Source organism: Bombina bombina, chromosome 4 (genome assembly GCF_027579735.1).
Source record: "Bombina bombina isolate aBomBom1 chromosome 4, aBomBom1.pri, whole genome shotgun sequence".
In the NCBI taxonomy this organism is placed as follows: Eukaryota; Metazoa; Chordata; class Amphibia; order Anura; family Bombinatoridae; genus Bombina; species Bombina bombina.
The window spans coordinates 308059094-308131182 of NC_069502.1; positions in this window are offsets into that span (position 1 = coordinate 308059094).

Sequence of the window (72089 nt, forward strand, 5' to 3'; positions counted from 1 at the left end):
CATGAAACTCACAATTTGTCTTTCATGATTCAGATAGAGCATGTAACTTTAAACAATTTACTTGTATTGTTCAATTGTCTTTGTTCTTTGCTATCCTTTGTTAAAAAGTATGAAAGGAAGCTCAGCAGTGTGCACGTGTCTGCAGCACTATATAGCAGCAGTTTTGCAAGAATGTTATACATTTGCTCCAGGCATATGCATGTTACCTACCTAGTTATCACTTCAACAAAGAATACCATTGGAACAAAGCAAATTTGATAGAAAAAGTAAATTGGAAGCTTTTTTAAAATTGTATGCTCTGTCTGAATCACAAAAATAAATATTCTAGGTTTTATGTCCCTCTAAATGGGTAGGTTTTCTAATTGTAGTAATGCTAGTTTAATAAATAGCTTCTTTAACGTAGATGTACTCCCATCTTAATTTAGACTCATCCATAGGCACACTGATGTACATGGATCTTTTTTCCCCTAGTGTGCTAGTCAGTGTAGTGTTTGCTTTATAGAACAGATAGAAAAATAAAATATTTATAATAGTAATGATAAATTATAATATGTATAAAAGATATGCAATTTCCATAAATATAATGTGTTGTGACTATCAGGGCCTGCCTTGGGAGTGTGCGACCTGTGCGACCTGCGCTCAGGGCTGATCCAAAATTTAGATTCCAAATTAGCACTGGCAGTCTGGCACTGCCTGGCTGCACAAACAATTTAATAGTGGAGCAGGTCACGTAATCCCAGTGCGCAGAGGCATGCAAGGTCACGTACTGACGTGCAATGATGTCACGTGCACTGCACCTGCATGGGACAGACTTACTTCAGGTGTGGCATAGAGGACCAGCAGCCCAGCCTAAGCAACAGCAGCTCAGGCTAGGCCCAGTCCCCAACAATCAGCAGCCCAGTCTATTCTCAGGATCCGTAAAGCGATGGAAACTTTTGACTGACTATGTATCTGGCCTCACTTTAAAGCCTTTGTGCACCACTCTGTGTGAATGCCGTATGAATTGTCTTAAACCACTAAAATATAATCTAGGCGAAATACAGGAAGCATTGATTGTTTTGTCTGAGAAAACCCACACTGAACCAAACATCTGTCATGAGGCTAACACACTGTCTCAGCAGATTGTGGAGTTTAAATTCATTATGTCATTGTGTGTTTGGTATGACATATTGTACCAAATCAATATTGTGAGCAAAGCTATGCAGAATGAGGCTGCTTATATAATTTTGGACTCAGACCTAATCCAGAAATGTCCCAGTTTTTTAATAAGTTTCAGAGAGTGTGGATTTGAAAGCTACTTTCAGATTGGAAAGGAACTAGCAGATAAAGTGAATGTGGAACCAGTTTTTAAAAAGCCTTCTCGTATCCACCGAAAAAAGACCTTGTTTGACTATGAAAAGCCAAGATGAGCCATTCACAGATCCCACAGAGAAATTTAAGATTGAATGTTTTTATGTTTTGGTTGATACTGCTACTAAATCTTTGGAGCAACGTTTTACCCAGATGGAAAACCACAACAAAGTATGGAGATTTCAGTACAATATGAAAAGTCTTCCAGCAAGAGACAACTTAGGAGACTGTTGCTTGCAGTTACAGAAGGCATTAGAGAAGAGCAGCCAATCAGACTTTAATGGTCTAGATCTTTCAGAGGAGCTTTGGCATATTCAAAGCCTACTACCTAAAGATGAAGTTTATGTGGCATCAGGAAAACACAGCTTTTTCAAGTTAAAACTCTTTAAAACATATCTGAGATCATCAATGACTGACGACAGACTATCTTTATCAGTATTATCCATTGAAAGTAATGTATTGAAGACATTAGACATTAACAACAATTGATGAGTTTGCAAAGGCAAAAACATGTAAAGTTGTGTTTTGAGCTTCAGATGAATATTAAATGTACATTTGTTACCAGTGTTTCTAGTTATTTATTATTGTACTTGTTTGCACTTGCACATAACTTTTCACTAATTAAAAAAAGTATTTGTTACAAAGATTGCACTGTAAGCTGTTTTTTTTCTATATTTAATGTGTACAATGTACATTATTGTTACTAGTGTTTCCAGTTATTTGTATTGTACTTGTTTGCACTTGCACATAAATTATCTCTAATTAAAACTAATTATGTTACAAAGATTTTTTTCCCTCTCCTTTTTAGTTGATGTTTTGGTGAATGTGTGTGTGTGTGTGGGGGGGGGGGGGGGCGCCACGGTAGTAGCCTGCACAGGGTGCCTGAACACCTAAGGCCAGCCCTGGTGACTATCAAACAAGATCTTTTTTCCAAGTGTGTAGAGTGAGCTGACCTCCCTTGCAACCATTGAATGCATGTTTGAGAGTGGTGTAAAGTTGCTTTGTTTACCTGAAGCTGGAGAGTAGAGAGTTACACACAGCCAGTCTGTATGTTGTCCTGTTCTGAGCTCAGTTTACTACAGATAAGTTTGTGTTTCAGGTTAGGTAGTTGTCTAAATGCCAACATTGGGGGTTGGGGGAATCAAGACAACATACAGAATGGCACCAAATCTTGCAATAAAACACTTTGCAAACTGTGTCAACACATACTGTATGTAGTAGTAGCACAGCCACAATCATAAAACTTACAACATTAATGGTGAGGTTTCCAATAAGGTGGCCAGTCTGTCTGAAATGGTGTCCAACTGGGGTACAGTATTTATTTTCATTGAGGTTTTTAAGAGAGTGCCTAGGTAGATTCATCCTAAGAAGCAGGTTTTGTCCAGTTTCCCCTATATAGCTTCCCCAGTCACATGTTGTACACTGTATCATCTATACCATATTTACAGACATATAGAAGTACTCTCCATTTAACTACTGAAATAGAATTTTAAAAGCACCTAGGAATGAAAAATATTTGAAATGAAAATGGTGACATATTTTGACGCAATAACTACAAGACTGAATGCAGATTCCAGCTTTCTTCACATTACCAAAACTTTATATAATAAGTCACCTAACATCTGTCATTGGCCTGTGCATTATATGTGAATATGTTATGTACATACAGTTTATCTCAGCATATAGTTATCTGTTTTACAATTATCCAGCAGTTACCTTGCCATTTCCCCCCACCCCCAGCATTTTTAGCATCAGATTGATCTGCTATTTACGACCCTCTACAAATTATCTCTCCCACCTCCAGTCCTGTCCCCATAGTCCCCATTCTTTCCAAGATATCAATGAACACATGTTATCTAATTAATCAGTATTGCTTCAGATCTGAGGAAGAGAGGAATCTCTAAAGCTTGTCTATTATTATTTAAAGTTAGTCCAATAAAAAAAGTATTACTACATACTGCAATACTCTTGTTATTTTAAGATTATATGTATATATACACACACAACAATAAGCATAAGCCATCACTCACTGGTCTTTTCTGCAAACAATGTTTTAATGTGAAAGTTTTTGGGGAAACTCTCCCCTTTCCCTATAAACGTTCACATTAAAACATAGTTTGCAGAAAAGACCAGTGACTACCGGCTTGTGGTTATTGTTGGATATTATCTGCTTGTAGCCTGGCTTCTAGAAGGATTTAAAGTGAAATTGTGTTTATTTTGAATTGTGTGTATAAAAGCAGTGATATAATGGACTTTGAATGTAGCATGATAGTAGGTGCAAGATGTGCTGGATGAAGCATATCTGAAATGGCAGTACTCCTGAACTTTTCACATACCACAGTTTCAAGGGTGTATCAAGAATGGTGCAATGAACAAACTCATCCAGTCAGCGGCAGTCCTGTGGAAGAAAAATGCTCATTGATGAGAGAGGTCAGAGGACGATGGCAAGACTTGTGCAAGGCAGGCCACAATTTTGTGAATCACATCAGAATTCAACCTTGATGTGGGAAAAAACATATCACAATGCACCACTAGGCGCACCTTGTCGTGGATGGGCTACAACAGCCAATGGCCACATTGGGTGCCGTTATAAGAGAAGAACACAAGAATATGCCTTCTTTGGGCACACCACCACCAGCATAGGACCATTGAAGACTGGAAAAAGATTGCTTGGTCTGAAGAGTCGAAGTTCTTAGTGCGTAATGTTGATGGCAGGCTCCGAATTTGGCAAAAACAGCATAAATCCATGGACCCCGCATATCTGATGGAAACTGTGCAAGGTGGTGGGGGCAGTGTTATGGTGTGGGGAATGTTTTCCTAGCACACAGTGGTCCATTGATACCCCTATATTCACGTCTGAATGCTACAGTGAACAAACATCATTACTGACAAAGTGCATACTTTCAAATTGACAGTTTATACTCAGGCAGATTTTTACTTCCAGCAGGATAATGCACCAGTTAACAAAACCTGCATCACTATGGGATGGTTCTGGGAACATGATAATGACTTTTCTTTGCTGCAGTGGCCCACTCACTCCCTGGATCTCAATCTTATTGAACATCTTTCGGATAAGCTAGAAAGGGCTATTCTCTGCAAGCCAATACCTCTGTCGAATCTCCAGGAGTTGCATGACACACTCATGTCTGCATGGTACACAATACCTCCACCCTGTTTTCAACCTCTTGTTGAATCCATGCCTGGACAAATTCAGGCTGTTTTGAAGGCTAAAGGAGGCTTAACACGCTACTAGGTAGATGTACCTAATAATGTGGCCGCACAGTGTGCATTTGTATAGCAAGATACTAGATATGTATAAATTGTAAGGTTTAAATGTTGCAGTGTTCCCTTATGACCTTAAATCTAGTTAGAGCCAGGTCATGGTCACAACAGTTCCAACTGATTAATACCTAATGTGTGTGTATCTATCTATCTATCTATCTATCTATATATCTATCTATCTATCTATCTATCTATCTATTCGTCTATGCTTCAGTGTATTACCAAGAATGCAATCCATTTTGTAATCAGTTTGTCTGAGTGCTATTCAAAATACTAATAATTTGAGGATTTTTTTAGGTCCACCCAAAGAACTATTATTGGATTGGCTTTATGTGTGTCTGACTCACAATCACTTTAAATTTGAGGATTCTTTTAATTTACAGTTAAGTGGCGCAGCGATGGGGTCCAGCTTGGCTCCATCCTATGCTAATCTTTTTAAAATGCATATCTTCCCAGTTTGACTCCCGTATCCTGTTATACCGTAGATATATTGACAACCTGATAATAGTCTGGGGTGGGAGCCAGTCTGAACTGGCAGACTGGGCCCATCAACTCAATAATTTGGAGCATTCAGTTAAATTTAAGCTAGAAACTAGAGGAAAAACATTTCTTAGATTTATGTATCTACAAGGAGATCATTTTGGATGAAAGCAGATTAAAAAAACAACCTTGTACGGGGGGAAAGAGCCGGCCATCAAAGAACATGGCCACAACTGTTTAGAGCTCCGTAATGAATCTACCAGGTGGGCTGTAAAAAACAACGCAAAAGACAGCGATCAAGAGTGTGAGGTCTTTTCATGGCTGGCTAAATGCCCAGAGAGCTAGCAGGAAAAAGCGGGGGTTAAAAGACTTGCAATACGGACCGACTTTACTCGGTTTACCTTATACCTCCTTATACCTTATACCTCCGGAGACCACCTCGTGGGTGGCGGCTTTCAGGTTTAAGCTGATCCGGAAAGAGGAATAAAGTATATGAGCCAGGAAACACAGATTGGCTCGAGCCTGGACGGTAAACAGGGGAGAGATATCAGAGGGAAAGATCAACAGATGGAGATCCACATTAAAACATACAGGGTAAGAGGAACGACACCATTATCAAAAATCCCCAGCTACTGTTGGACATTTAAAAACACATGCAATAAATAATTAAGTAAAGCAGGGGAATAAATAATAAATCAGCAGGCTTGTTTATTGTGATACGGTCTAAGCCACACATAGACTGTTAGAAACCAGTAGTGTTCTGGGGAAATAAAAACAAAAAAAATGAAAAAAAGCTGCGTCATCACATTTGGTGTACATCTCAGAGGGGAAAAATTGTTTGCAACTGCCAGAGACTTTCCAATGGCAAACAAATGCCCACACCGCATAGACAAAAACTCCAAAGGACCTCATATAAATGGTGGGAAGCTGAATAACTTTTTCAAACATTGTGAGAACACTTTATTGGGGGACTCTGATCATTCTATGTTAGATGGAGTAGTGGAAAAAGATAACCCACCCCAGGCCGCAGGAGACAGTGGCAATAACAGCAGCATTACTAGGGCTGATCTAAAAGCTCTGCCCTCTAAAGAAGATTTATCCGCATTCATGCTGCAAGTCAGCAAGGTTATAAAAGAAGGATTGGCAGATATTAAAAAGGATGTAGCAGATCTAGGGAACAGAGTTATACAAATGGAGGAGCAAGTAGAAGAAAACACGCAATCAGCCATGTCCATGACCATTGGATTACAACATCAAAACTCAACTATTATACAGTTACAAGAACAGGTGGAGGACCTAGATAATAGGGGTCGCCGCCAAAAGCTGTGGATACGCAGAGTGCCGGAGGATATTCAACCTGCCCAGATCCTCTCATATCTTCAAAATTTGTTCAAATTTCTGATGAGAAATGACGGGGAAGAGAGAATCAGCCTAGACAGGGTACACAGAGCACTAAGGCCTCAGCTACAGCACCTCCCAGAGACATTATACTCCGGTGCCACAAGTATTCAGACAAAGAAAAGATAATGCAAGCGGCCCGGAGACAAACACCAATAACCTTTGGAGCGGACTCTCTTCAGATCTTTTCAGACCTTAGTCCTATCACATTGGCAAAAAGAAAAGAAGCAAGATATTTAACACTACATCTGAGAGACTTAAATATACCCTATAGATGACGGTTCCCCTTCTCAATTAGAGTCAACAAGGATGACAAGACCTACGTATACAAAGATGCAGAGGATCTGGATCAATTTTGCAAACAATTGAACATCCCACCTCCTTCCCTCCCGAAACTTACAGAAGACAGACAAGACCATCGCACACAAAAAACATCTGCCCCCAAGCCACAGCACCAGGAATGGTCTTTGGTTGCAAAGAAGAGGAGAAAACTATCTACCCCTCAGTCAGAAGCACCTGGTCACTCACGAGACCCACCTTGAACTATGGCACCTGTACCCATTATGAAGGAATAAGTATTATAATCGGTTCCATTAAGATAGAGAGCAGGGATGATAATTTTGAATAGTTGTTAGAAATTTTATGTTTATTATTCAAGTAGCCCACCTGGCGAGATTGGCATCATTAGGTGCTTATTAACCCCCCCGCAGTTTAGATTTGAGCATGAGTGCAGCGGTCAGCTATGCTACTTTATTGGTCTGGTCGCTGTGTCATGTGACAGCTCTTTTGGTTAAAGTAAAGCTTAGATTACCATGTTATAATACTATCTGTCTAAATATGTGTTTTATTTGTGTGCTCACATTTACTAGTGTACCTATTGAGAGAAATATGTATGGCTTATCCACTTCACTGTACATCCACTTCTACTTCATAGCTCCTCATCTCTGGGAAGGGACCTCCGGGACAGAGCAGGTAAGACAACATAAACACTGCTGTACACACAATAGACAACATGAATATGGCTGACCCTACAGTCACTATAGTAACACAAAACGTTAAAGGGCTGAATTCTCCCACGAAGCGTTCCATAGTCCTGAGGACATTAGCGAAACATAGAGACTCCATAGTTTTCTTGCAGGAGACTCACTTTGTAGCTGAGAAAGAGATCCAAACATGAAGAAAAAAACAGCGAGCCTCAGGTAGAGTTTAAATAAACTTTTATTCCTCTTATCACAGGATACTACATGTCAGGTAGTAAAAACTGCACAGAGGCAGTGCTGTTTAGCGTAGCATCTGACGTGTTTCGGCTAGTATGCCTTAATCGTAGATGCTTACTGGTGGCCAATCAACTTTTAAATAGCCACCCTAATCAAATTAATGCAAAAACACTGTGGCAGAATTTTTAAAAAACAGACCTTGGATAGATACTGGGCATGTGATGGGGTAAATGGATACACTCAGAATGTGGTTACATAATAATCAGTGAAGTATATTAATGTAAACAGAAACATAAATATTTTATAAACTACCAACATTTCCCTGTTTAATTGAGCCTTAAAGAATTAGCCAAGTATAAAACATTATGCATATGTTAAAATTAATTGATTAATATAAATTCTCTTGGCTAATACATGTCTTATAAAGGGGATTCTATTCTTCTCTGTAAGTCACTCTACTTAGGCTCATTGATGTGGAGAAAAATATTTCTTGTATTAGAAATTTACTAATGACACTGGTGTTTATACTCTTTGCCAAAAATTAATTATGTCGCCACTAATATTAAACCCTTGAGGTTTTCTAGAATATCCAAAAGGCTTCTCTATAAAACATTTTCACTGTTTTATCACCTCCCCTGGGACCTACTTTTATACGTTCAATTACACACCAGTTAAAGGTGGTAACTTTTTTGTTGTGCTCTTGTATAAAATGTTGCACAAGATCTGAACAATCTATTTCTTGCTCAATATTGTTAAGGTGCTCCCTTATCCGTGAGCGCACCTCCCTTGAGGTGCACCCCACGTACTGTAATTTACATTGGGAGCATTCTGCAAGATAGATCACAAATTTTGTGCGACAGTTCGTGCACTCACTTAGATCAAATACTTTTTGGGTTACATAAGATTGGAAGTGTTTAGTGGGTCTCATATGATTACAAGCTATGCATTGTGAAAAGTGACATTTGTAGTGACCTTTGGAGGTAAGCCAGCTACTAGTTCTCTTATGCTTACTTTGTAACATAGATGGAGATAGTATGTTGCCTAATGTTGTGCCCCTCTTAGAAATGAAGCTGCATCCCTTTGACACATAATCCTTTAAACTGTCTTCTCCTGTCACTATTGATAGGTGTCTTATCACAATATTGCATATTTCTTCAAACTGTGGACTATAAGTTGTAACAAAACAGGGTCTATCTTCCTGAGATCTATATTTGCATTTAGTTTTGGAGCCCTGTAGTAGTGAATCCCTGTCTAGTCTCTTAACTTCAAGCAAAGCCCTATTTATTGTCTTTTTTGAGTACCCTCTCTCCAATAATTGATCCCTCAGTTTGTCAGTCTCAACTAGAAAATCTGACTCAAGAGTGCAATTGCGCTTGAGTCTGATGAACTGGCCTTTGGCTACGCCAAATCCAGTGTGTTTTGGATGTGAGGACTTTGCGTGGAGGATAGTATTGGAAGATATAGGCTTTCTATACAGACCAGTAGTTACTTTGCCTGTAGAAACCGACCCTTTAAGGATTACATCTAAATATGGTATCTCCACAGTTCCTGATTCTGCAGTAAATCTGAGGTTGACTTGATTCTTGTTTAGATACTTGATGAAATCTGCCTTTGCTTCGGTACCTCCTGTCCATACAAACAAGAGATCATCAATGAATCTCTTGTATGTCTTGATTCTGGACCTAAATGGGTTCTGTTCCCCAAAGACGTGGGACCGCTCCCACCAACCCATAAACAGGTTGGCATAGGAAGGGGCAAATTTAGCCCCCATAGCGGTCCCACGTCTTTGTAGGTAGAAGCCATCCCCGAACTTAAAGTAGTTGTGTTCTAGAAGGAATTTGATGACCCTCAACACAAATCCTTTCAGATTGTCATCATAAGTAGTATACATGTCTAGAGAAAATTTAATTGCCTCTAATCCATCTTCGTGTGGTATAGTGGAGTAAAGGCTGATCACATCAACGGTCAGCCATTCACACTCCTCATCCCAGGAGATTTTATCCAAGCTATTAAGTAGGTGGGTGGTATCCTTCAAATAAGAAGGTAACTGGTAGACAATGGGCTGGAGTAGAGACTCTATCTAACCTGAGAGGTTTTCAAATAGAGAACCTATTCCTGAAGCAATCGGTCTTCCCTTCACCTCCTCCAAGGATTTATGAACCTTGGGGAGGTGATGGAAGATAGGAATGACTGGTGATTGAAAATTTAGAAAATCAAATGTTGCTTGATCCAGAATCCCCATCTCCAGCCCATCGTCCAGAAAATCCACCAGCTCTCGCTTAAAATCAGCTGTGGGGTCTTTGTGTAAATTAATATACACTTCAGGATCATTAATCTGACGTTCTGCCTCTTGGGTATATGACAGTCTGTCCATGACAACAATGCTACCGCCCTTGTCAGCCTGTCTGATGACAATCGTATCTCTTTCTTTCAGGCTGTCAAGGGCATGCAGCTGTTCCACGGATAAATTATTATGATCTCTCTTATGATATTTAGTCAATTTAATCAAGTCTTCTTCCACCCTATGGTGAAAGGCCTCCAAAAAGGGGCCTCTCTCCTTAGTGGGGTAGAAGACGGACTTGGGTTTAAACCCTGTGTGTCTAGATTTGATAGAGAAGTGTTGAGAAGTGGAGGATTCTGCATAGAGACCCTGTAGGGCAAAATAATCACAACCCTCATTGAAATCTATGATATCATGGATGTTGTGTTGGTCATAATCAGGATACTCAGGTGAGGAACCATTAGGTGCCTGAGTTGAATATAGTGATTCTTTATTAGAAAAAAACTTTTTTAGGGTGAGATCCCTAACCAATCTGTTGACATCAATAATAGTTTCAAAGAGGTTAAACTTCTTTGTTGGCACAAATCCTAGGCCCATTCCTAATATAGATTGTTCCTCTTTAGTGAGTACTACTTGAGATAGATTGATAACCTTTATACTTTGTACTTGTTCCTGGCTGGCCTGCCCCTTCCACCTCTTCGTCCTCTTCCTTCTCCTCTTCCTCTTACTCCCCCCCCCCCCCTCTGTGTCTGTCATAACCTTTTGAAAAAAAGGGTGCTGATTATTAGATTTTAAACATGATCTGGTTGTGATGGTCAAACTATCACCATCCCCCTCACTATCACTTAAAAATTCTGTTCTCCTGTGATCCAATCCCTGTGTTTGATTGGTGGCTTTCTTACTAGCATGTCTAGTGACTACTGGATTGTCTCTAATAATGGTAGTATCAGTTTTTGATTTATTAGTTATCGTTAACTGTTTTGGTCTAACATCCTCTACTTCCCCCTCAGATTGACCACTAGATTCACTGGCTTGTGTCAACCCCATTGATTCTTCATCAGTATACTCTGAATCTGAAAAAGTTACTTTCCTGTCTTGTTTTAGAGAGGTGCCTGGTTCTTTAGACTTATTTTTCTTGTTCCTCCCTGACTTGTGTGTTTGTTTGGTGTTCCAAATATACATTCTGTTGTTAAGGTAATCTGAATTATCCCTATTGAATTTTCTTAGCTTATGATTATCCAATTCTACCCTGAATTTACTAATTGTCTCTTTTAGGACAGTGTCAAATTCGTTATATTTAGGGTGTTCAGTGAAGCTATTCAATTGTGTTTGTAAAGATATAAGCTCCTCTCTTATCTAAATGAGCTGTAAATCTTTAAACCTGATAATCAGACCCATCAAGACTTTGGAACACTCACTCAAAGCATTGTTCCATTCGTTGATGAAATCTATGTCATCTACCTGGAAGGTGGGAAATTTGTTAAGTCTAAGTCCCCTGGGAATTAAATCCAAGAGGAGATATTTATCTAAGGCCCTCTTGTCCCACCATGTCCTGTATTCCCTAATGAGTGTACGTTCCATACTTTGAAAAGCATCACTAATATCTAACACTTGTTTCTGCTTTACAAAGGTGTCCTCTAAAGTAAGACGCCCTGTATCCAAATCAGACAAGGGTCTGAGTGAAAAGAATGAAGACATGTTACTTCTGTGATCGACAGTCTCTTAGTAATAGTCACTGAAATGAGTCTCTGATATTAACTGAGAATATTAGGGGTTAAAACACAATTTAGACTATACACATAACCAATACCCCTATTCCTATATCCTCAAGGTTAAATAATAAAAAAGAGACCGATTAACACAAATACTCTTTCACTTCAGGCTTGATATTGTGTAAACAGTTCCAAAAATGGTTCACTTGCTCTCGTTCAGTGATTATGTGGTTTAAATGCAACACACCCTAAAGAGCCCAAATTCAGATCTAAGGTCTTCCCAACGGGATATTTTAACTCTCATAACATTAAAAAAAAACGGAGTGGGAATATTATTTCATAGGAGACTACATTTCCAATTGCTAAATAGGATCACTGACACGGAGGGCAGAGTTCTAATTTTAGTGGGATTACTCTACAACAGACCAATCACATTAGTGAATGTTTATGCCCCCAACAGCAGACGACATAAGTTTTATAAACAACTTCTAGATCTAGTTGTGGAACATAAAAAGGGACTCTTGGTAATGGGAGGAGACATGAATGTTACAATAGACTTAAACTTAGACACTTCTGCGGGTTCCCCCCTTTCCAATTCGAGACCCCCTAATGCAGTCCTCAAATGTGTGGAAAACTTAGGGCTAATAGATACCTGGCACATCCCACATCCCACTCAGAGAAATTACACGTTCTACTCTCATCCATGGTCGGTGTATACACGTATCGATCATCTCTATTTAGATAGGGCATACTTAGCACAACTTAAAGAAGCAGACATTCTGCCCACAGTCTGGTCAGACCACTCTGCAGTTCTAATGCAATTGAACTGGCCAAACAAGCCGCATACACAATTCATTTGGAGAATGGATGATTCCCTACTCCACTATCCATCCACGGCAGAACCCATCCGGAAAGCACTGATAGAATATTTCCAGATTAATCAAACACCGGGGATAACTCCGGATTGTTTGTGGGAGGCACACAAAGCGGTGATTAGGGGGAATGCATTAAACATGCAGAACTTAGGAGGAAATCCTATAATATGGAAGTAAACAAGCTAACATCGCAAATACATTGATTAGAATTACAACATAAAAATAGACCCACAGATCAGACAGTATATGCTTATCTAGCAAAAACTAGGCAAGAACTAAATGCCATTTTAACAAAAGAATCTCAGAGAAAAGCACTTTCACTCAGAAAGACATATTTTTATGAGAGCAATAGAACAGGACCTTTCCTAGCAAAATTATTAAAAGCTCAAACTCAGGCCTCCCAGATACATAAACTCCACACCCCAGACAACCGACCTATCTATGATAGTAAAGAAATAGCTAATCTCTTTAGCAATTTTTATGCCAAGCTATATAACCTAGACTCTAATGTCTCTCAAGAACATTTAGATCAAATGAGAGACTATATAAAAAATCTCCCCAAACTAGACCAAACCCAAATAGATAAAATGGATAGCCCCATATCTAAACTAGAGATATTGAAAGCAATAAAGGAACTTCCCGCCGGGAAAGCCCAGGGCCAGATGGCTTTACGAACATCTACTATAAGATGTTCAGACAAATATTAGTTCCCCACCTGTTCTCTTTGTTTCGCACACTTGATGAGACAAAAACCCTACCCACAAATTTGCTTTTAGCACATATAGCCGTGATACCGAAACCAGGCAAAACACCCACAGACCCAAGTAATTACCGTCCAATTTCTCTTTTAAATACAGATGTAAAAATACTAGGGAAAATATTGTCAAGGAGACTTAACAAAATCATTCAAACTATAAAACACACTGACCAAGTAGGTTTTGTTCCTAGGAGAGAGGCAAGGGACAACACCATCAGGGTGTTGACCCTGATGAACTATGTCAAACAGAATAAAATACCAGCGATTTTGTTAGCGGCGGATGCCGAAAAGGTGGACTTAAAAAGTGGACTTAAAGGGGCAGTCTAGTCAAAATTAAACTTTCATGATTCAGATAGGGCATGTAATTTTAAACAACTTTCCAATTTACTTCTATTATATAATTTGCTCAATTCTTTAGATATCCTTTGTTAAAGAAATAGCAATGCACATGTGTGAGCCAATCACACAAGGCCTCTATGTGCAGCAACCAATCAGCAGCTACTGAGCATATCTAGATATGCTTTTCAGCAAGTGATATCAAGAGAATGAAGCAAATGAGATAATAGAAGTAAATTAGAAAGTTGTTTAAAATGACATGCTCTTTCTAAATCCCGAAAGAAAAAAATTGGGTTTCATGTCCCTTTAAAGATAAAGATAAATAAACTTGCACTAGTAAGCACAAGACATTGATAGGTATTATTGTTATATTCGAGTTATGTTAGATATTATCATCTGTAATAAGTGAAAATACTCGGACTTGAAGAGGAATGTATATTGGCTGTTCAGCTGTTTTTTTTTCTTTTCTCACCTTTACCTCGAAGTCTGTATTATTATATGTTTTTCAATAAGCAGATGAAACAAAAAAAAAAACAACAACAAAAAACCAACCTTGTACACTAAACCCACAGACAAAAAAATACACTACTACAGTCTGATAGCTATCATCCACCACAATTTAAAAGGGGCATGCTTAAATCTTAATTATTGAGATTTATAGGGAATAACACTAATTCAGATAAAAAAGCACAGCAATTTGATCTAATGAAAACCAAATTTCTCCAAAGAGGATATCATGGGAGTGACATTGATGAGATACTGGATGAAATTCGAAATTAGGACCAACAAACATCACTAAGTAGAAGTAGTAATAGGAATGTTGACCACCAGATACCCACCATTAATTTTCTTACTACTTACACTCCAGTGATCTTCAAAGTCAAGAAAGTTTTAGGCAAATATTGGCCATTAATTAATGAATATCCTTCATTACCGTTTAGGGGGACACTTTGTCTTCAACTGGTTTATAAACAAAGACATAATCTAAAAGCTTTGCTCATGAAGACCGGTCCATGAAAAAGAACCCAATGTGGCTAAAGAGAGTAAAAAATGGATTATACAAATATGGCAAATGTGTCACTTGCAACACTTTGTTTTATTTGGATGATGGAATTAAAGTCCTGTTAGCAAAATCCATTAGACATCGTCTATGTGGTTTATTACTTGTCCTGTCCATGTGGTTTTTTTTATGTTCGGAAAACTTGTACCACATTCAGAGAAAGACTTGACAACCACAAAAGTGCCTACTGACAGCGTTCAAATATGGCCACTCTGAACAACCGGTGGCTAGGCATTTTTTGCAGTTTAATCATTCCATATCGTCCCTACAAGATATGCTCATAGATAGGATGACATTTCTTAATAGAGGGGGTGATAGGGAAAAATAATTACTAAAATTTGAGGCACAGTGGATCTACAGACTGAATGCATTAGTACCCAGTGGACTTAATGTACATTTGGACTATTCTTTATTTTAGTAATCTATGATCTTTGTTAATCCTGTTAATAGTGTTGAGCATGGTAATTAACCAATGTATCAATATGTAGTCACTTCATTTTTTAAAGACACCTATAAAATAACTCTTTCTCCATGAGTGCTGTTATAGTGATTAAAAATACCATCATTGGTGATGCACTCATTGACAATGTGTTTTAATCATCAGGGGGTTCATACTATATTATAGTGGAGTGGCGAATAGAGTCCACGGTCCTTAACTTGACATCTTTCAGCATGTTAGCCTTATAGATTTTATAGAATATAGATGAAGTTCATTAAAAATTATCCATATTCCGATTCTTGTATATACAATTAATATTAATAAATCCATCTATAATTTATTTGACCTTACTTTTATTTGTAAAATCATTATTTAAGTGCAATGGATCATCCATTAAAAATAATATTTTGAAATGTATTGGCTAAGGTTAAATCTCCAGTCCCACAACATTGGTTGTTCACTTGGTTATATTATGGGGGGTAGTTATCAACGTGTCTACTTTACCTGCCTTCGCCGGCCCAATATGCCTGCCTAAGCTCGCCTCACATCGCCGCCGCAAACCTGCAAAAATTCGCCTAAGTTATCAAAAAAGCTGTCAAAAATCCGCGCACCAAGTACGGGGCGATGAGCAGCGGATTGTGAGAGTTATCACTCATCCGATCTCGCTGCTCTTCGGCTTTTTGAAAGCTTTCTTGCTAGCCTGTCACTAAGCACCCACACTAAACTACACTGTTCTACCCCCTTTACCGGCGCCCCCGGAGCCCCCCACAACTAAATAAAGTTAGTAACCCCTAAACCGCCGCTCCTAGACCCCGCCGCAACTCTTATAAATGTATAAACCCCTAAACCGCCGCTACCGGACACAACCGCAACCTACATTATACCTAGTAACCCCTATCCTGCCCCTATACCGTCGCCCTCCATAATAAAGTTATTAACCCCTATCCTGCTGATCCCACACCTCGCGCGCAACTAAATAAATAGTTTAACCCCTAAACCGCCGCTCCTGGACCCCGCCACAACCTATATTAAACGTATTAACCCCTAATCTGCCCCCCCTACACTGTCGCCACTGTAATAAAATTATTAACCCCTAAACCTAAGTCTAACACTAACCCTAACACCCCCCTAACTTAAATATTAATTAAAGAAATCTAAATAATATTTCTATTATTAACTAAATTAATCCTATTTAAAACTAAATACTTACCTTTAAAATAAACCCTAATATAGCTACAATATAAATAATAATTATATTGTAGCTATCTTAGGATTTATTTTTATTTTACAGGTAACTTTCCATTTATTTTAACTAGGTTCAATAGCTATTAAATAGTTATTAACTATTTAATAGCTTACCTAGCTAAAATAAAGAGAAATTAACCTGTAAAATTAATCCTAACCTAAGTTACAATTACACCTAACACTACACTATACTTTAATAAATTATTTCTATTTAAAACTAAATACTTACCTGTAAAATAAACCCTAAGATAGCTACAATGTAATTAATAATTACATTGTAGCTATTTTAGGATTTATATTTATTTTACAGGTAACTTTGTATTTATTTTAGCTAGTTAGAATAGTTATTAAATTAACTATTTAATAACTACCTAGCTAAAAGAAATACAAAATTACCTGTAAAATAAATCCTAACCTAAGTTACAATTAAAACTAACACTACACTATCATTGAATTAATTAAATAAATTACCTACAAATAACTACAATTAAATACAATTACATAAACTAACTAAAGTACAAAAAATAAAAAAAGCTAAGTTACAAAAAATAAAAAAAATAAGTTACAAACATTTAAAAAATATTACAACAATTTTAAGCTAATTACACCTAATCTAAGCCCCCTAATAAAATAAAAAAGCCCCCCAAAATAAAAAAATTCCCTACCCTACTCTAAATTAAAAAAATTCAAAGCTGTTTTACCTTACCAGCCCTTAAAAGGGCCTTTTGCGGGGCATGCCCCAAAGAAAACTGCTCTTTTGCCTGTAAAAGAAAAATACAACCCCCCCAACATTAAAACCCACCACCCACATACCCCTAATCTAACCCAAACCCCCTTAAATAAACCTAACACTACCCCCCTGAAGATCATCCTACCTTGAGTTGTCTTCAGCCAGCCGACCCACCGATGGAACCGAAGAGGAGATCCGGAGCGGCAGAAGTGATCCTCCAAGGGGCGCTGAAGAAGTCTTCCATCCGATGAAGTGATCCTCCAAGTGGCGCTGAAGAAGTCTTCCATCCGGGCGATGTCATCTTCCAAGCGGGGTCTTCAATCTTCTTTCTTCAGGATCCATCTTCATTCCGCCGACGCGGAACATCCTTCTTTCCCGACGGACTACCGACGAATGAAGGCTCCTTTAAGGGACGTCATCCAAGATGGCGTCCCTTCAATTCCGATTGGCTGATAGCATTCTATCAGCCAATCGGAATTAAGGTAGGAAATATCTGATTGGCTGATTGAATCAGCCAATCAGATTGAAGTTCAATCCGATTGGCTGATCCAATCAGCCAATCAGATTGAGCTCGCATTCTATTGGCTGTTCCGATCTGGAGTGACGTAAGAATCGATCTGTGTCAGACTGAGTCCGGCGGATCGAAGCTTACGTCACTAAATTCTACTTTTGCCGGTCTCTAGCCTTTGATAACTAAGGTGAATCAGCCTCGCCACAAATACGCTGCGGAATTCCAGCGTATTTGAGGTTGACGGCTTGATAACTACCCCCCTATATATCATCTTTGTTATAGTTGTTTGGCTAAACTTAATATCTAATATCTAAGTATTGCGCCCCTTGTAAGTGCTCCGCTACTTGAGATATACCTATATTTAGTTAGAAGTATGTGCTATATGATACTGTCCATTTCCCTTTATCTAGCTATATAACATTAATTTTATTATTTTTTTGAGGTTGATATTCTTTTAGTACTCAAGTATAATAGTATTCCTTTAAACAGTGTCTCTTTAAGTGATACATATTATGCTGCTCAAGTCACATGTAGGTAATACCATGCCCCTCTCCCCCTCCACCAATTACCTTGCTTTGATTGCGAGTAAAACATACTGCGTGCAAACACTGTAACTAGGGGAGAGCGGCAAAATAGCCACCTAGGATTTCAAATCCTGTATCACAGCAAGCGAGACTTAAAGTTAGAATGGGTATTTTAATGTTTATTTAAATTTAATCCTGTATTTACATTTAGCCCAATAGTGTTACTATGCTCATTCTTGTCTTGTTTAACCTTATGCGCCAACTTACATAGTCTAACGATGTAAGTTTGACTTTATAATAAGTGTGGGCAATTCGATAATAGCACATTTATAGACATTGATCTCTTATAATGCGCACAGGTTGTTCAACAAGTATCAGAATTGAAGTTTATGCTATTATTTTGATGTACTACTTGACTGTCTCACATTTAGTTTTGAATGATTTATGAGCTTATTTCGCTTGTTGTGTGCATATATAAAATATCAAATATTTTTATTGTATTAACTAACTTTCACCTAGATTACATGTATTGCGCTATAGAGGGTGTGAAACAAATGCAACAAAAGTTGCGTTATTTCACCCTCCATAGCGTTGCCATTACGAGTTTCTAAAAAGCTGCCTTGTGCATGTGATATGGTGGCGATGAGCTCCATACCGCACAAAATCCAAGCGCTGCTTTGACGTGCTCATGCACACTTTACCAATAGACATCAATGGGGAGAGAGTGTTAGAAAAAAAACTAACACCTGCGATCGTGGAATGAAAAGCTCCATAACGCAAACTCCATTGATGTATATGGGGAAAAAATGTTACGTTTAAACTGAACACCCTAACATAAACCCAAAGTCTAAACGCCCCTAATCTGCGGCCTCCGAAATCGCCGACACCTACATAAACTTATTAACCCCTAATCTGCCGCTCCCGACACGCTGCCACCGAAATAAATGTATTAACCCCTAATCTGCCACTCCCAATATCGCCGCCACTATAATAAAGTTTTTAACCCCTATTCCCCCGCACCCCAACATCGCCCACACTATAATGAAGATATTAACCCCTATTCCGCCGCTCCCTGACATCGCTGCCACTAAATAAAGTTATTAACCCCTAAACCTCTGGCCTCCCACATCACTGCCACTAAATAAACCTATTAACCCCTAAACCAACAGCCTCCCACATCGCAAAAAACTAAATGAAACTATTAACCTTCTAAACCTAACAACCCTTTAACTTTCCATTAAAATTACAATATTCCTATCTTAAAATAAATTAAAACTTACCTGGGAAATAAAAAAAAAAAAAAACTAAATTTAAACTATAAATTAAACTAACATTACTATTATACTAAAATTAAAATAACTATCAATTAAATAAATTAAATTACACATTAAAAAAACTTTACTACTGAAAAAAATGAAATCTACAAAATTACAAAAAATAAAAAACAGTAAAGTACAAAAACTAAATTATGAAAAATAACAAACGAAATTATCCAAAACAAAAACAATTACACCTAATCTAATAGCCAATTAAAAATACCCCCCCCCAATAAAAAAATCCCTAGCCTACAATAAAATACTTATAGCCCTTAAAAGGACCTTTTGTAGGGCATTGCCCTTAAGAAATCAGCTCTTTTACCTGTAAAAAAAATACAAAGACCCCCCCAACAGTTAAACCCACCAACCAACCAACCCCCCAAAATAAAAAAAACCTAACTCTAACAAAAACCTAAGCTACCCATTGCACTGAAAAGGGTATTTGTATGGGCATTGCCCTTAAAAGGGCATTCAGCTCTCTTTCTTGCCCTGAAAAAGGCATTTAGCTCTTTTAAGAAAAGCCCAAACCCTAATCTAAAAAAAAACCCCACCCAAAAAAAGTTTAAAAAAACCTAACACTAACCCCTACTTACAGTTTTTGAAGTCTGGACATCCAGGCGGCGAATCCAGGCTGTTCAAATCAGCCAATAGAATTTCAGTAGCTCTCATCCTATTGGCTGATTTGAACAGCCAATAGAATTTCTAGTGCATTGCATATTAAAGGAGACTGTTATACCCTAACAGTAGAGAATTTTCATGTGAATCTAAAAAATATAGGACATTCTCAAGAATAGATTTTTTTTTAGGATCAGACAAAATGATTAATCTAGATATTAAAGCCCAAATAGATAATTTTACTATTTCAGATGCCCCGATATCCTTAGAGATAAAGTGGGAAATTGGTAGATATGAGCCAGCTAAGAGCTATGGTTCCCCTCGATATTTAGCTATTAACATGGAATTTAGAAACCGACTTATCACTATTTGGCATGAATATGCTCAACAGAATGCAGCATACATGACTAAAAAAGAGATTTTTTGGGAAACCGCCAAGGCGGTTGCTAGAGGAGAAATTAAAAAATACACTATTAGATTTAAGAAAAAATTATACTTAAGAGAGACTGAACTTTCAAATTGTCTAAAAAACAAATATAATGCATATATTGCCTCTCATACTCAAAGTAACTGGCAAAACTATGTGAAGGCTAAGCAAGAATGGGAAGTTTTTGGCTTAAAGAAAATTACTATACAAGAGTTAAAGAATAAAACTAGATTTTATAGATTTGGAAATAATATCAGGAAACTATTAGCCAGATACGTGAATGCAAGGAAACCGATTTATCATATAAAATCGCTCAATATCGAGGGGAAAAAGATATTGAATCTTGATATAATTAAGTCAGAATTTTACAAATACTTTAAGGATCTATATTCAGTACCGGATATTAACTTGCAAAATAAACAGGAGTTTTGGGAAAAAATTAGATTGCCTAAACTTTCGGCAGAGGATCTAGAAAAACTGAATACACCAATTAAGGAGTCTGAAGTTTCTAATGCAATAGACAATCTTAAAGTAGATAAAGCTGCTGGGCCACATCTTTTACCGGCAGAATTTTATAAAATTTTGAAAAATGAAGTCACAATACTTACGGATTTATTTAATGATTATTTACTTAATGGTAAGATCCCCTCACCTAATTTTTCTGTATCAAAAATAATATTGCTTCTTTAAAAAGGGAAAGATCCTGAAATAACTGATTCTTATCGTCCAATATCTCTCTTGAACTCGGACTACAAACTATTTACTGCCATTTTAGCAGATAGATTGAAGACAATTATGAGTCCGTTAATTCATGTGGATCAGGTTGGTTTCATGGCTAAAAGAAATATGTCAGCAAACATACGTAAAGTTTTTTGTCTTAATAGACTCTCAGACGCCAAAAATAAGATTGAACAAGATTCTGCTATTTTAGCAGTCGATGCCCATAAAGCATTTGACTCAATTATCTGGGATCACTTATTCCAAGCTATGGTGAATTTTGGGTTTAAAGACCAGTTTCTAGAATGTATCCGTGCCTTATAGTCTAACGCAACCTCTATTTTAATGGTTAATGGCTCAGATACCAGACCCTTCCCGATCTCTACTGGAACATGGCAGGGGTGTCCAATTTTGCCATTATTATTAAATTTAGCTATCGAGCCTCTTGCAGTTATTCTTAGAGAGAGTTTAAGGGGGATTAAGATAGGCAATAAGCCTGTTAAACTTTTATTATATGCAGATGATTTGATACTAGCTTTAAATGATGCCCAGAAGGAAATACCTAAGATTCTAGAAATTATAGCGGAATTTGGTTCTTTTTCAGGTTACACAATTAATATATACAAATCAGAACTTCTCTAGCTGAGTAAACACCAGCAGAATCAGTATACACCTCCTTTTAGAGTAGCAGCGCAATTTTTTACATATTTAGGAATTAAGATTAGCACAAATCCGGGGGATTGGTATAGTCTGAACTATTTACCCTTATTTGCGAAAATCAAATTTGACTTGATGAAATGGGATAACCTCCCACTCTCAATCACTGCGAGAATTAATCTAATTAAGATGATAATTTTACCCAAGCTCTTATATTTCATGCAAAATATCCCCATAAATATATCAAAAAGGAATCTTAACTGTTTGGATCAATCAATGAGACGATTCATGTGGGAGAAGGGTACTAAACAAATCTTGTTGTATAAATTATCACAATTAAAACAATATGGTGGGTTGGCACTACCTAACTTTGCCTTATATAACATCTATAATATAAAATTGCTATGGATTAGTTTATGGGAGGGAGTTATATAGCATTCACTGAGGCAGAACAAAATCTAGTTTGTCCTTTCTCCTTGAAAGCATTGTTACACTGCCCTAACAAAGAGATCCAAAAGAGAATAAAAAATAAACAAACATTATATCATTTATCAATTATAATTGCATGGCAGGATATACGACGTAAATTAGAATCTGACCGTTTTATCTCAGAATCACTCCCTATTAAAGGTGACCCACGATTCCCTCCTGGCTTAAGTAACCAAGTATTTAGGAAATGGGCCAATGCCGGGCTTATTTATTTAATACAACTTTGGGAACTTGAATCGCACAATATAAATTAATTTGAAAGACTCAAAGAGTGTTTTCATTCTGATTTCTATGCATATCCTCAAGTTAGAAACTGTTTTTTTAAAGCTATTGAAAGTAATAAAACTCCATGGACTCATCCAGGAGTAAAAATGGGTTTAGCATTGTATAAGGTAGGCTATTAAGTTTTGGTATAATATGATTCTCAGTAAGATAGGGGAATCGAATATTGCTCAAATATGCTTAAAATGGCAAGTAAATATCCCAAACTTGAATGAAGATCAAGTAAAATATAGTATAAGCCTCTTAGACGAGGCCACACTTTCGGCAAATTGACGAGAAATTCAGAATAAATAAATGGTCGTCACAAGGATCAAATGTATGCCCCCGCTATTGCTCAGCTGAAGCTGATTTGATTCATATGTTTTAGAGCTGCCCAAAAATTAATCAATTTTGGAAACGTATACAATTTTGTTTAACTAAAGTGGCAGCTACAAATTTTCTAATAGAATTGCAACATAGAATTTTTTTTATTAGACACATCTGACAAACTGATAAATAGAGTCTTTTTTAATATAGTAATTTTGGGTGGGAGATATCTCATCCTTAAAAATTGGAAGCAGAAAAGGGCGCCCACTATAAACAATTTAACATTCCTATTGCAAACGCAATATATAATAGAACAGTTTGATAATGTAAACAATTCAGAATGGCAACAAAATAAATTCATTATAAAATGGATAGATTTTATTAGACAATATAAAAACACTAATATACAGAATCAGTTGTTAATACCATTAGAAAATATGATTTAAGATTAATAAGAACAGGTGACGGGGCTAGTTTTATCTCATTTTCTTTATTTTTCTATATCCTCCTCGGAGGCTTTTCTGTTTTTCTTTTTCCTTTTTTTTTTTTTTTAATGTGTGTTGTTTTATTTTACTTTTTTTTTAGGGGTTCCCTCCCCCCCAAACCCCTCAAGTTCGGAATCTGATAAATGATTTTTTTGGTGGTTTTACTCCTTCAAATAAACTAAAGGTTGAATCTGTGAAAAAATAAAGCTGAATGTTAGTATTGGTACTTGTAATTATAAATTTGCCTTGCTATTTTGCTTAATATATAAAGTGATTTAGTTGCATGATTAATGCTGACACAGGCTAAGATTGTATTAATGACTGTTGTGTCAAGGAGAGAAAAGTTAAATATGCAAAATTATATGTATTGTATTCAAATTCTGAATGCTATTTCTCTCCCTTCTTTTTTTTTTCTTTTTTTATATGCTTTAAGTAATACAGTTTTTTTCTTTTTTTTCTGTAACCATATATTATTACCTTTAACAATAAAAAGGAAATATTAAAAAAAAACAGCCAATAGAATTTCAGTAGCTCTCATCCTATTGGCTGATTTGAATTTCAAAAATCAAATCAGCAAATAGGAATGCAATGGACACAATTTTGAAAAGGCTCCCTTGCATTGAAGATTCAGTATACGTCAGTGACCACATGAAAAGGATGCTCTGTGCCGAATGTCTTCAGGATGGACCCGCTCCGCGCAGACGGGATGAAGATAGAAGACGCCGCTGGGATGAAGATAGAAGACACCGCCTGGATTAAGACTTCTTGCTACCTGGATATCCAGACTTCAAAAACTGTAAGTGGATCTTCGGGGGTTAGTGCTAGGTTTTGTAAACTTTTTTGGGGTGTTTTTTTTTTTTAGATTAGGGTTTGGACTTTTTTTAAAAGAGCTAAATACCCTTGTAAGGGCAATGCCCATACAAATGCCCTTTTCAGGGCAATGGGTAGCTTAGGTTTGTGTTAGATTTAGGTTTTTATTTTGGGGCGTTGGTTAGGTGGTGGTTTTTACTGTTGGGGGGTCTTTGTATTTTTTTCAGGTAAAAGCTGATTTCTTTAGGGCAATGCCCTACAAAAGGCCCTTTTAAGGGCTATTGGTAGTTTATTGTAGGCTAGGGTTTTTTTTATTTTGGGGGGGATTTTTTATTTTTATAGGGCTATTAGATTAGGTGTAATTGTTTTTATTTTGGATAATTTTGTTTGTTATTTTTTTCGTAATTTAGTGTTTGTTATTTTTTGTACTTTTAAAAAATGACAATTCAAGGGAGTGCTAAAAACAAGCAGCTATATGGGAGATCAATAATAATCAGAGTTTATACTATGATAAAACTTATATACCCAAAAAACTTAAATAAAATATATAATTTAATCTTCATAAACAAAAATTATAAAAAATGTTACATAAGAACCACCGGTGGTATACAATGTTTGGAAATAAAATCAAAATTAAAATTATAATAAAATGGGGTAAAATGTTTGAGGAATGGCTCCTCTGAAAATCAAAAAATAAGTTTAAAAAAAATAAGTTTTCAAAAATACGATGGCTGTCCAGAAATATGGCTCTCTATATCCAAAACAGGCAATTCATAACAGGTGATTTATAACAATTTCTGCTAGCAGATGGAAAGTTCCTGTGTTTATAGTGTATAAAAAGGGGTAGGGTAAAAATTCTGCTGTTATTAGATGCAATATATGTTTGTAAAAACAACCAAATGGAGGGGGCGCTAAAGGTGCATGGATAAATCAGTGCAAAAATAAATCACTATGCATGGAAAATTCAGAGCAATTCATACATCACAAGAACCAAAATATATAAAACCTTGAAATCTTTGAATAAAGGATAACACAGAGCCCAAAGTCTTTCTTAGAAATGTGTGACCGGATGACCGGAGAAAAAGGGATATACAATGTTCTTATGTGTTTTTGGATTGAGTCTAGAGCCCAAGAGAAGGGATCAAGACTAGAAATAGTGCACTTAGGCAGCACTCCCGTCCCTGATTTGAGTGAATAGTAATGATAAACTCACATTCAGGGCCAAAAAGTTTCTATTCAAAAAGGATTTACTTAAAACATAACTTTTATTCAACAAAGGTTATAAAATCAATATGTGTATGTGTGTGCTTTAAAAACACATAGGAACTGGATTGTAAATATTGGCTAATGGTCAATTAGGCAACCTAGTTATACTGTTATAAGGGGCACCTCTGAGGGGTCCCCACTTTTTTATATATATATAGGTGCTTGTTTATATTTTATATCATGCGCTAGGGGTGGATTGGAGTGTTTCACAATGGGTTCACACCTAGGTGCTGTATATGGCACTTACTAGGTTTGTGGTTAGACTAGTCAAATGTCTAATTCTGGTTTTGCATATAGGGTGTCTGATATAATAGTTGTCAGATTGACTTTTTCCAGACCTTCTACTCCGGTCTGGTTTAGTATATTTGACTTCAGACTCTCAGGTAATATGAAAAATTCTACGTTGGTTATTAAGCTTCTGTCAGTGCCCTAATATCTCATAAAATACTTTAGGACTTTATGTCTTCTGGGTGGAGATATATATGCCAGGAGTTGAATTGGAGTATCTTTTACAACTTGTTATGGCATGTAATACTGAAGGTGCCTAGAGTTCTTTGTCACTTTTTATTTTAAGTGCAATCAATTAATAATGATACCAATGGATTTGATAGCAGATTTGTTGGAATAAATATAATACTAGCTTCCAATTGGTACACAGGGTCTACGTTACACCTTATTTAAAGCTGTAAGACATATACATTTTGGGATGAAGGATTGAATTTTCTTGGCTAAACAGAAATTTGCTTGGTGCAATATATTTTTTCTTCCTTTTCTTTTTATATTATGTATCAATTTCTGGTTTTGATATCTATTAACATATATGATCTGAAATGACCTGTTATTTAATCCACATCTTAGGGTGTTTAGTGTAAAATTTCAGATTTTAAGTCTTGTATTTGACTGTAGTAAAAATGTAATGATTTTATTTTTTTGACTTTTTTACTTTTGTATAGGCGATTTAGAGAATGCCTTATTTTGGCAAGTGTGCTTACAGGTTAAGTCTGTATGACATCACCTGGCATTCACCTCATAAGTGTGGCTTAATTCAAATTACCCACATAAAATACCCTTTATCTGTTTAGCTATATTTGAATTAGACATACATTACTCTTAAAGCTAAATCGTGCAGTAACTGTTTGTGCGTGTTGTAACTGATCTTGGTGGCTGTTTAACTTATATGTTAATTTTTTAAAAAAGGAAAAGAAAAAAACTGTATCTTAAGAGAGGCCTTATTTTGGCCTTGTTAGTAATGTATTAAATCTAAATTCCAGTTCAAGTCTGTGTGTCCTTTACATCTATTATATCACTGGCGTGTAGCACAATTATCAAAATACCATGAGGGTCAGTGTATGATTACTTAAATACAATATGCTTAATAAAGTTTGTAATTAACATTGACTAGATATCATATAGTACTCGTACTGTTTGGAATGCAGTGTGCTGAAATAGCGTAATATGAGTCTTATAGTGATTCTCAAACAGTGTCTATTAGAGTTAGGTGTCGGCTTGTCTAGTAAATCTGAAGAAATATCTTATTTTACCACCTGTTGTTTGTAGATTACGTTTCTACAGTTTACCTAACCACTTTTGAATATTCGCTATCCCCAAATTGTCTCCCCCCTTCTAGCGTGTCACCGAATTACTGAGTGTAATTCTGACCGTTCCGGTCAATAAGTTATGGTTGCTTTTTAGCAAATGTGACTATATGTATATATTGATCTTTGCCGGATTGCCAACTTATTGAATTAAATAAATTATGTAACCAGTTCTTATGCCATTAAAAAAACGACTAATTGGGGTGTTTGTTAGACTATACCCCCCCTGACATGTTTCGCCGTTACTATTTCGGCTTTCTCAAAGGTGACGCGCGCCGGCGTCTGGGGCTTTTTAAATCTCTTGAACGAAAATGATTGGTCCTTATCAGCCAATCATGTTCCTCTGAACCGGAGGTGTGTGAATTTCGAGTACTGACGTCACACCTCTACTGTGTCGTGCTGCATGATCCTCATGTAGTTTATGAACGGAATAACCTCTGGATACTATTGATATAATGGTTAGTCTCCAATAATTTTACTCAGAGGTAAAGTTTGTAACCGACCTGGTTGCTTATTAATATTGAGGTATTGAAACCAGATGGAACAATACTAAAATAGTAGGATAAAATATGGCTAATATTCTATCTCTATTTGCTGAACGATCATAATTATATATCAGATTACTGAAATCTCCTGTCAACTGTATTGATCTGAATATTTTTTGGGGGGAGGTAAAATGATATGATCCATAAAGTGATATTATGTATTATTTTTTATTTTTTATTTTCTGTTATTTATTTTTTTAAGAGACAAACTGGATTTAAGCAAATTAAAATGCACTATGTTATTAGTGCTTGAACATAAGTGTACTTTTGACAACCCAAGTGGATTCATATCAGCTTAGTGAATGTCATATATTTTAATACTTAAGAGAAGAAGAGAGCTATTTATAAATAGGTGAATCTTTAGATGCGGTTGACATTGTGAGATGGGGAAGGGAATTGTGAAGTGGTGCACATCGAGAAAATGTGAAACATTAATGAATATGATACATTAACATTATGAAAGCAATAAACAATGTGACTCATAGGCTAGTGCTTGTTGTCTTATGAGTGATAAAGATGAATGTACAGTAAATAAGTGAATGCATAAATAGATATTTAGGGAGAGAGTTATCGGATATACTCATGTAACATGATGATCCCTAATATGCAAAGAGATGAAAGGAGTGAAATGCTGTGTGAGAAGGAGACGTGAATTCTTTAAATTGTGCAACACTAGTGTTAGTTATTCTAAAGTGCATTGGGAATGTGAATAGAGCGTGGGAGGAGTTGTTTAAAATGTGTATATAAGAACAAGTGGATCAGTGGATAATGTGATCAGTGTATTGTTCAAACTCCTTGAACATAATACTGTACTAAAATAGAATGTGTTAAAGAGGGGGTTGGTGTTGGCCCAGTGCCGAGCAAGTGTCTCTTAACATAGAGAAAAATAAAAACAAAAGCAAAAATAAATATACAACCAATATTATTGATCATAATAATGCAATACGGAATGTATGTAGAATTAAATATATTTGGTTATCTGGTTTAAAATAAAATATTAACCAATCATGATGTTTGGGTCTGCAATGGAGACCTTGTTTTAACCTTGGCTGATTTGACTGTTTCTTTTGTATCTGCAATTCAGATCTGCATGTCCCTAAAGGAACATGGAGTAGTTGTTTTGTTCATTCATACCCTTAGGGTATACTGAGTCCATTAAGTAGATCCACCTGGTTTCAGCCTTTAGGAGGGCTTTTTCCAGGTCACCACCTCTTAGATCCAAAGATATTTTTTGGATTCCATAGCACTTGAGTTCAGAAGTTTTGGATTGTTGATATCTGAAAAAGTGAGATGCAACAGACGTGATCTTCCTATCTTTCGACAAGTCAGATGGGGCATTTCGGATATTTCGCATGTGTTCCATCAGTCTTGTGTGTAACGTTCTAGTTGTCATTCCTTATGTACGTAATGACCAAAGCCAAGAAAGGTGATACAAAAACCAGATTAGTGCTAACGCACAATCAACAAACCCATTTAATCACAAATATAATCCAGAAAAATTGGCATATTCTTCAAGCTGACCCTGTACTTAAAGATCTAATAGGAGACCGAGTCCAATTAAGTTATAGAAAAAACAAAAATCTGAAAGAAATACTCAGTCCCAGCCATTACGTACATAAGTCCAGAAAAACACGACCAGTAGAACAAGGATCCTTTTCCTGTGGAAACTGCTCATCTTGCAGTAACATGATAAAAAAGAAATCTATAATGGATAGATTCGGACATCATCACAAAATCAAGACATATATCAGCTGCAACACCTCGGGCGTAATTTATGCCCTTCAGTGCAAATGTCCCCGAATCTACATAGGAATGACAACTAGAACGTTACACACAAGACTGATGGAACACATGCGAAATATCCGAAATGCCCCATCTGACTTGTCGAAAGATAGGAAGATCACGTCTGTTGCATCTCACTTTTTCAGATATCACCAATCCAAAACTTCTGAACTCAAGTGCTATGGAATCCAAAAAATATCTTTGGGTCTAAGAGGTGGTGACCTGGAAAAAGCCCTCCTAAAGGCTGAAACCAGGTGGATCTACTTAATGGACTCAGTATACCCTAAGGGTATGAATGAACAAAACAACTACTCCATGTTCCTTTAGGGACATGCAGATCTGAATTGCAGATACAAAAGAAACAGTCAAATCAGCCAAGGTTAAAACAAGGTCTCCATTGCAGACCCAAACATCATGATTGGTTAATATTTTATTTTAAACCAGATAACCAAATATATTTAATTCTACATACATTCCGTATTGCATTATTATGATCAATAATATTGGTTGTATATTTATTTTTGCTTTTCATTTTATTTTTCTCTATGTTAAGAGACACTTGCTCGGCACTGGGCCAACACCAACCCCCTCTTTAACACATTCTATTTTAGTACAGTATTATGTTCAAGGAGTTTGAACAATACACTGATCACATTATCCACTGATCCACTTGTTCTTATATACACATTTTAAACAACTCCTCCCACGCTCTATTCACATTCCCAATGCACTTTAGAATAACTAACACTAGTGTTCACGTCTCCTTCTCCCACAGCATTTCACTCCTTTCATCTCTTTGCATATTAGGGATCATCATGTTACACGAGTATATCCGATAACTCTCTCCCTAAATATCTATTTATGCATTCACTTATTTACTGTACATTCATCTTTATCACTCATAAGACAACAAGCACTAGCCTATGAGTCACATTGTTTATTGCTTTCATAATGTTAATGTATCATATTCATTAATGTTTCACATTTTCTCGATGTGCACCACTTCACAATTCCCTTCCCCATCTCACAATGTCAACCGCATCTAAAGATTCACCTATTTATAAATAGCTCTCTTCTTCTCTTAAGTATTAAAATATATGACATTCACTAAGCTGATATGAATCCACTTGGGTTGTCAAAAGTACACTTATGTTCAAGCACTAATAACATAGTGCATTTTAATTTGCTTAAATCCAGTTTGTCTCTTAAAAAAATAAATAACAGAAAATAAAAAATAAAAAATAATACATAATATCACTTTATGGATCATATCATTTTACCTCCCCCCAAAAAATATTCAGATCAATACAGTTGACAGGAGATTTCAGTAATCTGATATATAATTATGATCGTTCAGCAAATAGAGATAGAATATTAGCCATATTATATCCTACTATTTTATTATTGTTCCATCTGGTTTCAATACCTCAATATTAATAAGCAACCAGGTCGGTTACAAACTTTACCTCTGAGTAAAATTATTGGAGACTAACCATTATATCAATAGTATCCAGAGGTTATTCCGTTCATAAACTACATGAGGATCACGCAGCACAACACAGTAGAGGTGTGACGTCAGTACTCGAAATTCACACACCTCCGGTTCAGAGGAACATGATTGGCTGATAAGGACCAATCATTTTCGTTCAAGAGATTTAAAAAGCCCCAGACGCCGGTGCGCGTCACCTTTGAGAAAGCCGAAATAGTAACGGCGAAACATGTCAGGGGGGGTATAGTCTAACAAACACCCCAATTAGTCGTTTTTTTAATGGCATAAGAACTGGTTACATAATTTATTTAATTCAATAAGTTGGCAATCCGGCAAAGATCAATATATACATATAGTCACATTTGCTAAAAAGCAACCATAACTTATTGACCGGAACGGTCAGAATTACACTCAGTAATTCGGTGACACGCTAGAAGGGGAGAGACAATTTGGGGATAGCGAATATTCAAAAGTGGTTAGGTAAACTGTAGAAACGTAATCTACAAACAACAGGTGGTAAAATAAGATATTTCTTCAGATTTACTAGACAAGCCGACACCTAACTCTAATAGACACTGTTTGAGAATCACTATAAGACTCATATTACGCTATTTCAGCACACTGCATTCCAAACAGTACGAGTACTATATGATATCTAGTCAATGTTAATTACAAACTTTATTAAGCATATTGTATTTAAGTAATCATACACTGACCCTCATGGTATTTTGATAATTGTGCTACACGCCAGTGATATAATAGATGTAAAGGACACACAGACTTGAACTGGAATTTAGATTTAATACATTACTAACAAGGCCAAAATAAGGCCTCTCTTAAGATACAGTTTTTTCTTTTCCTTTTTTAAAAAAAATTAACATATAAGTTAAACAGCCACCAAGATCAGTTACAACACGCACAAACAGTTACTGCACGATTTAGCTTTAAGAGTAATGTATGTCTAATTCAAATATAGCTAAACAGATAAAGGGTATTTTATGTGGGTAATTTAAATTAAGCCACACTTATGAGGTGAATGCCAGGTGATGTCATACAGACTTAACCTGTAAGCACACTTGCCAAAATAAGGCATTCTCTAAATCGCCTATACAAAAGTAAAAAAGTCAAAAAAATAAAATCATTACATTTTTACTACAGTCAAATACAAGACTTAAAATCTGAAATTTTACACTAAACACCCTAAGATGTGGATTAAATAACAGGTCATTTCAGATCATATATGTTAATAGATATCAAAACCAGAAATTGATACATAATATAAAAAGAAAAGGAAGAAAAAATATATTGCACCAAGCAAATTTCTGTTTAGCCAAGAAAATTCAATCCTTCATCCCAAAATGTATATGTCTTACAGCTTTAAATAAGGTGTAACGTAGACCCTGTGTACCAATTGGAAGCTAGTATTATATTTATTCCAACAAATCTGCTATCAAATCCATTGGTATCATTATTAATTGATTGCACTTAAAATAAAAAGTGACAAAGAACTCTAGGCACCTTCAGTATTACATGCCATAACAAGTTGTAAAAGATACTCCAATTCAACTCCTGGCATATATATCTCCACCCAGAAGACATAAAGTCCTAAAGTATTTTATGAGATATTAGGGCACTGACAGAAGCTTAATAACCAACGTAGAATTTTTCATATTACCTGAGAGTCTGAAGTCAAATATACTAAACCAGACCGGAGTAGAAGGTCTGGAAAAAGTCAATCTGACAACTATTATATCAGACACCCTATATGCAAAACCAGAATTAGACATTTGACTAGTCTAACCACAAACCTAGTAAGTGCCATATACAGCACCTAGGTGTGAACCCATTGTGAAACACTCCAATCCACCCCTAGCGCATGATATAAAATATAAACAAGCACCTATATATATATAAAAAAGTGGGACCCCTCAGAGGTGCCCCTTATAACAGTATAACTAGGTTGCCTAATTGACCATTAGCCAATATTTACAATCCAGTTCCTATGTGTTTTTAAAGCACACACATACACATATTGATTTTATAACCTTTGTTGAATAAAAGTTATGTTTTAAGTAAATCCTTTTTGAATAGAAACTTTTTGGCCCTGAATGTGAGTTTATCATTACTATTCACTCAAATCAGGGACGGGAGTGCTGCCTAAGTGCACTATTTCTAGTCTTGATCCCTTCTCTTGGGCTCTAGACTCAATCCAAAAGTTGTTCCTGTGCACAAGCACCCCAGCTCACCACAAGCTACACTAATAAGATTGATATACACACAGACTTGAACGTGTGTACAGATATATGCATATGCATAGATAAATATATACGTACATAAACATATATCAATCTAATCTAATTCGAGCAACCCTGTATTAACATTATTGTAGTGCTAGTGCCATTCTTTCTTTTTCTCAATGTTCTTATGTGGGCTGCCTCCTCCTCACCGACTGGTCCGGGTATAGCTGAAAAAATGCAAGAAAACAGAGGGGCACCTCATGTGTGGTATAATCAGATGCTATGAAACAAAACAAACAGATTGGAGCCAAATGAGTACTCACATACTCTTGAAGCACACCTATGTGCTGGTAGAGACAAGCTGCAATTTCAGATAGGTGTGACAGCTCACCCTCCAGGCAATACTGTGTAGCTGGTGAGAGATTAGAAAACACAAAAAGAAAGCACTACATGTGCAGACCATTAAAGGTATAACCGGCAATATCTCTTAGATGATACAAATGGGTACTCACATACTCCTGTAGCACACTTATGTGCTGGTAGAGGCAGGCTGTAATTTTGAGGCAGGTGTAACAGCTCCCCCTAGGTGTAGATTCTTAGTTGTGCAGGAGTGTAGGTCCCAGTGAACATTCAGCAAAGGCAAAAGATAGGAAGAGAAATCTACTCAGAGTGCATTTGGAATAAAATATAGCTATTTATTAAAAACAGAATTAAAAAAACAACAACACAGCAGTTGTTGTGATAAGTGGATAAAAGGGTTAACAATGACACCCCACAAATGCAACGCATTTCTCGGTTTAAAACCGTTTCATCAGGCATAAATTCATTCTTCATCCTACCTCTGCCTTAAATAACAAACTAACAGCTATTAACCTCCTTACAGAGGGGTGTGTTTGCTAATTGATACCTAACACCTGTCTGATGACATCAGATCTTCTAATTACAACAGTTTTTCACATAGAGTAAAAACCACATTATGGCAATAACATGCACATGCAAAATACTTTAGTAATAATATCCTATACTAAACAGTAATTAGATAATAAAATAATACACTGTATATTTTTATTTATATAATAAAAAAATTGGCATTGACCCACAGTGATCAAAGGGTTGTTCGATCTATTCTCCTATTAACATAATATTTAAAATTCAAAATAATATATATTGGTCATAGTGTCTGCTGAAACTTATTTTAAATCAGCCCAAGCAAAATCTGTACTTAATATGTCTAGGATGGACTTTGTATTGTTTTGGAAACAAATAGTTGGGTTCCGTGATTTTTCCCACAAATGTTTTGTCAGCATTCAATGATTTTCCTTTTAACTGGTTTATGGCCAACTATTGGATAAAGAAAGTTATTACCGTTATATGTATGTTTCAATTGGTCAATGTCATATGACCGAAGGGTTTCTTTCAACCTATAGATGGTTTCACATAACGGGGGGGGGGCGTTTCCACTCGCTTTAGTGAGTAAAAAAACCCACAACCCGATATGAGATGAGCTCACATTGATAGAAAAGTAAGATGGACACTCTCATTGGCTGAAGCCTATTGTCTAGAAAAAATGTTTACAAGCACATATGTGGAACTGATCGTAAATAAAGTCTTCCCATGTTCAATATCGATCGTGATATTTCTATTTAAGTTACTCTTCATATATGCCTAACCCTAAATCGTGAGCGGATCATCATATTGAAAATCTAATATAATATAAGGGAATGTTTGTGAGAGCCAGCTTCTATCTAAAGTCTAAAGCTGAGCCAAATTTAAACGTATTGTTAGTATGAGGAACGACCTACTGTGCGTTAAACCCGTACTCAAATAAAAAATAAAAGGTGTTTGTTTTGTTTCATAATATATGTTTGTATACTCGACTTCAATACTTTACAATAATAGTGTCTACTTAGTTCGTTACTCACGCTTTCCCCAGAATCCGAAATCCTTAACGATTTCTCCGCTTCTATGTTGCATGACTAAGCTTACCCTTAGATCCGGCGTCCGGTGTATCACCTTTCAGGACTCCTTTTCCAGATCTTAGTTCCGGGTCATGTGTTGAGGTCACAGGTTTCAGATGAACCAATGAAAGGAGCGGATTACCGGGTTGTTTGAAAAGAGGTCTTTGAGTGGAGTATAATAAGTATACAAAGTTTCCAAAGTATCCAACATAAATGTGTCAAATACTTGTTGCATGAAACTCATCAGAGTGCTCTGATCTTGGAGTTAAAAACTGCTTATCATCATCATCTACACGTTTCAGCTTTGCAGCCTTTTTCAAGATACTTTAGTATTTTTTAATCATTTTAATTGTAGATTTAATTTTTTTTAGTAGTGTTAGTTTTTTTTAATGTGTAATTTAAGTTATTTAATTGATAGTTATTTTAATATTAGTGTAATAGTAATGTTAGTTTAATATACTTAGGTTTTTTTAATTTCCCAGGTAAGTTTTTATTTATTTTAAGATAGGGATCTTGTAATTTTAATATAAAGTTAGGGGGGTTTTATGTTTAGGAGGTTAACAGTTTAATTTAGTTTTTTGCAATGTGGGGGTGGTGTGGCGGTTTATGGGTAATAGGTTTATTTAGTGGCAGTGATGTGGGAGGCCAGAGCTTTAGAGGTTAATACATTTATTTAGTGGTGGCGATGTCGGGGAGCAGCTAAATAGTGGTTAATATGTTTATTATAGTGTGGGCGATGTTGGGGTGTGGGGGAATAGGGGTTAATAACTTTATTATAGTGGTGACGATGTAGGGAGTGGCAGATTAGGGGTTAATAAATGTTATTAGTGGCGGTGATGTCGGGAGCAGCAGATTAGGGGTTAATAACTTTAATATAGTGTTTGTGATGCGGGAGGGTGGCGGAATAGGGGTTAATAGGTAGTTTATGGGTGTTAGTGTACTTTGTAACATTTTAGTTATGGGTTTTGTGTAACAGTTATGTGGCGCAAAACTCATAACTACTGGTCTCAGATGGCGGTATGGATTGTGTCGGTATAGGCTGTAATGCCTGCTTTTTAGCATCACCGCAAAACTTGTAATGGCAGCACTATGGAAATCCCATGCAAAAACGTCATTTAATTGTGGGATTGATGTTGCGTTACAGGCTAAAATGCTTGCTGTACAGCTATACCGACAATACTTGAAATAGCCATTTTTTCAGCGTTAAAACACGAACGCAAAACTCGTAATCTAGGTGTTTGTTAAGAATGTTTGGATTACTAAGGAATATTCTATACAAGCAGGTCAAGCCTTTGTAAAGGATTTTCAACTCGCAGTTTCCAAATATTGAGACATAGAAATAGATGTATTTACTATACTGTTTCTACTACTAATAAACAGCTGGAGTAATATGATCATTGCACTTAGAGATCATGTTTTTAGTGACAACTTAAATTTTGATCATGTAGTGTAAAATTGTTTTGTATAAGTAGGGTAAAACATTTTGGTCAGAATGCATAATATAAAATGGGTTAAAGTGAATATCCAAGTTGACATTAGTTGTTTGTAAAACTATGTTTAAATGTGGGAATGTTGTGTGTCAAGGGGTAACACTATGTATATTATTGTTGTAGGCTTGTGAAGTCTTGATAAAGGCTTGTGGACAACATGATATACATTTTCCACAGTATATTGATACAATGCAAAGCATTGAGCCATGAACAATTCCACTAAAATATTATGTAGTTCCCCTTTAAACATTTATATCTTTATAAAGGTGAAATTCAATACTTTGTGTAATTTGTGGTAAATACATGTCACTGGGGAACAGATGTTCTATAAAAAATATGGATAAAAACTAAATGTATGACAATAGTGTTCAGTAAAGTTGTATTAATTGACCAGCCAGTAAGAACTCTCTTTGAAATACAGTGCCCATAGGCACTCAACCAGATTGCCTAATGAGAAATACTGGTTTATTTGTAAATGTAATCCATCAACAAGATCAATATTTACTGAGGGACTTAATATAATTAAGTGGATATAGTGCTTTGTCATACTTTTATCTCAAAACGTGGTAGCAATTTTAAAAAAACACAACAAATGCAGCTATCCATCGATCAAAAAAAGATTAGGTTAAAATAAGATAGGATTCCACATCATTAAATTCCTTAAGTTATTTCTACTGCTTCTATTTGCTTATGTCAAGGTTAATTATGTAGCACATATTTCTAAGAATATATTATTACAAATCCAATATTTGTTAGAAATTTGACAGGGCTTCTCCATTATATAAAAATATTTACCCTCTATTTCAAGAGCGTGGAAATCTACCTTCATTCCTACATAGCAGATTTGGTTGTCTAGAACAGATTAATTATTTACCCAAGGTGGTTATTGTTTTTATAAAAAATTCAAAAACTGTATTTTTTCCATTCTGTGCAATTCTATTGGGAGCAATTCAAATCCACCCCATCTTCTAATTAGACATTCTCATACACACATTGTTTCTGTTTATCACAACCCTGACTCAATGTCTGCTCAGTTCATTATATTTGTTGTGTGGCGAGGTCTGGTTGAGGTTTGAGGTCCTTCCCCCCTTACTTCCACTCTCTCCTTTTCCTTTTCTGACCTATCATCTCATTGTTCCTTTATCTGTTCTTAAACTGACTCAATTGCATCTTTGTTCTTTCTGAGATACATCAGCTTAATTCAGTAATGAGAAACAAGACAATAACGGACCTATTAAACTGGTCAAGGAGGACGCTGTATTATTATTATTATATTAACTTACCTTGACATCTTTGTTTTACTAGTCAAATTGTTAATGAAAATCTATTTGTTACTTTTCAAATTCTGGTTGTTTTCTCAATTGTATTCAAAAACTATTCAAATAAATAAATACATAAATTACAATATATATATATATAATTTAAAAGGAGAGATAAATGCAATATCCCCTGCCAGGATTTCTCCACTTGGTGAAAATGATGCCTTATTGAAACCTTTATTAAAAGGTAATGGAGCAGACCCTTTATCTAGAAATTCAAATATATTTTAAACAGAAGATTTTAAGGAGGATATTTACTTCCTCCAAGATAAAAAAAATGGGAATTCAGCACTCTTTTTATATTTTTAAAACACAGTCAATTTTATTATTCATCAATAAAAGATCCCAGAAATCTCTCTATGACACCACCATAAAAAGATACAAACAAACTTATGTTGCACATTTCTTAGATATATGTAACACTGGTAAAGTGTATCTCATCTTAGGCCACACAATGTTACAACCATATATAAGTTAAATATGCCCCAAATAAACTGCTACAGCATATAATTAGATACAGAATTCATTTAGCTATATATGGCCCAAAAAGACACACAATAGGATAAAACATTGACACAGAGTTGATATTTGGATATAGCCTTTTGTACATTATTGAAACAAAGTCAGCAAGTGAATGCATGAACCTTCCGGTATACAACCGCGGCTTTCGCCGCACTTAAGGTCAGGCCAGACTTAGATTGAAGTTAATAGGAACAGCAAAGTCAATGCCAACAAATTATGGTGCTTACGTGATCCTGTACAAGAAGCATCTTACATTCCCCTCCTGGGACTCCCTTTCATGGGAGCTTGTGTATAAATGAGTAACTTTGTTGCATCTGTTAAGTCCTCCTGCTTTTCTGACGTCACTTAAATGACTTCAAAGGCTCCGGTGTAGTGTACCTTCCACTTTTTTAGAGATTCTTGATTTCAGGGAAAGAGCGGCCGAAGTTAATGTCCCCAAACCTTCAAGGCACTGTAAGGCAGACTCCAAACACCACAATGTATATCCATACCGGCACCAACATAGGATCAAAGCGTTCTGTATTTTTGGCTCATAAATGTCGAGAGCCGCATAGGTTTTGCATAAAAAGTTCAGACTGCGTCTGTTTTGTAGAACATAATCTGGTTGTTTTCTCAATTGTATTAAAAAATATAATATATATATATATAACAAATGAACAAGTTAAGTCCAGAACTAAACCCACATAAATGTATCCAATATGTGCCTGTCACAGTGGAGTATCCGCAAACCTCCAAAAAATGCAGTCCATACATCAAAGGCGACAGCACCACAACGATTTTAAAGGTGAAAAAATATTTTATTCAGATACAGTACCATAAAAGCGACGTTTCGGACCTACATAGTCCTTAATCATGCATAGTTAAAACAGCTGAACACAAACATTTAAAAAGGCTATCTGGACCAATCAAATTTAGTCTCACCTCTCAAATCAGATTAACTCATACCTATCCAGGTTGGGAATATAACAGAAATAGTGACATCTAGTGGTGCCAGAAATAATTAAACCAAAACCCTTTCAATTCTATAAAAACAAATACAAATCATAATCCCTATTCAGACCATATGGGTGGAGCGTGTTTAGAAATTGTATCCACCAAACTTTCTTTTGTTTTAATTTAAGTTAATTGTTCCCCCCTCTCCTTTGTTGGGGGATATGGTCAATGACCTGGAACCGGAGCTGACTAACATTATGACCCATTAGTGTAAAGTGTGCTTAAACAGGTAGAGACATATCTTTAGATTTAATTGAGGCTTTGTGTTGACTAAACCTATCCCTGGCGGCTTGGGTGGTCTCACCAATATAATATAACCCACATGGGCATTTCAACAAGTAAATAACATAGTCAGTTTGACATGTATATAGGCCATTATTAGTAAGCTGTTTCCTTTTATCATTTTGAGCCAAAAATGTACCTTTAATGATAAAATTGCATTGTGCACAATGTAAACAAGGGACGGGTAGCAACCTTTATTAGGAGTAGTTAATTAGTTAATGTGAGTTGGTTTAGTTGTACCTACATCTGCCTTAACCAAGTTATCCCTAAGGTTCCTTACCCGACGATATGATGGCATAGGGGACAATTTAAAAGATTTCACCTCTGGATTATATTTAGACAAAAAGGTACCAATGTTTCCTCACTACCCAAAATATATCCTTACTCCTATCACTGTATTCTGTAGAAAATACCAATCTATTTACACCATTCCTGCTCACATCTTTCTCCTTATCCAGGTAAATAATACTGCTTTCAATTATTTCCCTAGGATAACCCCTACTTACAAATTTTTTACCCATAAGCTTTAGTCTATATGGTAGCCTTTTCTGGTCTTTGACAATCCTCTTAGTGCACAGTAGCTAGCTTCTAGGTATGGACTTATGTCTGGATGAAAACTTTCATTCCTAAGGAGAGTATTCTTGTCAGTTGGTTTTGTGTCGAGATCTGTGATTATCTTACTGCCCTGCTTATATACCATAGTATACAAAAAAATAATTTCATGCTTAGAATATGTAAGGGTAAATTTAATACCTGTCAAGGACCTATTAATATCCTCCACAAATTGGAATAAAGACTCCAATGCCCCCCCCCCATATGCCAAAGTGAATATGTAAGGGTAAATTTAATACCTGTCATGGACCTATTAATATCCTCCACAAATTGTAGTAAAGACTCCAATGCCCCCCCATATGCCAAAGATGTCATCTATATATCTAAGTCAAAGCTTGCAATAGCTAATAAATGACTGATTTCTATAAACATAGTTGTTTTCAAAACCATTCATAAATAGATTGGCATATGAGGGGGTCACATTGGAGCCCATAGCTGTACCGGTGGTTGTGGTCTAAAATCTCATATACCACACCATCTGATAGTTGTTGCAATATTTCTTGGATATAATATTGTGTATCTATTACAACAATGGTTCCTCCCTTATCGGCACTTTTAATAGTTATCTCTTTGTTATTCTTTAACAGGGATATATCCTCTTGTTCTTCCCTAGTTAAATTATGTTGTATTTTTATTAGGTGTCAAATTCATTTTTTTGGATAAGTTATTAACATCCCTTTGCACAAATTTTACAAAGGTCTCCACACCTGGATTACTGATGGGGGGGGGGGGTATGTACAAAGATTTCTTATGCAAACCTTAAGTACTTAAATCAAATAGCATAGGTTCCAATGCTCTATAATTTATTTAATCTTTATCCAAATTTTTACCACCATACAGGGCTTTTAACCTTAACAATCTAAAGAATTTATATAGATCCTTATCAGTCTTGAATTCATCACAGTTCTTAATGGGGCAAAAAGAAACTCCTTTCATAAGGAGACTATGCTCCACATCAGTTAGTGTATACTTGGAGATATTCACAACCAGATTTTCTTCCATAGACGTTTGGGGACTGAGATTAGGCAATTCATTTACCTCTACTTCCACATGCCTCACCAATATCTCCTGCCCCGTTGTTGCCTGGGCATCTGTTGGAACTGATTCCAGGAAGTCCGTGTATCCATCAAATGCTCTCTTTGTGGGGTGGTGCTCTCCCCTCTGGTGTCTTCTTCTGAACCAGAGCCTAAAAAACTCTCCCCTGATGATGCATTATCTCCAACTCTGCCTTGGTCGTTTGATGCCTCACGTGATTCACAATGACGTGATGTATAATCACATGACCAGTTGTACACCCAATGATTGACGTAATCCTGCTCATCTCTACTGAACTTTAACCTGTTCCTCTGTTCCAGTTCCTGACGGTATTGTAGCAATAATGCATCCACTTCTTCTTTGGTGCTTTTTAGCATTCCCATTGTATACTTTTATTCCATTGTACGTTCGACTTCTGTCTCCATGCCTTTCTGCTTCTCAATTTCAATTTGCAGACATTCAACAGTTAGCACAATAAGGTCGAATGAGCTTTTATTCAGTATACTTTCGAATCGATTATTATAAAAATCATTGTTGGAAACTATAGTTGGTCTTAACTTAACCCTTAAGTCTCTAGGGATCCTTTTAATCCTCAGGGGAGAGTTTTTTAGGCTCCGGTTCAGAAGGAGACACCGGAGGGGAGGGCGGAAGCACCACCCCACAAAGAGAGCATCGGATGGATACACGGAGCTCCTGGAATCAGTTCCGACAGATGCCCAGTCAACAACGGGGCGGGAGATATCTGCAAGGCATGCGGAAGTAAAGGTAAATGAATTGCCTAATCTCAGTTCCCAACTGTCTATTGAAGAAAATCTGGTTGTAAATATCTCCAAGTATACACTAACTGATGCGGAGCATAGTCTCCTTATGAAAGGACTTTCTTTTTGCCCCATAAAGAACTGTGATGAATTCGAGACTGATAAGGAGCTATATAAATTATTTAGATTGTTAAGGTTGAAAGCCCTGTATGATGGTAAAATATTTAATAAAGGTGAAATAAATGATAGAGCATTGGAACCTATGCCATTTTATTTAAGTACTTTAGGTTTGCATAAGAAATCTGCGTACATACCCCCCACCAGTAATCCAGGTGTAGAGACCTTTGTAAAATTTGTGCAAAGGGATGTTAATAACTTATCCAAAAAAATGAATTTGACACCTAATAAAAAACAACATCAATTTAACTAGAGAAGAACAAGAGGATATATCCCTGTTAAAGAATAAAAAAGAGATAACTATAAAAAGTGTTGATAAGGGAGGAGCCATTGTTGTATTAGATACACAATATTATATCCAAGAAACATTGCAACAACTATCAGATGGTGGGGTATATGATATTTTAGACCACAACCCCCTTTTAGAAATTCAGAAAGAACTAAGGGTGATCCTAGATAGGGCCTTTGAACATAATGTTATTTCCAAACAGATTTATGATTTTTTGTGGCAAAAATTTCCTATAACACCTATTTTTTATACATTGCGAAAATTCATAAACATTTATTTTTATTTTTTTGTACAGAGTCAGTCTTCTCAAATGTGTCTATCTTTTTAGATAGGATACTTTTTCCTATGGTTAAAGAACAAAGATCCTTTCTTAAGGACACCAATGAATTTCTGGAAAAATTAGCAAATGTTGAAATTGAACAGACATGGTTTATTTTCACCCTTGATGTGGGGAGTCTGTACACCTGCATTCCCCATGAGGTAGGTCTAACTATGGTATAATGCTTTCTAGATGAAAGTAAGATTTATAATCAGTTACAAGTGATTTTGTAGATGACCTTTTGAGGCTTGTGCTATATTGCAAATATTTCCTTTTTTAAGACACATATTAAATGCAGAAGCGAGGTACAGCTATGGGCTCCAATGTGGCCCCCTAATATGCTAATCTATTTATGAGTGGTTTTGAAAACAAGTATGTTTATGGCAATCAGTCGTTTATTAGCTATTGCAAGCTTTGGCTTAGATATATAGATGACATCTTTGGCATATGGGGGACCCATTTGAGTCTTTACTACAATTTGTGGAGGATATTAATAAGTCCATGACAGGTATTAAATTTACCCTTTCATATTCTCAGCATGAAATTAGTTTTTTGGATATCATGGTATATAAGCAGGGCAGTAAGATAATCACGGATCTCTACACAAAACCCACTGACAAGAATACTCTCCTTAGGTATGAAAGCTTTCATCCAGACACAGTCTTTATGTCCATACCTTGAAGCCAGCTACTGTGCACTAAGAGAATTGTCAAAGACTAGAAAAGGCTACCATATAGACTAAAGCTTATGGGTAATAAATGTGTAAGTAGGGGTTATCCTAGGGAATTAATTGAAAGCAGTATCATTGACCTGGATAAGGAGAAAAATGTGAGCAGGGATGGGGTAAATAGATCGGTATTTTCTACAGAATACAGTGATAGGAGTAAGGATATATTTTGGTTAGTGAGGAAACATTGGTACCTTTTTGTCTAAATATAATCCAGAGGTGGAATCTTTTAAATTGCCCCCTATGCCATCATATCGCCGGGTAAGGAACCTTAGGGATAACTTGGTTAAGGCAGATGTAAGCATAACTAAACCAACTCACATTAGCTACTTAACTACTCCTAATAAAGGTTGCTCCCCTTGTTTACATTGTGCACAATGCAATTTTATCATTAAAGGTACATTTTTGGCTCAAAATGATAAAAGGAAACAGCTTACTAATAATGGCCTATATAGATGTCAAACTGACTATGTTATTTACTTGTTGAAATACCCATGTGGGTTATATTATATTGGTGAGACCACCCAAGCCGCCAGGGATAGGTTTAGTCAACACAAAGCCTCAATTAAATCTAAAGATATGTCTCTACCTGTTTCAGCACACGTTACACTAATGGGTCATAATGTTAGTCAGCTCCGGTTCCAGGTCATTGACTATATACCTGACATAGGAGAGGGGGAACAAGGAACTTAAATTAAAACAAAAGGAAGTTTGGTGGAACAATTTCTAAACACGCTCCACCCATATGGTCTGAATAGGGATTAGGACTTGTATTTGTTTTTATAGAAGTTTAAGGATTTTGGGTTAATTATTTCTGGTACCACTAGATGTCACTATTTCTGTTAAATTCCTAACCTAGATAGGTATGAGTTAATCTGATTTAAGAGGTGAGACTAAATTTGATTGGTCCAGATAGCCTTTTTAAATGTTTGTGTTCAGTTGTTTTAACTATGCATGATTAAGGACTATGTAGGTCCGAAACGTCGCTTTTATGGTACTGTATCTGAATAAAATAATTTTTCACCTTTAAAATCGTTGTGGTGCTGTCGCCTTTGATGTATGGAATATATATATATCAATATATATATATATATATATATATATATATATATATATATATATATATATATATATATCAATATATATATATATATATATATCATCAGAAACTATGCAAATATATATTTGACTAATACAGTTATTACATTTTATGCAGATCAAAGTATCACGCTAAATTTTTTTTACAGAATACAATTAACAATATCAAAATAAAAGTTAAGAAGCTAAATATGAAGCATATATGTATAGTTTTGCTAAATGTTCGAAGGGTTAGATTAATTTTTCTATTCAGTTTAATTTATAAATACACACATCATCACATTGTTATGGAATTAACTTAACTTATATTTATCAACTGCCATAGTTAACATTACAAGCCTCCCACTATCATGCTGTGCACAAACACCCCAGGGGAATGTTGAGCACATTTGCCCTCTCAAGTGCCCAGGGTAAACTGGCCTGTAAAACATGTTGAAAAGTGATTAAAAAATGTGTATTGATCAGTGAGAGTTGCCCCATAGAAGAAATAGGGTTTTCGTCAAGGATCTGAAAATTCATTTACGAGCGCACAAAAATACGCTATATTGTGATCGCGCCAAATTTAAAAGTAGCGTTTTCAGCCATGAAAGGAGTCAAATTATAAACAACTTTCCAATGTACTTTTATTAATCAAATTTACTTAATTCTCTTGGTGTCCTTTGTTGAAGGAGCAGCCAGCCACCAATCAGAAGCTAGCTCCCAATAGTACATTGCTGCTCTTCAGCCTGCCTAGGTATGTTTATCAACAAAAGATACCAAGGAAAGAAAGCAAATGAGATAGCACACGTAAATAGTAGCGTTGTTTATATTTTTATGCTCTGCTTGAATCATAAAAAGAAAATAGTTTTTTCATGTCCCTTAAAAATATTAACTCCTCACCATGGATCAACTAACTAATCTGCTCAAGTGCAAATCACATGGAAATATTTGATCTGGATACATTTCTGCATCTTTATAGGTTTTCTCACCACTGCACCTTAACAACAGACACCTCAAGCAGCAGTACCACAGTACACAAGAGACACATATACACAATTATAAGGAACTAGTTGATAAGCCTGCCCAGAGGGCAGTCTAATTATTTTTTAAACTACAGATGTAGAAACAACCTATTTTGTAACTCTTCTTTTATAAAAATATTTAAGCTACAGGTGTAGCAATACTATAATTATAATGGACTACTGTCTTAAATATATAAAAAATATTTATATATAATAAACTACAGATATAGCCATACTATTTGGACAAACTACTGTCCTAAATAAATACAAAATTTCTTCTCTAACCTAACACCGCCTAACCTAACACCCCCTTAAATTTACCCAAATTACCTAAACTAATTCATTCTAAAGTTACAACAGCAAACAAACTAAGTTTATAAAAAATAAAAAAAGGCTAACATTACAGAAAATAAAAAATCAAATTACCAAATTTAACAAAATTAAACCTAATCCCTATGAAAATAAAAAGCCCCCCAAAATAAAAACACCCCCTACTCTAAGAATAAACTACCAGTAGTCCTTAAAAGGGCTTTTTGCAGGGCATTGCCCCAAGATAATCAGCTCTTTTTTTAAAAAAAAAAAAACATAAAGTCACACCTAACAGTAAACACCCCCCACCCCCCCAAATAAAAGAACCTAACACTAACAAACCTAAGCTACCCATTGCCCTGAAAAGGCATTTAGCTCTTTTACTGCCCATCCCTAATCTAAATAAAACAACCCCCCCCCAAAAAAAAACTTTATAAAATCCTAAGTCTAACCCCCAGGTTGGTACTCACGGTTCCTGAAATCCAGTGGAGAAGGTCCTATTCCAGGCGCAACCTCTTCTTCTTCCAGGAACATCCTGTGCGGAGCGGAGCTGAAGACTGAAGACTGCAGAGCTGATGACCGGCGACTGCAGAGCCATGGAGCGTGGAGGATCCTCTTTGTACGATCTCCACTGTACACTGAATAGTGAATTCAAGGTACGCGATTAAAGATGGCGTCCCTTGAATTCCTATTGGCTGATTTGATTCTTCCAATTCAAATCAGCCAATAGGATGAAAACTACTAAAATCCTATTGGCTGTTTAAATTAGCCAATAGGATGAGAGCAAGTGAAATTTTATATTCTATATTCAAATCAGCCAATAGAATTCACTTGCGCTCATCCTTCAGCTCTGCAGTCTTCAGTCTTCAGCTCAGCGCAGGATGTTCCTGGAAGAAGAAGTTGCGCTTGGAAGAAGACTTTGCCTGGAACAGGACCTTCTCCGCCGGACTTCAGGAACCGTGAGTACCAATCTGGGGGTTAGACATAGGATTTTTTAAGGTTTTTTTTGGAGGGTTTGTTTTATTTAGATTAGGGATGGGCAGTAAAAGAGCTAAATGCCCTTTTAAGGGCAATGCCCAAAAAATGCCCTTTTCAGGGCAATGGGTAGTTTAGGTTTTTTTTAGTGTTAGGTTCTTTTATTTTAGGGGGTGGGGGGGTTTAATGTTAGGTGGGACTTTGTATATTTTTTGTAAAAGAGCTGATTATCTTGGGGCAATGCCCTGCAAAAAGCCATTTTAAGGGCTACTGGTAGTTTATTCTTAGAGTAGGGGTGTTTTTATTTTTATTTTCTGTAATGTTAGCCTTTTTTATTATGTTTTGTAACCTTAGAATATATTAGTTTAGGTAATTTGGGTTTATTTAATGGGGTGTTAGGTTAGGGGGTGTTAGGTTAGGGGGTGTTAGGTTAGGGTACTTGGTTATTTAGATATAGTTATTTGCGTTTTGTTTTTTGCGTTTTAAAGGGTTAATAAGTTAATTAGAAGTTAATTAGGTTTATTGCGATGTGGGAGTTTTTCGGTTTTGGGGTTAATAGGGAAATTAGGTATATAGCAATGTGGGGCTTCGTTGCATCCAGGTGAATTCTTTTGTCCTTGCGCTGCCAACATTCCATTGAGGATGCATGCGCAACATTACAAACGCAATTATAGTATAGATGGCTGGGTGGGAAGATTTAGAAAAAGAAATAGTTACACTTCCTGAAATCCAAACTTTTTTCTTTTATAATTCATATAGAGCATGCAAAATGTAAGTACAACTTTTGAAAAAGATTATAAAGGCATTGTGTATGGCTATACTCTCAAAAGTATTAGCTTCCCCTAGCTGCAGCCATTGTCTTAAAGGGATACTGAACCCAAATGTTTTCTTTCATGATTCAAATAGGTGTAAATTAGAAAGTTGCTTAAAATTGCATGCTCTATCATCAATTTTTCTTCGTACTCTTGGTATCTTTATTTAAACAAGCAGAATTGTAAGCTTACAAGCCTGCCCATCTTTGGTTCAGCACCTGGGTACAGGTTGGTGATTTGTGGCAAAATTTTCACCCATGCTTACTATTTCCTGTTAATTATTTGCTTGAATAAAAATATAATTTCATATGTTTTGTTCACCATTTACAGTTATATCTTAAAAGTATGTTACATATGATTCTGGGCCGCAAAAAATAATAGAATTACATGTTAGGCTAACTGTAATATTTTTTCTTAAGCTAAGGCCCATCACTGTCTAAAGTGTTGCTAACCCTTTAAAGGGACAGTATACTGTAAAATTGCTTTTTCCTTAATGTATTTCCAATGACTTGTTATATCAGCTGCAGAGTATAGAATTATGTTATCACTTTGTGTATGCAAACTTGCTTCCTTATCTTATATCTGTTTGTAAATCAAAGCCCAATACTTAGAGAGATCAATGGAAAATGATTATTTAATTAGTTATCTCTTTAGGAGTGTAATTTCTTCTGCTCTCTGTGTTTACATAGCCTGTTAATAGCCTGGACTTAAAGGGACACAAAACCTAAACATTTTCTTTTATGATTCAGATAGAGAATACAATTTTAAATAACTCTCTGATTTACTTATATTATCTAATTTGTTTCATTCTGTAGGTATCATTTGTTGAAGGAGCAGCAATGCACTACTGGTTTCTAACTGAACACAAAGGTGAACCAATGACAATCTGTATATATATGCATCCACTAATCTGCAGCTAGAACCTAGGTTCTTTGTTGCTCCTGAGCTTACCTATATAAACATTTCAGCAAAGGATAACAACAGAAGTAAATTAAATATTAAAAGTAAATTAGAAAGATGTTTAAAATTGTATTCTCTATCTGAATCATGAAAGACAAATTTGGAGTTTTATGTCCCTTTAAGACTAGAAAATTTCAGTATAGGTGTGGATACCACAGGCTAGATCATCTTTTTCAAATGCCAAAATAAGTGTAAAGGAGCTAATTGTAAACAATTTAATACACTCCAGCAGGTAAAATGCCTCATTTTTTGGGGAGACTTTTTTTGGGGGTAAACTGTTCCTTTAACATGAGAAGAGCCACTGCTAGTTATATTAATTGGCAAACAACTTACACGAATGCCTAGAGTTCTTAATCAAACATTAAAAGCAAGTAAATTCCCTACTTAAACTGCCCCCCGCCCTGGGTGCTTTGCATGACATCATCAATGACATAACTGATTACATCACACATGAAATGGTTGATGACATCATCAATGACATTATCAATGGCATCAGTAGTTACATAGCCCATGACATCATCCTACATATGAGATAAATTATATATTTTTTAAATCATCAATGACATCAATTGCATCAGTAGTGACAATCTTTAAAATCCTCCTATACAAAGACATTATATTTTCAATATCATCAATGACATCACTAGTAACATTATCTATATCATCATCAATGCCATCAGTAGGGACATAACCAATAACATTATCTTACACAAAGAAATTATAATTTCTAAATCATCAATGACATCAGTAAAGACATAACCCATCACATTGTTCTTCAAATCAAAGATATTTTCTAAAAGTATAAATCACTAACAGCCACAACAACACACAGTAATTTCTTTGAGTTTTTTTAACCCAATTTTCCTCACTTTAGCCCATATCCTCATTTGTACACACAAACATCTCCTTATTCCTCCATCTCATTTCCTTTCCCTCACATACAGCCTTCTGTGTTGCCCCTTCTATCAACCACGTCTAAACACACCAGCACTTCATGACTTGCAATTACCTTAATAAGTACCTGTAATCTGTTGCCTTACCCTTCTCACATTAGTCTATTTTTACCCCTCCTTCCTTTTCTCATAGGAAGTCCTCATCCTTTCCATTAATCCTGCTGTCTTTTTCACCCTCTTATCTTTCTCTCTTATGCACATCAGTCTTCTCATCCTTTACCTTTCATTACCCTCATTTCTCAGGCACACGCAGCCTCTTCTGTCCTCTAAGCAAGGGATGTTGTACAAGTTTTTTGATATTCACTTTACCTCCTACAGCATTTGTCTCCTTTTCTCTAACACAGAACATCTTCCTACCTATCATACATAATCCATCCTTACCCTCTTTAGTCACAGTTAGCGCATTTCATACAATTAATTAAGTCAATATAAACAACATACTAAGGGGCCGAATTATCAAGCTCCGATTAGAGTTTGATACCCCTGTTTCCGCACAAGCCTTCAGGCTTGCTGGAAACAGCAGTTATGAAGCAGCGATCTAAAGACCGCTGCTCCATAACTTGTCCGCCTGCTCTGAGGCTGCGGTCTTTAATCAGCCCGATCCTATACAATCGGGCTGATTGACACCCGTTGCTAGCGGCTGATTGGTTGAGAATCTGCAGGGTGCGGCATTGCATAAGCAGTTCACTAACTGCTTGTGCAATGATAAATCGATGTGTGGCGGACATGATGCACTACATTGTATCATGTCCGTCTGCACTTTAATAAATCGGAGATTAAATATCTGTAAGGTTGTAAATGTAGCTGGACAAGAAACCAGAATGTTATTCTGTAACAACTGGTAAAAAACTGTGCCAGCAAGTTAATAAGACATAATGGATAGCAGACAAGATATAGTTAATATCACAATCTGTGCCTTTAGAAATCTCATGCAACTAGTAACAGGAGTTGATAGGTTAACAGTCACAGGTAATGAATTTCACTTGGTCAAAAAAGAGAGTTCATAAGTGATTACTGAGTCAGTGGATTAATATGCAGCTTAAGCAAACAGAGGTTATAACAGCTTGTTATGCCTGTAAAAGGTGGAGCATATGGCATAAATAGTTAATGAATGTTTGTACCTTAGTTGCAGATGAAGAAAGGACTGGATCCAGTTTTCAGAGCAGTGAACAATGTTTTAGATAACAATCTACTTACAACTTGGTAGGAGAGATTGCTGGGAGGAACAGATGAGAGCTTTGCAGACAGTGTGCAGCAGGTGAGCAAAAATGAGGAAGTGATCCTTGCAGCCGGGACTTGATGCAGTGTAGGAATCCAAAAGGAAAAAGATCCAGTATGCTGAGCTGCTTGAAGCAGGGAAGCAGGTTCCAAAGTAAGAATCCTTCACAGTTGAAAAAGTAGCAAGGTAACACAGCAGTAAATAACTATAGAGATTGCTTAAATAAAATAAGCACTTGCATTAGAGGTCAGACTTGAAAGAGACTGCTGTGAACAGGTTGAACACAACAGGCTAAGCACAAAATAATCAAGCAATGATGTGAAGAAAGGGGAGTGGTTTTATAGGCAGGAGGAATTGAGTGGAATGTCTTAAAGGGACATTACATATCCCCCCACTCAGGACATCCTCTCCGAGGATGCAGTAGAAGGTTTATCAGGATAACGGAGATGGAAAGCCCTAAGCAGCTGAGGAGCATTAACACGGGAGCGAGGTACCCAAGAATCTTCCTCAGGACCGTAACCCTTCCAACGGAGGAGGTACTCCAAACGTCCACGAGAGATTCTGGAGTCCAAGATGGTTTCAAGCTCAAACTCTTCCTGACCATCCAACTGAATGGGCGGTGGAGGTGCCTGGGGACGTGAACGTGATGCGCTCGAGATATAGGGCTTCAGAAGCGAAACATGAAATGTGGGGTGAATTCTGAAATGTCTCGGTAAGTCCAAGGTAACAGACGTCGGACTTAGAATTCGAACAATGGGGAATGGACCAATGTATTGACTGCCCAGCTTCTTGGAGGGCACTGCCGGTTTCAGGTATTTGGTGGAAAGCCAGACTCGATCTCCCAGTTTGTAATCAGGACACGGCCTGTGTCTCAAATCATAATAAAGTTTTTGCCCAGCTTTAGCAGTGTTTAAATGTTCTTTTAGTAAAGTCAAAGTGTTTTGTAAATTGGTTAAGTATGTTGAAGCTGAAGGGGATGCCCTTCTATCTGGTGATAGTAGAATGGATTGAGGATGGTAGCCATAAGTAGCATAAAAAGGTGTTACCCTAGTGGAGGATGAAATTGAGTTGTTGTAGGAATACTCTGCCAAGGGAAGGAGAGAGATCCAATCGTCCTGTAGGTGAGTGATATAACAACGTAAATATTGCTCAAGTAAGCCATTCACTCTTTCTGTGAGACCATTTGCCTGCGGATGGTAAGATGAGGTTAGTCTTGGTTGAATACGTAAACTGGTACAAAGAGTTTTCCAAAAATGAGAGGTGAACTGAGTACCGCGATCGGTAATGATGGACCGTGGTATGCCATGTAAGCGCACAATGTTGTTAATGAAAGCTTGTGCGGTCTCTGTTGCGGTGGGAAGTGATTTTAAGGGAACAAAATGGGCCAACTTGGTCAAATGATCGACCACGACCATAATGGTATTATGGTTTTGAGATAGAGGTAGTTCCACTATGAAATCCATAGAAATCAGTGACCATGGAATTTCTGGTATAGGTAAGGGATTAAGATATCCAATGGGTTTCTTTCTTTCAACTTTATTTCTGGCACAAACATCACAGGAATTGACATAATCCTGTACAGAATCTGATATTTTGGGCCACCAGAAATCCCTGCAAAGTAATTCTTTGGTTTTATGTATACCTGGATGGCCTGATAATGGGTTGTCATGGTAGTAGTTTAAGATAAAATTCCGTAATTGTTTTGGAATGTATAACTTTTTATGATAAGTGTAAAGTCCAGTATTTTCTTTTATTAGATGGCTATCATTAGGTAGGTCATCTGTTTGGAGTGCTCTGATAATGTCATTCTCAAATGTTGTTAACTGACCTATTATCTTATGTGGGGGTATTAAATACATATTTTGATCTGGCCTTAAGCTTTGTTCATGGATGCGGGACAATGCGTCTGCTTTTGTGTTTAAACGTCCAGGTCTATAAGTAATCAGGAAGTTAAACCTGTCCAAAAATAAACTCCATCGCACTTGACGGGAGGAGAGAGTTTTACTTTGGCGTAAATATTGTAGGTTTTTATGGTCTGTATATATTATAAAAGGAGTCTTTGTGCCCTCTAATATATGCCTCCATACTTCTAGTGCTGATTTGACTGCTAACAATTCCTTGTCCCCTATGGAGTAATTAGCTTCAGCTGGTTGTAAGGTTCTGGAGTAATAGGCTATGGGATGTTGTATATTGTCTAATTTAGACTTTTGAGAAAGAACTGCCCCAATTCCAGTGTCTGAGGCATCTGCTTCAACTATAAACTGACAAGTATGGTCAGGTATATTCAATATAGGAGCAGAGATGAATCTATCTTTTAATAAAAGGAAAGTTTCCTCTGCGTGAGGAGACCAGGTAAACTTAGTATTTTTGCTGGTTAAACTGGTTAGGGGTTTAACAATTGTTGAAAAATTATGAATAAATTTGCGATAGAAATTTGTAAAACCCAGAAATCTCTGTAAGGATTTCACATTAGTGGGTCTTGGCCAATCCTTTATTGCAGATAACTTATCTGGATCCATTCGGATTTGATCTGGTGTTACTATGTATCCAAGAAACTTTATCTCATGGACATGAAAAAGGCATTTTTCAAGTTTAGCAAATAACCTGTTTTCACGCAATCTTGTCAAAACCCACCTAACATGTTTAATGTGATCAGATGTAGTCCGTGAATAAATTAAAATATCATCCAGGTAGATTATAACACACACGTCAATGAGGTCTTTAAATATCTCATTTATAAAATGTTGGAAAGTGGCAGGGGCATTACAAAGGCCGAAAGGCATGACCTTATACTCAAATAGGCCATATCTTGTCCTGAATGCAGTTTTCCACTCATCCCCATCTTTAATTCTTATCAAATTATATGCCCCCTTCAGATCTAATTTGGTGAAAATAGTTGCACCATTGAGACGTTCTAAAAGTTCAGGGATGAGTGGAAGTGGATAACGGTTTTTTACAGTTACTGCATTCAGAGCTCTGTAATCTATAATGGCCCTTAATGATTGATCTTTATTTTTTACAAAAAATATTCCGGCAGCTGCGGGTGATACAGATGGTACTATGAAACCTTTCCTAAGATTCTCGTCTAGATATTCTCTGAGATACTGTAACTCATCTTGAGAGAGGGGATATATTTTCCCATATGGAACTACTGCTCCGGGTACCAAATCTATGGGACAATCAAAATCCCTATGGGGAGGAAGAGTCTCTGCTTCCTTTAAATCAAACACATCACTTAAATCCTGATACTCTGTTGGTATGCTAACATCTAACATTCCTATAGTTTGTTGTTGAAAACAAGTGGTTTTACAAAATAAGGAGGGGAATGTTATCTTTGAGTGTTTCCAGTCTATAGTGGGATTGTGTTTGACTAACCAGGGAAAACCTAAGATGATGGTATGTAGTGCTGAGGGTATTATATCAAAGCTTTGATATTCTGTGTGACCATCAGTAGTAGTTATTAATAAAGGTATGGTGTGTTGTTTTATAGGACCACTATGAATCAATGAACCATCTATTACTTTAATGAACAGAGGTTTTTGCTTTGTAACACATGGTATTTTATTAGCACTAACAAAAGTGGCATCCATAAAACACCCATACGCCCCTGAATCAACAATGGCCTCAGTCTTGATTTGAAGTCGATCCCACTGTAGAGATAAAATCAGTGTGAGTGCATTGTTGTGGTTATATAGGGAGGTATTGCATAAATGTAATGGCTTACCCTTCCTTGATCTCTGTAGTATGGGACATGTTGCTACTGGGTGGTCTCTACTGGCACAATAGAGGCACAAATTGGAGATGCGTCTTCTATTTTTCTCCTCTGAGGTTAGTGGGGCTTTAATTACACCAATCTCCATTGGTGTGGGGAAATGGGATTCTCTTTCTGTGTAAATAGGTGAGGGTCTCTTTAAAGTGGTCTCTGTAGTCAGTCTTTCTGAACGGCGTTCCCTAAGTCTGCGGTCCAGTGTAGTTGCTAATTTAATAAGTCCAGTCAGAGTTTCTGGCATATCAAGTCTGGATATTTCATCCTTTAGTGTGTCATTAAGTCCCAGTCTGAACTGGTTTCTCAAGGTGATATCATTCCATAATGTGTCTGTGGCCCACATTTGGAACTCTGTTATAAAGTCCTCCACAGGACGTTTTCCTTGTTTTAATGCTCTTAGTTTTGTTTCTGCGTTTATTTGACTATTGCTGTCTTCATAAAGGGATGCCATTGCAGCAAAAAATTGATCTAGTGAGTCTAACAACTGACTTTGTGTCTCAAAAAAGCGGTTAGCCCACGCCCTGGGTTCACCTGCAAGATAGGATATGGCAGTGCAAACCTTTATTTTCTCTGTGCAGTAAGTTCTTGGCTTCATTGAAAACAGTAGGTAACAGGCGTTTTTAAAACCTCTGAAGTCAGATCTTTTACCAGAAAAAACAGCAGGTGGGTTAATTAAAGGTTCTGGAGGGTCTGGAGATTTTGGGGCAACAATATCTTTAAGTACATTTTTCAGTGCAGCATTCTCTGCCTGAAGTTCTGTGAGCCCTCTTGCTAGAAAATCAACTTTCTGATTGAGAGTGTCAAACTCTGCTTTAACTGCCTGTGGATCCATTAAGCTATATAACTTTAACTTTATAGGCTTGATTATTATGTAAGGTTGTAAATGTAGCTGGACAAGAAACCAGAATGTTATTCTGTAACAACTGGTAAAAAACTGTGCCAGCAAGTTAATAAGACATAATGGATAGCAGACAAGATATAGTTAATATCACAATCTGTGCCTTTAGAAATCTCATGCAACTAGTAACAGGAGTTGATAGGTTAACAGTCACAGGTAATGAATTTCACTTGGTCAAAAAAGAGAGTTCATAAGTGATTACTGAGTCAGTGGATTAATATGCAGCTTAAGCAAACAGAGGTTATAACAGCTTGTTATGCCTGTAAAAGGTGGAGCATATGGCATAAATAGTTAATGAATGTTTGTACCTTAGTTGCAGATGAAGAAAGGACTGGATCCAGTTTTCAGAGCAGTGAACAATGTTTTAGATAACAATCTACTTACAACTTGGTAGGAGAGATTGCTGGGAGGAACAGATGAGAGCTTTGCAGACAGTGTGCAGCAGGTGAGCAAAAATGAGGAAGTGATCCTTGCAGCCGGGACTTGATGCAGTGTAGGAATCCAAAAGGAAAAAGATCCAGTATGCTGAGCTGCTTGAAGCAGGGAAGCAGGTTCCAAAGTAAGAATCCTTCACAGTTGAAAAAGTAGCAAGGTAACACAGCAGTAAATAACTATAGAGATTGCTTAAATAAAATAAGCACTTGCATTAGAGGTCAGACTTGAAAGAGACTGCTGTGAACAGGTTGAACACAACAGGCTAAGCACAAAATAATCAAGCAATGATGTGAAGAAAGGGGAGTGGTTTTATAGGCAGGAGGAATTGAGTGGAATGTCTTAAAGGGACATTACAATATCTAACCAAATACTTTTTTTGTCTAATTGTACCATTCATACATTTCTACATATTGCAGTATATGGTAAAAAAAAATATGTTATAAACAACTAGTCGATAAGCCTGCCCAGAGGGCAGTCTAATTATTTTTTAAGCTATCTAAATATTTAAGCTACAGGTGTAGCAGTACTATCATTTTAATGGACTACTGTCTTAACTATATAAAAAATATTTTCTATATAATAAACTACAGATACAGCCACACCCTATTTGGACAAACTACTGTCCTAAATAAATACAGCATTTCTCCTCTTTAAATGTCTACTTCAAGTATATTTCTTTATATACAACAATTTTAGGAAAAGAGCCACTTCCAGTTATTAATTTCCCTTGTTCTTGTCGGTCTATGACCTTAACTTTTACATCTGCAGAGCGTTTTACCTGTGAAAAAGCTACATATAACTGTCCATGGCTAAAAACTGGCAAACAACCTATAAGCTGCCAACCCTTACCCAGAATGCAATAAACCTAATTAACCCCTATAAACCACCACAACCCAAATATTTAATTAAATTACTATGCCCCTAACCTAACACCCCCTAAATTAACACAAATTACCTAAACTAAAAAATACTAAAGTTCCAAAAAAAAAGGGTAACATTAAAGAACATAAAAAAATCAAATGACCAAAGATTAAAAAAATTAAACCTAATCCCTATGAAAATAAAAAGCCCACCAAAATAAAAACACCCCCTAATCTAAGAATAAATTACCAGTAGCCCTTAAAAGGGCTTTTTGCAGGGCATTGCCCCAAGATAAACAGCTCTTTTACATTCAAAATACACAAAGTCCCCATAACATAAACCCCCCACCTCCCACCAAACGCCCCAAAATAAAAAACCTAACACTAAATCAACCTAAACTACCCATTGCCCTGAAAAGGGCATTTGGATGGGCATTGCCCTTAAAAGGGCATTTAGCTCTTTTATAAAGTGATAAAAAAACCTAAGTTAAAAAATAAAAACAAAAACTAACACTAAAGCCCCAAATAGATACTCACAGGTCCTGAAGTCCGACAGAGAAGATCTTCTTCCAGACGGGTCCATCATCTTCATCCACAGCGAAGGCAGCGAGGAGCGGAGATGCAGGAGCGGTATTTCCAGATGGGGCGATCCTTGTAGGCGGCGATAGTCTTTGGCGGCGGTTCCTGGCGGAGGTGCTCCTCGGCGGCGTGGAGGTTCCTCTTCATGCGATCGTCTGGCGCACACTGAAGATTAAATCCGAGGTACCCCAAACATTAATGTATGAATTCACACTCATATGCAAAATGCATATTTTTATACTTAAAGAAAATATAAAAAATATACGGAGAGGATAATCAAAAAATAAATGAAATACTAATTGCGGTTTGATCTTAAACACTATACAATAAACCTGACAGGATGAGCTGTGCACACATAAAGATTGATTACTATACAATAAAGTCTGGCACGCTGAGCTGTGCACATACACAGTGATTGATTACTATACAATAAGTTTGAAACAATGAGCTGTGCACATACATACATTGAGTACTATAAAACACTATACAATAAATTGGACACACTAAGTTGTGCACACACACAGTGATTGATTACCATACAACACTATACAATGTCTGACACAGTGATCTTGGATTTTAGTGTAAAATAACTAAAAATATCTCAAAAAACTGTAATCAGACAAAGTTTCACCCAGTGTAACAGCAGATCCTCACAACACCATCTATTTAAATACCAACTTTCAGAGAGATTCATGCATCCGATTCTTAGAGAAACGTGTCTTTCAGTCTCAAGTATCTCAAAAACTACCAAACCTAATCATTTCCAAATTTTAGCAAAATATGTCGTTCCACTCCAAAGATATGATTATTTAAAAATAAACAGTTTTTTCTCACCTTACTCTGCATTCACTCTTCACAAAACAAACATGCACTAGAGAAAATTTGCTTATGGCGCCATCTTGGATTTTAGTGTAAAATTATTCAAAATATCTCAAAACACACTAAATCGGGCAAATTTTCACCCAGTGTAACAGCAGATCCTCATAGCACAATATATTCAAATGCCAGCTTTCAGACAAATCCATGCAGCCGATTCTTTGATAAACTTGTCTGTATCTCCAATGCTAAGTCTATGGCATTTTCAACTCATACCCCTGTTTTTTTAATCTCAAATATCAAAAAAAAAACTACTAAATCTAATCATTTCCCAGTCTGAAGCTGGCTGCAAAATTTTAGCCAGATATTTCATTCCGCTCTAAAGATATGAGCATTTGAAAAATCAAATTTATAATACAAAGCTGTTCTCACCTGTCATCAGCACACAGATTTAGTGTTCACAAAGCAAGCAACATGGACGAGCAAAAATATGCTTATAGCGCCATCTTGGTTTTTTGTGTAAAACAAATTTTCAGCCACTATAATAGCACATCCTTACCACAGAATCTATCAAAAAAATTCCAAGTTTCCTTGCATGGTAGACGACTTGCTTTTGTAATTGAAAATGTGATGCGCTGTAACATTGTAAACTTTTTCTTTTATGCTTCTGTTTAGTAACATGTTTTACTGAAATCTTTAATAAAGAATATATAAACAAAAAAACAAAAATTCCAAGTTTCAAAAAAATACATGCAGCCAATTCTTAGATAAACTGTCTTGTTACTCCACTGTTAAGTCTATGGCCTTTTCAAAGCATATCCCTGTTTTTTAAATCTCAAATATCTCAAAAACTACTAAACCTAATCACTTAACATTTTTCCAGTTTTGTAGTGATCCCCAGTTCGGATCTAACTACCAAAATTCAGCAAAATATGAAAAAACACTGTTTGAATTTAAACTATTAGAACACAACAGTGTTCCCATTACATTAGTTAGATTATGTCACAGAATAAAAGTGAAATAAACTAAATATTAACAACTTTATAGTTTCCCATAAAAAAATTAATAAAAACTTGCAGAAATTAAATAAATGATATGATCTTTCACATTGGTAAGAGAATTTTTTTTGTATTGTACAGCTTTAATCACAATGGAATGTTTTTAAGGAGAATCCTTGCAGACATCTTTATTAAAAGTGACTGGCTTTTATTTGTACGAGTAGCATTTTACTGAATTGTATTGTTACATTCAACTGAGAAACTGCAGACAATGAACAGCTAGTTGACAGTAAAATGTAGCCTTTAGCCAAACAGAGTTTTATCATTGAAGCAGAACAATAAATTAAGTGCACCATTTAAGCTGTCTACATGGCATTGGTTTAGTAAAATCGACAATAACCTAGCAACATATTGTACCTTATCTCAGCAACTTTTGTACAAAATGAGTGCTACAAATATATAGAGCATTTTAAAGGGTGCTTTAAAAGCTTTGTGTATACAATGTCACACATACAAATAGACATAAATCAAAAGGTAGAACCAATTTAAATGACAATAAGCTTCAAAAAGTGTATTTGATCAATCCAATGAAGCCTTTACTAAATTCTATAAAAGGATTTGAGTATTTGATATGTGTATTCCTGTTGTGATTTGACAGCTATAAAAACATTCGGCTAGATTACGAGTCTTGCATTAAAAGTAAAAAAGCAGCATTAAGCCTCATAACGCTGCTTTTTTACTACTGCTGCTATTATGAGTCTTGCAGATTTAGGGTCACTGCACACTTTTTTGGCCTTACCGCAAATCAAGTTACGCAAATTGCATATAGTCTTTTTTCTATGGGACTTCCAGAGCGCCGGTATTACGAGCTTGTCCTGGGAGGCCAAATAGTGAGCGGTACAGCCTATCCCATCAAGATTCGTAACACATTCTAAAGTCAGTAGTTATGAGTTTTACACTACAACACTGAAGAATTAAACTCATAACTAAAGTGCTAAAAAGTACACTAACACCCATAAAATACCTATTAACCCTAAACTGAGGCCCTCCCGCATCGCAAACACTAAAATTAAATTATTAACCCTTAATCTGCCGCTCCAGACATCGCTGCCACTATAATAAACATATTAACCCCTAAACCGCCGCACCCCCGCCTCGCAAACATTAGTTAAACATTATTAACCTCTAATCTGCTGTCCCTAACATCGCTGCCACCTACCTACATTAATTGACCCCTAATCTGCCGCCCCCAACGTCGCCGCCACTATATTAAATGTATTAACCCCTAAATCTAAGTCTAACCCTAACACCCCCTAACTTAAATATAATTTAAATAAATCTAAATACAAATTACTATCATTACCTAAATAATTCCTATTTAAAACTAAATACTTACCTGTTAAATAAACCCTAAGCTAGCTACAATATAACTAATAGTTACATTGTTTCTAGCTTAGGGTTTATTTTTATTTTACAGGCAAGTTTGTAATTATTTTAACTAGGTAGAATAGTTACTAAATAGTTAACTATTTACTAACTACCTAGCTAAAATAAATACAAATTTACCTGTAAAATAAAACCTAACCTAACCCTACAATTAAATAAATTCCCTAAATTAAATACAATTAACTAATTTCAATAAAATTAGCTAAATTAAAAAAAAACAACACTAAATTACAGAAAATAAAAAAACAAATTACAAGATTTTAAACTAATTACACCTAATCTAATAGCCCTATAAAAATATAAAAAAAAACCCTAGCCTAAGCAGGTTAATTATTATAATTAGGTAGAATAGTTATTAAATAGTTATTAACTATTTTATAACTACCTAAGTTACACTAACACCACACTACAATTAAATAAATTAACTAAATTAAATACAATTAAACAAATTAAATAGAATTAGCTAAATCACAAAAAACAAACACTAAATTACAGAAAATAAAAAGCAAATTACAGATCTTTAAACTAATTACACCTAACCTAATAGCCCTATCAAAATAAAAAAAAGCTCCCCAAAATAAAATTACCCCCTAGCCTAAACTAAACTATCAATAGCCCTTAAAAGGGCCTTTTGTTGGGCATTGCCCCAAATAAATCAGCTCTTTTACCTGTAAAAAAAATACAAACAACCCCCAACGGTAAAACCCACCACCCACACACCCAACCCCCCAAATAAAACCCTAACTAAAAAAATCTAAGCTCCCCATTGCCCTGATAAGGGCATTTGGATGGGCATTGCCCTTAAAAGGGCATTTAACTCTATTGTGGTCCAAAGCCCTAACCTAAAAATAAAACCCACCCAATACACCCTTAACAAATCCTAACACTAACCCCCAAAGATCCACTTACCAATGCCCATCCAAATGCCCTTTTCAGGGCAATGGGGAGCTTAGGTTTTTTAGTTAGGGTTTTATTTGGGGGGGTTGGTTGTGTGGGTGGTGGGTTTTACTGTTGGGGGAGTTGTTTTCATCCAAGCGGGCATAAGTGGTCCTCCAGACGGGCAGAAGTCTTCGCCCAGACGGCATCTACTATCTTCATCCTTCCGACGTGGAGCAGCTCCATCTTCAAGACATCCTGGTGCGGAGCATCCTCTTCAATCGACATCTTCTTGCTGAATGAAGGTTCCTTTAAATGATGTCATCCAAGATGGCGTCCCTTAGATTCCAATTGGCTGATAGAATTCTATCAGCCAATCGGAATTAAGGTTGAACAAACCCTATTGGCTGATGCAATCAGCCAATAGGTTTTAACTTCAATCCTATTGGCTGATCCAATCAGCCAATAGGATTGAGCTGGCATTCTATTGGCTGTTCCAATCAGCCAATAGAATGAGAGCTATGGGGAGCTTAGGTTTTATTTTTAGGCTAGGGTTTTGGACTGCAATAGAGATAAATGCCCTTTTAAGGGCAATGCCCACCCAAATGCCCTTTTCAGGGCAATGGGGAGCTTAGGTTTTTTTAGTTAGGGTTTTATTTGGGGGGGTTGGTTGTGTGGGTGGTGGGTTTTACTGTTGGGGGAGTTGTTTGCATTTTTTTTTTACAGGTAAAAGAGTTGATTTCTTTGGGGCAATGCCCCACAAAAGGCCCTTTTAAGGGCTATTGGTAGTTTAGTTTAGGCTAGGTTTTTTTTTTTTTTTGGGTGGGCTTTTTTTATTTTGATAGGGCTATTAGATTAGGTGTAATTAGTTTAAAGATCTTGTAATTTTTTTTCCCTTTAATTTAGTTTTTTTGTTGTAATTTGGCTAATTTTATTGAATTTAGTCAATTGTATTTAATTTAGAAAATGTATTTAATTGTAGGGTTAGGTTAGGTGTTAGTGTAACTTAGGTTAGGTTTTATTTTACAGGTCAATTTGTATTTATTTTAGCTAGGTAGTTAGTAAATAGTTAATAACTATTTAGTAACTATTCTACCTAGTTAAAATAAATAGAAACTTGCCTGTAAAATAAAAATAAACCCTAAGCTAGATACAATGTAACTATTAGTTATATTGCAGCTAGCTTAGGGTTTATTTTGCAGGTAAGTATTTAGTTTTAAATAGGAATAATTTAGGTAATAATTGTAGATTTTATTTATATTTATTTAAATTATATTTAAGTTAGGGGGTGTTAGGGTTAGGGCTAGACTTAGGTGTAAGGATTAATAAATATAATATAGTAGCGGCGACGTGGGGGTGGCAGATTAGAGGTTAATAAATGTAGGTAGGTGGCGGCGATGTAAGGGGTGGCAGATTAGGGGTTAATAATATTTAACTAGTGTTTGCAATGCTGGAGTACGGCAGTTTAGGGGTTAATATGTTTATTATAGTGGCGGCGACGTTGGGAGCGGCAGATTAGGGGTTAATAACATTATGTAGGTGTCGGCAATGTTGTGGGCGGCAGATTAGGGGTTAATAAATATAATGTAGGTGTCAGTGATGTTGGGGGCAGCAGATTAGGGGTTCATAAGTATAATGCAGGTGTCAGCGATGTCGGGGGCGGCAAATTAGGGGTTAATAAGTGTAATATTAGGGGTGTTTAGACTCGGGTTCATGTTAGGGTGTTAGGTGTAAACATAAAATGTGTTTTCCCATAGGAATCAATGGGGCTGCGTTACAGAGCTTTACGCTGCTTTTTTTGCAGGTGTTAGACTTTTTCTCAGCCAGGTCTCCCCATTGATGTCTATGGGGAAATCGTGCATGAGCACATACAACCAGTTCACCGCTGACTCAAGCAGCACTGGTATTGGAGTGCGATATGGATCACAATTTTGCTCTACGCTCACTTCTTGCCTTTTTTTTTTGGTTTCAAACAAGCTTTATTCAACATAATGATAAACATACAGCATTGAAAGGTTCAAGTTATAACATTGATCATGGTACAAGGAAATTAGTGATCAACTCAATGCATAGTATTGTTATATAATAAAAAAGAAAAATTACATTTGCTGAAGATTGAGAGGCTGAGGATATATTTAATTGCATCAAAATCGTAAGGCAGAACTTTGCTTGCCATCTCACATCATACGTCTGCTGGTAGTCACCAGACACCTTTTTCCTATTCGGATTCCAGTCTGATGCTGAACTAGGGTGACATGGGGGACAAAGGGATGGACAGGGTGTGGGAAGAGGGGAAAATAAAGAGGAGAGGAAGAGAGAAAGAGAAGGAGGAAAATAATAATAATAATAATAATTTCTTCCAGTGGCTATTAAGTTTAAATAGTTCTGTTCCAGATAGCTTGTATCATCTCATGTGTGGCAAGATTATGAGTTTGGAGGTAATGGAATTTTTCTAGAGTGATGATCTCTGTTACGTGGGCTTTCCATTCCTGGAAAGTAGGCGTGATTTGTGTCTTCCAGTGTTTGGGGATTAATTTTTTGGCCGCAGTTATCATTGTTAACCAAAGTGCTTTGTGGGCAAAACTGCTCGTTTTGGGAGTTGATCTGAATAGGAGGCTGTCAATATTGATCTGAACCTGCGTGGCTAGTAGATCAGAGATTTCATGAGAAAACTCCATCCAAAAATTATGTAGCTTCGGACATGACCACCAGATATGGTGAAGAGAGCCCTCCTCTCTGCACCCCCTCCAACATGAAGCGTTTAAATTGGGGAACATTTTGTGAATTTGAACTGGTGTAAGATACCATCTGCAGAGAAATTTTAAGTGCATTTCCTGTATTTGGGCAGATACCGAGGACCTTTTAGTGGTAGCCAAAGCCTTCAGCCATAATTTAGTGTTTGTGCCTACATTAGTATCTCTGTTCCATGCTAATGTGTATGTTGGGAGAGAGTCTGTGTCTGGTATCCTCAAGATTCTATATAGGTTTGAGATGAGGCGTTTAGGTATGTGGGCCATAATGCATATTTTCTCAAAGGGTGTTATGTCCCTGCCTAGTTCTTTTTTGTGCTTATGGTGGGAAATATAGTGAGTAAGTTGAGTGTAATGAAACCAGGAGGAGAAGATTTCACTATGCATTTCCTTTAAACTGGAATGTGGTTTTATTTTGCCGTTTTGAACTAGGGAATGGATGGAGTTCAAGTTAAGACTGTATGGTTGTTTAATTCGGGACCCTAATTTGTTACAGGGGAGTTCTGGGTTTTCCACGAAGGACGTGAGGGGGCTGTGTTTGGAAGAGATGTGAGTGCTTGTAGCTATAAGTTTATCCCATTCTGCTAATGTTGCAGAAGCAATGGAGATTTTAGTTAAAATTTTGGTTCTGTTTGGAGGCGAGGTCCATGCTAGGGAGCTTACATTGTTGAGCTTGAAGATGTGCCTATCCAATTCCACCCACACCTTGTCATTGGTGTTGTGAGCCCATTCAACAATATGTTGAAATAGTATAGCCCGTCTATAATATGTTAGGTTGCGTACTCCCAGTCTGCCTCTATCCCTAGGGAGGTACATAGTTTTTTTAGGAATTCTGGGTTTAGCGCACGCCCAAATGAATTGTTCTAGTATACTTTGAAGTTGCTCCATATAACCTCTCTGGAGTGGAATGGGGAGTGTTTGTAAAATATAAAGGATCCTAGGTAGGACATTCATCTTTACCACCCTGATTCTGCCTAGCCATGTGAGGGGCTTGTTTTTCCATGTAGATAGGTCTCTAGCTATATCTTGTTTTAAGTTAAGGTAGTTGTGTTTAAATAGATCTTGTGGGGAAGTGGTTAGATAGATTCCCAGGTATTTTAGTTTCTGATGCGCTATTGTTATATTGTATTTGCTTTTTAGCATTTGTATCTGGTGCTGCGATGTGTTGATATTAAGAAGTTCTGATTTACTTAATTTGAGGCTAAAATTAGATATAGTGCCATATACTTCAAGTTCCCTCAGTAAGGCTGGGACAGAGCTCTTGGTTTCATTCAAGGTAAAAAGAATATCATCGGCAAAGAGAGCCTGTTTGTATTGCTTGTCACCTACTGTTAGTCCTCTAATTGCATTATTCTCTCTCACCTTCTGTGCAAGTACCTCTAATGAGATGTCGAACAAAAGGGGAGAGAGAGGGCAACCCTGCCTAGTCCCGTTGTTAATGTCAAATGGGTCTGAAAGGATGTTATTTACTCTTATTCTGGCGTTGGGATTTGAATAAAGCGAAAGGGTCATATTAACAAAGGTCTCGTGAATGTTCATTTCCTGCATAGCTCTTTTCAGAAAGGACCACCTCACCCTGTCAAAGGCTTTTTCTGCGTCTGTTGCGAAAAGGACCATTGGCTTCCCTTCCGTTTTGGCTTGGTTAATCAAATTCAATACTTTGGTGGTGTTGTCTCTAGCCTCTCTGCCGGGCACAAACCCCACCTGGTCATTGGATATCAGAGACGGGAGAAATGTATTAAGCCTATTGGCTAGGACCTTTGCTAGGATTTTCATGTCAGTGTTTATTAGTGATATTGGTCTAAAATGTTCAGGACTGGTGTGTGGCTTACCCGGTTTGGGGATGACTGTAATGTGAGCTTCTAGTAGAGTTTTAGATAAGTGAGGGTTTTCTCTTAATGCGTTGAAGATATATAGCATGTGGGGGGTCAAGATGTCTTTAAGGATTTTATAGTATCTGGAGGTAAAGCCGTCGGGGTGTCCTTAATAGCCTGAGTCAGTTCTACTACCGAGATAGGGGATTCAAGATATTGTGCTTGTTCTGCTGATAGGGAAGGTAGGTTTAAATCCCTAAAATAGGTGTTTGTTGCTTCTTGCAGGGGGATGTCGTGGTTCGCTGAATGTGTACTGTTTTTTTGAGCCAGGTCAATGTTGTACAACTTAGCATAGTATGAATGAAAGGTGGAGGCTATCTGGTCACGTCTTTTGAGTGAGACGTTATCTTTTGTCAGGAGTGAGTGTATATGATTGCTTAACTGTTTTCTGTGCAAGCAGCGGGCTAATATTTTGCCCGGCTTGTTGCCCCCTCAAAATAATAATGCTTAAGGAATAGTGCTTTCCTTTGGAGTATTTCTGTGAGATACTTTTTGAGAGAGGTTCTGGCCTCCAGGAGGCAAGTTTTCAATGTTTCATTAGATGTGCCTTTTTTATGATCTGCCTCTAGTGACCCAATTTGGGTTAATAAATTAGAGTATCTTTCCCTGTTTGTTCTGTTGATTTTGGCTTTGTGTTTAATGAAGCAGCCTCGTATTACTGTTTTGTGGGCCTCCCACTCAGTAAGAGCTGAACTGGAGGTGTGTGTTAAGTTGGAAATATTCTGTTAATTCAGATTGAATGTCTCATAGGATGATCAGATTGTCCAGTAAGTATGTGATCAATATGAGTATAGCTGTTGTGAGGGAAGGAGAAAAAGGTATAATCTCTCTGAGTGGGATGCAGCGTTCTCCAAGTGTCATGTAGGGCTAAGCTGGCAAGGGTGTTTTTAACTGCTTTGAGAGCCTTTGGGGGTACATGATATTCCCTTAGATGAGTCTAATGAAGGATCCAACGAAAGGTTGAAATCCCCTGCCAAAAAGGTCACACCCCTTGTGTGTTCTAGTAGTTTAGTAGCAACTTTTTTGAAAAAGGTGACATGTGCTTGGTTTGGCAATCGTGATTTGGTGGCCATATAACATCCCTATCAAAAACATATATCTTCCTTCGACATCTTTTTCTATTTGTGAGACATATAGCGGAAGTGATTTGTGAATCAAGATCCCTACTCCGTTTTTCTTGTGTGGACCAGATGCAAAGAACGTTGTAGGGTAATGAGTATTGTTCCATTTGGGCTCTTTGCCTTTTTGGAAATGTGTTTCCTGAATTAGTAGAAGTTTACTATTTAGTTTGTGTAGCTCCCTTAATGCTATCAATCTTTTGCCTGGACTGTTGAGTCCTTTTGCGTTAATGGAGGTTAACCTAAAAGTGTGATCTTGAAATCTACTGCATTTAGCCATTTGTGGAGATGAGAAAAAGAAAAAAGGGGGGGGGAGATAAGAGGGGGGTTTAGTTGGGTTCAAATAGAGCGGGGAAGAGCTGGGGAGTAGTGTTAACCAGGGGAGAGAGGGGTAGAAATGGGAGTATGAAGGAAGAGGAAGTTTTGGTTAAGGATGTTAAGCTTGAGTAAATAGGGGTGTTAAGAAATAGGTTTATAAAGCGTAGGGGAAGTAATCCCAATACCAGCATATTGAAATATTAAGGGTGATATTATACTGGTCTACCTGACGTGCAAGGGGGAGGGTAAAATGGAACTAAAGTAGTATATATCCAATGTAGTATGATCTGGGGGGTAGTGAGCAGGGAAAGGGGATGGCGTTGTGGGCCCAGCGTTAGCGGGTCTTAAGAGCACCTAGAGGGGTCCACCTAGGGACTATGAGGTATTAAAAAACAGTGTATATTTTTTGGCAATTTAATAGTACCACATAAATGTACATAACCTTGCTTTTAAGTATTTAAATCAATAATACACAAAACATTAAGGAAGGGTAAACCAAAACATTGGCCCTAGGTACTTGGCAGTTCATGGTATGAGTTTAGCAAATTCTGCTTAAGGGCCAGGGAATTAGAGTCGAATTAAAAGCATCAGAGTATTTAGAGGCGGTTCACCGTGGGTGTGAGAAGTGTGAGGATTGATCCTAGTTGCTTCGATTGAGTACCTCTTCACTTCAAGTGACAAAGTTTTTGACATTAAATTCTTCTTCAACTGTAAATCTGAAGGAGTGATTTATCTTCTTCGCTGTTCGTGCCCAATCTTTTACGTTGGTAAAACCAAAAGGGTAGTAAAGGACCGGGTACAGGAACATCGGGATGATATCCTTCTTGAAAATGACACAAATGTGGCAAGACATTTTTGCACGTTCTATAATGGAAGTGTAGAATCTTTAAAATTCACTGTAATAGACAAAGGGATAACAAATGGTAGAGGTGGTAACGATGAAAAAGTTCTATTGCAGAAAGAAACAAAATGGATTTATATACTGAATACTAGGTACCCGGTAGCTCTTAATGACAAATTGGAGTATGCTAGTTTTCTATAGTAAGTGGACTCTCCCACTCTCAGGCAGAGCATACGCTATACTTATAAGGTGTCATCATTTTTTTGTGGAAAAGTGTTAGAAAGCTTAGGAATTAGGCTATTCTTTCCTAAGATAATAGTGTGCAAACTATAATCCTCACAATCTGACACATAAGAACAGTAAATTTTGAATGATTTTCTGTATTTTTAAACAGTGACATGTTTACTTATGTGAATACACCTTTAAATAATTATCCTAGATGAGGTAAGCACACCTGAGGAATGTCAGGTGAGCCTTCTTTAAGAGGAAGTCTGGTATGGACTCAATTAAGCCCTGATGAACCCCTGTGAAGCACACTTGATGTGGGGGTGAAACGGTCATTGGTTTGTGTTTGTAACACTGATGTGTTTTATTCAGGAGCAGGTCGACTAACTCCTGTTTACAAGAACTGTCTAAGGTTTTAAGGTTTATGGTGCATGTGTAGCCTTTAATACCTTTTCTACTGCCTGCATTCTATCTGCATACCTATTAAAGTGCTGGCTTTAAAAAGCTAAAAGAAGAAGAAAACTACATGCTGATATAAGCAACATATGGTCTGTGCTAATCCAAGGACTGTTTGGTTTTTAAACTTGTGGCCTTGTCAAGCTGATACAGGATTGGAAGGACAGACACCTGTGGAGTCTATGCAGGTGCAGTGAAGCTATGAGCGAGTGACATCTGCACACCACATTTGTATGGGCAAGTGTGTGTATATCCTGGTATCCCGGTGTTATTGATCTATCAGCCTAGGGAAAGCCTGGTTCTTTCTCGGTGCGGCAGATGCCGGTACAGCTGATGATTCTTTTTTCTATCACACACGGGAAGCACACTCGATCTACAAGCCTGATTGGAGGATCTTGCAGGCTACACCACTCCCCCTTTCAGTGACATCAGACGCCACAGAAAGAGCGGCTTTGCTCTTTGGAAATCATCTGGGACACAGAACCTGTATGTTTCACTGCTGTGTGCTCTATCCTGGCAAGCAAAACATACCTCACACTTTGGAACAAGTTACAGTAAGAACTACTACGTTTGCATTATCCTCTGTATGAAAGACGGTTCTTTTTCATTTGCATTCTACTGGATAAGTGCAGCATAATTGTGTTTCCCTCCATTACAGTCCTTGAGTGATTTCTGTCAGCTGTTCTTTTCTTTTCACATGCTACTTTGATATGTAATTTGTATGACTACATGCCTGTGATATGTGCTATGTTACATGAGAGGTTTTTTTTATATAATCTGTTTTTTTGATGAATGTGTGGTTTAGATACCTCTAGATTTAGCAGCATACATATGCTTTAATAGGTACTTTGCAGGTACTGATTCCTTAGACTTGAGGTGTTGTATATATGGTGTTCACATTATTTTGTTGGAGTAAGCCAATACAGAGAATCACGAAATGTGATAAGGGATTATAATAAACTGATTTATGTTTTGAAATTCATTCTAGTGTGCCTTTATTTCCCTTACTTTATCAGATCAGTAATATATGGACTGATACCATATCTCCCTGTATAAATTGTGTTCTACTATTGATTAAGGGTGGAACTAGAATCTATAATATCAGCAATATTGACCACGCTCTCTTACAACCCCTTTTATATATATCTGAGTACCTCAATGACTCAGGGTCTCAGGTTCGAGGGAAAGATCCATCTCAAAAATGTCCTTTATATTTTTGTGATATATAATGATGCAGTGTCCTTCATGAGACTTGCCAAACACAGGTTATGTAACAAGATGATAGCTTACAGTAATAACGAAATTTCAATAACAAGACTTGAACTAATGACTGATCCACTTTAACATTGTGCTAGGATGGATTCACATTGGGGACCCCACTCGAGGGCCCCCAGCACTGGTATGAAGTGTGGTTATCAAGAGTGATGTCAGTTGCTAGACGTTACCTATTGGTTTTGGATGATAAAATTTATATGTATGGTTAATGTAATGAGGCCTAGTTATCAAGCCGTCAACCTCAAATACGCTGGAATTCCGCAGCGTATTTGTGGTGAAGCTGATTCGCCTTAGTTATCAAAGGCTAGAGACCGGCAAAAGTAGAATTTTGTGATGTAAACTTCGATCCGCCGGACTCAGTCCGACACAGATCGATTCTTACGTCACTCCAGATGTTCCGCACACAAGTGCGGCACAATCTGACTACTTTTGCTAGTTATCAAAAAACTAGCAAGTACGCTCGGCACTTTTACGGCCCAGCGTACCTGGTTTTCAATCCGCCACCCTGGAGGCGGCGGATCCCATAGGAATAAATGGGAGTCTGACCATAGCGAAAGTACAAGTTCGCTGCTGACAGACATCCCATTGATTTCTATAGGAGATGTCTGCACTTAACACCCTAACATGTACCCCAAGTCTAAACACCACTAATCTGTGCCCCCTACACCACCACAAAATAAAGTTATTACACCCTAAACCGCCGCTCCCGGAGCCCACCACAAGCTACTCTATACATATTAACCCCTAAACCGCCACTCCCGGAGCCCACCGCAACTATAATATATGTATTAACCCCTAAACCGCCGCACCCTGACCCTGCCGCAACCTATATTAAATTTATTAACCCCTAATCTGCCCCCCCTACACCGTCGCCACCTATAATAAATTTATTAACCCCTATCCTGCCCCCCACTACACCGCCGCCACTGTAATAAATTTATTAACCCCTAAACCTAAGTCTAACACTAACCCTAACACCCCCCTAACTTAAATATTAATTAAATAAATTTAAATAATATTTCTATTATGAACTAAATTAATCCTATTTAAAACTAAATACTTACCTTTAAAATAAACCCTAATATAGCTACAATATAAATAATAATTATATTGTAGCTATCTTAGGATTTATATTTATTTTACAGGCATCTTTCAATTTATTTTAACTAGGTACAATAGCTATTAAATAGTTATTAACTATTTAATAGCTTACCTAGCTAAAATAAAGAGAAATGTACCTGTAAAATAAAAACTAACCTAAGTTACAATTACACCTAACACTACACTATCATTAAATAAATTATTCCTATTTAAAACTAAATACTTACCTGTAAAATAAACCCTAAGATAGCTACAATATAATTAATAATTACATTGTAGCTATCTTAGGATTTATATTTATTTTACAGGTAACTTTGTATTTATTTTAGCTAGTTAGAATAGTAATTAAATAGTTATTAACTATTTAATAACTACCTAGCTAAAAGAAATACAAAATCACCTGTAAAATAAATCCTAACCTAAGTTACAATTAA